Below are 72,089 nucleotides of genomic sequence, written 5' to 3' on the forward strand. Positions count from 1 at the left end.
CTTTAACGTCCTTCCTATAAGTGTGGTGCCCTATAGGTGAGGGAGAAGTCACCATTTGTTTTGCGCTATAAGAACTTCATCAGCACATTTCTCCCACCTGTACTGTGATTTTTCGTGCCGTGTGCAAGTCTGTATGCATCATGATCCTGATAGGTGCTTTTTATTTAATTTGTAATACATGGTATGTTGCTATAATTTTATTATGTTCATTGAAAAGGTTCCTAAAGACAAGTCCCTGTAAGCCTAGCTGTGGTTCCTGTGCGCTTTTTCTATAGTAATATAGACAATAAGAGGACGTGGTGCACAGAATATAGGAGCGCAACACTGTCATTATTTCAAGAAAACAACAATGAACTGATAGCGTGTTAGAAAATTGTCCTTCGAACAGATGGAAGGAGGCACAGGAGGACAGATGGACAAAGGGGAACAGAAGGAGGCACACGAGGATGGATGGAGGCACAGAGGGGGACAGAAGAGGGCAATGGGGAACATAAGAAGGCACAGGGGGACATATGGAGACACAGAGGGAGGCACAGGTGGATGGATGCAGACATAGATGGGAATGGAAGGATGCACTGGGAAACAGAAGGAGGCACAGGGGAACAGGAGAAGGCGCAGAGGTGGTACAGAACTACAGGAGTAGGCACAAAGGGTGCACAAGGAAACACTGGAGCCACCAGGGGATAGAGCTTGCACAGAAAGGGACACAGTGGAGACACAGGAAGACAGATGGGAACACTAGAGGCACAAGGGACAGCGGTAACAAAGGGAGACAATATGGCGGCACTGAGTGAACTATTCGCTCTGATCGAGCCCGTCGCCAATGGTAACCAAGCTACCTTCAAATATGAAACAAAACACCTTAGTGATTTAAATTAAATGGCAGAACAAATGTGTTCGGCCAGAATAAAAGGTAATTCTTAGAACAATGTCAGGTTGCGGATATTACCATATTATAAACAACTATTTGCAACTGGATTTCTTGAAAATAAAAGGAATGACTCACATAAAACTAAAAAAAAATCTGCCTGAGAATTAATTTAATAAATAAGCATATCTTAGCAACAGGCAGTATATTTGTTAAAACAACCGCCTCTGGATAGTGTCACCATGGCTGCAAACTTCTGACTTTTCATTGAACAGTTCAGGAGACCAGTCATTAGGAAGGTGCTTCTGTACAGTAAACTCGTGTGATGAGGTCATCACTGGTGACGTAGTCATAGTATTATCCACCGTATTCACGTCATAGCTGTCCATTCTACATTTTGTACCAATACCGCTCTCCAGCCGCCCAAATGTACATCCTACATCAACAGGACAACTAGTATTACTTGACTGGACATCACAATTCTCTTGGTCTTCTAAATTAATTTTCTTTTTAACTGATCTCAAGACAATAGCCCTCCTCCGTTGTAAGGCTTGATGGCTTGAGATCTCAGAGCTCAAACACAAATTGGAAATTGGCGAGAAGAGACGGAAGTTGTCTGAAATTGTGCAAACCGTGGATGAACTGGTTCCAGTTAGTGACCGTCTCATTTTCCTCAGCAGGAAATTCGCAAGTGACTTACTTGATCTCCTATCTACAGAAAATACAGGAACTTCATCAGTGACAATATTAACGTAATCATTGATGGATTCTGAAAATCGTCTTAGTATTGGAGTGGACTGAAAATATGGAAACAGAGATTGAATTTTTGGGAGGACAGTTCCACAATTTTGCAAGCCACCTGTGTGGAAGTGAGAGTATCTACGATGGACGACGACACCTGAAGACTGTATTTCAGACGTGGAAGCAGATCTTGGACTCTTTGTTTCCCTTGCATATGTTCGTTTATTGGATCTAGTCAATTTTGACTGCAAAGTCTCTTCGAAACATCCCACCATGCTCGCCTCGAAGAGATCCGCCGAAGCATTGTAACCTTCACATCTTACGCTAACAGACTTCCGACTCTCGGATCTTAATTGGGAAAGATCTTCATCTTGTGGTGTAAGCTTATTATCTACATGTCCTAATTCTCTGACACGAGAGCTGCTTTGGTCTAACAAAATGCTGCACGAATTCATATTTTTGGCAAGTTGGTAAGGAAGGAGAGAAATGTCTCCATCACCTGTGAATAAATAAGGTGCAATTTTGTTCTTCAACAAAGATTTTTCAATTTTTGAACAATTCTGGGAAGTATCTTCATTAGCAAAGGAGTCCCTTGATCTGAATTCACCTAGAAAGATTCTCTGTGGAACACCTTGAAGGTTCCCCAAAGAAGACTGCGCCCCTGGGTTTTCAGAACAAGAACTAGTATGACCAATGCGGACAATTTCGTTTGTATCTTGTAAGAAAAATGTATTAAATTCATTGTCCTCTCTGTCACCGAAGCCGTGTCGTGCTGCAGTTTTCGTTAGTGTTTCTTTTTTTCTACGCTGTGTTAACGATAACAAAGCAGCTGGCGTTTTAATGAAGTCAGATGCGGTTTCTGAACGCCTTTTACGAGCTTTCTCTTTTTTGCCACTCAAACGCAACTTGGCGTCTTTGAAACTCAAATTACTCTTTCCTCGCTCGTCATTTTCAAGTTTGGCTATGAACTCACTCAGGCTCTCTGAGAACAGGAACTCATCCCAAGTTCCACTCTCAGCTTGATGGATTTCAGCTGCCTGAATGTTTTTGGAAGGAACGTGATCAAGGGAGGCTGAGGAGTCTTGGCTTTCACGACTTCCTGAATTACGAAGGTTTCGTAGAAAACAGGGTCTGCAGCAGGACACCGGTGACTGGGGCAAGGAATGGCTAGTAGGTGATGTACCAGTAAGGGGCTTGATAGTCACGGGGGGATTTTTAACCATTAAAGAACTACATTCAGGAATGCAGAGGTGATCTGCAGAAAGATCTATAACATCTTCCAGCAGTAATGTCTCCTGGGCAGAGTCCATGCTTTCCTGGAATTTACTTTCCTCGTCACGTGATCCCAGCTTGGCCTCCTCCAGCTGACTCTGGCAGGAATCGATGGATGTAGATTCTGCTGATACATTCAGTGTTGGTGAGGATATCAAGCCAAGAGAACGATGCCAGTAATCCTCAAACGTGTTCCCGCTCTGCTGAAGGCTTCCGACGCTGCTCTCGGCACTGGTAGTACGCCATAAACCTTTATGAGTGGCATCTGCAGAGAGGTCACTCCAGGTGTTTACAGAGCTGTTACTTGTTACGGCCTCAACCAGACAACGGAAGCGCTTCAGGATGGTGCTGGAGGCGGGGTCATTATTTACAGGGATCATCTGACAGGCGATCAGATGCGACAAAGAAGCGGAAGCGCCAGCATAAGGAGCATCAGGAACCTGTTATTGAACAGAAGGACAAAAATAATAAACAGTAACACAATAATGTTTTTTGTCTTTTAGCAATGATATTTGTTGACAATTTTAAAGCTTAACTGTTTTTGTGATGTACATGTGCAAAGGAATATGAGAGTTTACACAGGAATAAAAAATGTAAGTTTTTTCTTTTTATTGTGAAATGTCACTTAAAGGGAACCTGAAGCGAGAAGTATGTGGAGGCTTCCATATATTTTTTTTTTAAACAATACCAGTTGCCTGGCAGCCCAGCTGATCTATTTAGTTGCAGGGGTGTCTGAATCACACCAGAAATAAGCATGCAGCTAATCTGGTCAGATCTGACAATAATGCCAGAAACACCTGATCTGCTGCATGCTTGTTCAGGGTCTGTGGCTAAATGTATTAGAGGATGAGGATCAGCAGGACAGCCAGGCAACTACAGTCTTTCCCCTAAAGTAAAACATCCTCTGATTATAAGGCCTAGCTGCAATTTCATTCCTTCTCTGAATATAAGGCATCCTCCGAATAGAAGACCTAGCCCCAAAGCCACACATCCCCAGCCGCAGAACACATCATATCCCGCCCCCCAGACTGTCTCTCCGCTCCCCTGATTTAAGTGCCCCCCCCCCCCCTTCCGACCCGTGTGGCCTCTCTGTCCCGCCTCCTTGTCTGGGTCTCTGCTCCCCGTGCATTGTGTCCCCCCTCCCTTCCGACCCCTGTGGCCGCTCTGTCCCGCCCCCTTGTCGGTGTCCCCCGCTCCCCGTGCACGCTATATGTAATGGCAGCCAGCGTGTCTTACTGTAGCCATGCTGCCCGGAGATCGCTGGCGTCCTCACTTCTCCCTCTAGTAACCGGCGCTTGTGTAGATTACATCATCTACACAAGCGCCGGTTACTAGAGGGAAGAAGACAGGACGCCAGAGATCTCCGGGCAGCATGGCTACAGTAAGACACTGGCTGCCATTACATTTAGCGTGGACGGGGAGCGGGGGACACCGACAAGGGGGCGGGACAGAGCGGTCACAGGGGTCGGAAGGGAGGGGGACATAATGCAGGGGAGCAGAGACCCAGACAAGGAGGTGGGACAGAGTGGCCACAGGGGTCGGAAGGGAGGGGGACATAATGCAGGGGAGCAGAGACACAGGCTAGGGGGCTAGACAGTGCGGCTACACGGGTCGGGAGGGGGGACACAATGCAGGGGAGCAAAGACACAGGCTAAGAGGCTGGAGCAGCCACACTGAGAACAGAAGGGGACACACTATGCAGTGCCGATCAGGCACTTTTTATCATCTGTGTGCAGGGATGACATGACAGGTGCCTGATTGGCACTGTGACATTACAATGAGCAGCAATAAGAGGCGGCCAGCATAGGACATATCATGCAGTGCCAATAAGACATTCCCTGAAAATAAGCCCTAGCACGCTTTTTGGAGCAAAAATTAATATAAGACAGTGTCTTATTTTCAGGGAAACATGGTAGTAATTCTTAAAAAGAAATAAATATGGCAGCTTCCATATCCCTCTCACTTGAAATGAGAGGGATGTGGAGGCTGACATTTATTTCCTTTACAATGTATATTGCCTGGCTGTCCTGCTGATCCCCTGCCTCTAATACGTTTTCCCATAGACCCTAACCAAGCATGCAAATCAGATGTTTTGACTGAAGTCTGACTGGATTAGCTGCAAGCTTGTTTCTAGTGTGTGACTGACCCCCTGCATTAGTGTGCAATCCTCACAGGTAGCTGTCTGAACTCCGCCCACTACAGTCTGAATAGCATGATTATGCTGAGCCAATAGCAGCCTCTCCCACAAAGCCTAATAGAAACCCTTTCAATTCAACATGCTTGATTTATTTTAAAGCCAGATTTGTAACCACAGAAGTTTCATTGTGAAAAGAAGGTAACATTTTGGAATTTTGCTTACAAAGCTACCCTAAGCTTATTCAAAACTATACACCACTTTTTAAATTGTATGGGCCCTGTATCACTAACCGGCGGTAAGATTACTGTGCACAAGTGTGCGTTACCCTAGCAACGCTTGTGGTACTTCGGTAAAGAGAATCTGTAACAAAAAAAGAAGAGACCCTGGCAGTTACTTACCTCAGGAGGGGGAAGTCTCTGGATCCTAAAAAAGCTTCCCCCTTCCTCCTCAGAAGAGGGGATCCAGCCCTGGGATTGACATCACATCCCCCCCCCCCTGTAACTTCTGTTGTCGTTACAGATTCTCTTTAAACAACGAGGGATGCGTTAATTGCGCAACATACGCTACGCTGTCAGCTCCGGTAATGGTAACACTGCCGTGCGCACAGCAAACTTACCGCAGGTCAGTAAATCAGGGCCATAGTCTCTTAAATGCAAAGCAATATTAGGATTTACCTTCACGGCAAATATGAAGCTTTGGCCAATGAGGCAATCCTCAGCCGCCTGGAACAGCAACTCCTGCGCTCCATAACCTTTCCCAGCGGCCATAAGGTGCTCCGCCTCCTCAAGATGCCTTAAAACAAACACATTATTCTATGAATAAACTACCTATCATACATTTGGCTTCTCTTGTGATTGTGTCTGAGGCTGTGTACAGATGCTCTACTACAGACACAGAGAATGATCACTGGTGATTGCTATGCGAAGCACAAGTTTAGGAGCGATTGCCTGTACGGCGCAACTCTGGTGCATGCAATGACATCACTTTTCCTGCAGAGTACCTGCACATCACTCTTCCATATACCCACAGATTGCCTAGAGCACGATCAAAGCCCCCCCCCCCCCCATTAATAATGCAGCATATCACATAAATGGGCAGTGTCAATTAAACATACCTAGGCAGAGTTACCTGGCTTCTGTGCTGGCTGGTCTGGCTTTCTGCTGGGCAGGCTGGCCTGCTTCCAGGTTATCTGGCAGTTCCCCCATAGCATTCCCTTACCTTCTAGTGGACCCCCTCCCATGCTCCCACGGGTCTCCCATTCAGGTACCACAACTCCTAGCATGCCCCCATAGAAGCTATGGGGGCAGCTCCCTGCTTGCCCCCCTAAGGCTTCACAGCACCTAGTATGCTCAGTGCCCACAGAGACACCACAGCATAATCCCAATTGATGCACCACAGCTCCCAGCATGCCCGCCACTGAGGCACCACATCTGGGGCACCCCAGAATAGATCTGGGGTACATGCCACTGATCTTTGGGGCTAACAACGCCCCTGGCGTATTCCTAATTTACACTAATTTAGTGTGTTGTTTCTCTTATTTTTTCTCAGGGCTCGTAACGAGGTAAACCCTACACAGACCCCCGCCGAGGCCTGACCCAGACAAGGAAAATCCTTAATATGTTTACAGGACATGGAGTGATAGTTGTGAGGACAAGCTGACAGCTGGCAAAGTCTGAAGAAAGCTGTACAAAGAGCAGCTTGTCTGTTGTTGGTGGAATGTCATAATCTTCAAGACATTTCGGCTGCACATGAGCAGTGTGGAAATCAGTGCTGATGATAGAAATGTGTTGTCTACGCAAACAGTTACTGCAAACGCACACAAAAATAAAATAGTTGGGGAATAAAAAGCAGGTGGGGTGCAAGTATACATCTGCAGTTAGTGCACTGGCCAGTAGGCGGTGCTAGTTCAATAAACCTACTGCACTTCCTTCACCAAAAGAAACCTCAGCACTACATATGGTGAATGTGCAGCATAGGATACATATAATTAATTTAGCCTGGTAGGCAGGGCTGTGGATTTTGTACAAAAATCCTCCGACTCCCGACTCAGACTCCTCAGTTTATGAAATCACAGACTTCGGGTACCCAAAATTGCTCCGACTCCTCGACTCCACAGCCCTGCTGGTAGGCACATATCATTTTGATTGGCCAATTTCACAACCTCCATGTAGTACAGGGGTGTCAAACTCAAATACAAAGAGGGCTGAAATTGTACACTGGGACCAAGTCGAGGGCCAACCTCAATGTCTCCTGGCCACCTTCCTCCCTTATAAAGATCTCAGGTTTCTAATGACCTCCCTCCCCTATACAGTTCCCTGGTGTCTAGAGGCCCCACCCTCCCCTATACAGTTCCTTGGTGTCTAGTGGCTCCCACCCTCCCTTATACAGTTCCTGGGTGTCTAGAGACCCCCACCACCCTCCCCTATACAGTTCCCTGGTGAATAGTGGCTCCCACCCTCCCCTATACAGTTCCCTGGTGTCTAGAGGCCCCACCCTCCCCTATACAATTCCCTGGTGTCTAGCACATTCCTCCTACCTCCCACATATGGCTTCCCTGGTGTTCTGGGGCTTTACCTCCAATATAGCTTCCCTGGTGGTCTAGAGTGGGCCAAACATAATGCAAAATGGTAAAACCACTTGAGGGCCAAATGTAATGGCTCTGAGGGCCCGCGGGCCGGAGTTTGACATGTATGATGTGGTAGGACAACCAACAGATTATGAATACGGTGAACAGATTGTGTCGGTAAGTCCTCATACTACACAGAAGTGGTAACATTGGCCAATCATTCCACAAACAAAATGAAATGTATGTACCAGACTTCAGATATCAGCAGTATCTATATGGGAGTCATAGGTCTCTTGTCTTGGAGGGGGAAAAAAAAATCGACCCAATCAACTGTTGCTTTCTACAGTCCCACCCATTCCATCTTAAAGCGGACCTGAACTCAGAACCTCCTCTCTGCTCTAAAAAGATAAGCAACAGCATAATAACCTTTAAAGAAAAAAATTGTTTGTTACAGCTGATAGAAATCCTGCAATGACTCTGTAGTGTGTCTACTTCCTGCTTTCATGAAAGAAGACATAGGGTTAACACCCTGTGCTTACAAAATTAGCTGCTCTGCCAGGCAGCCAGCTGACACAGCTGAGAGATCAAATTACACAGGAGATTAGACACAGATGAGGGGGAATTAGCCAGGCTAAACTCTCTAAATACATACAGGGTGCATTCCTCTTGGTTTTCCTTCCGTCCTTTGAAAGAGTTCAGGTCCACTTTAAAAGGGAAGGGGAGGGACACTGAAGGCAAAAGCTGATTGTTCAGTTTAGACAAAAAAGCATAAACAAATACACATTTTAACGGGAACCTTAACTGAGAGGGATATGGATGTTTCTTTTTAAACAATCCCAGCTGCCTGGCAGTCCTGCTGATCTCTTTGACTGCAGTAGTGCCTGAATCACACACCTGAAACAAGCATGCAGCTAATCCAGTCTGACTTTAGTCAGAGCACCTTATATGCATGCTTGTTGAGGGGCTGTGGCTAAGTATTAGAGAGACAGGATCAACAGGAGGAGTCAGGCAACCGGCATTACTGTATTTTAAAAGGAAAAATCCATATTTTTCTCAGATTAGGTTCCCTTTAAAGAGAACCTGTATCAATAAAATAGGGAGAAGCCTCAGCGTCCCAATGAGGCTTCCCCCTCCCCTGTAGCTGCAGGCAGTCCAGCGCTGGCTCCCCCGAAGTGTCCCGGAATCCTCCCTCGACAAGCCTGACAAGCGCTGATTTATTTACCTTTCCCGGCTTCAGCGGGGGCGCTGTTGCGGCTTTCTGCACGGAGATAGGCGAAAATAGCCGATCTCCGTCGGGTCCGATCTACTGCGCACGACAGCGATCGGCTATTTCCGCCTATCTCGGAGGTGGAGAGCAGATACTGTGGCTGCGCTGGAGCCAGGAAGGTAAATATTTACATCCCCGCTGTTTGGGGAGCTTCATCTCCGCCGCCGTGGGACCGAGGAGGACGGGAAAGCCTCATTAGGATCCGGAGGCTTCCCCCAGCCCAGGTGAGTACCCCCCAAGGGAGGATTTTCTCAATACAGGTTTTATTTAAGTTAAAGGAAACCAGTCACCAGTAAGCAGGTTTTCCTTATAGCAGAGTCTGCTGATAGATTTGCTTTGAGACAACAGTTATAGAGCACTTTGGAACAAAATATATTTTTACAGTATCAGAAAATCATTTGAAAAATAAACAAAACAACAATTTGAGGCAAGGAAACAAGCGGGGGGGGGGGCTGGCTGGGGGATGTTTGAACGCTCATTTACATTTTGATAGCCTCCGCGGTTTATCCAGAATTACTCGGGAACGCAGAGATGACATTTTGTTCAAAACATCAAATCGCGCTTGTCACTGGAATTAAATGCTTGATGTGAAACGAGTGTCCTGTCTGTGTGCAGCTGTCATTCTGTGCCGCTCATTCCGCCAAACGTACCGATCGCAGAACGGCGGCGGGTGCAAGAAGACGCTGCGAGGTGGGGGAGGGTGGCTGTAGTTTGCTTTAAAGGAAACCTGAAGCGAAAATAAACTTATGAGATAGTAAATTGTATGTGTAGAACAGCTAAGAAATAGAACACTAGTAGCAAAGAAAAGAGTATCATATTGTTTTTTAGTACCGGAAGAGTTCAAAAACTTCAGTTATCTATGCAAAAGCGCTTATCTGAGCTATTCCACCCACTGTGTGGAATACAGTCCTGTTTTCTGAAGCACTTAAAGGACTTACGAGGCCAAAATCTGCCCCCAAAACGTAAAAGAAGTTAACTACCTGCATGACTTTGTAAGGCACGGAGGACGCCGTCTGCGCCCTCCGTGCCGTTCGCCTGGTCCCCTCTGCTCAATAGCCCCCCGAAAGACTGCGACCCCACTGTCCGGGTCGGTATCTGCAGCCTGCATAAAGATGGCTGCGCAGCTCTAGGGCCAACCCCCCGATCCACGCTGCCTGTTACGTGGATCGGGGGATTGGCCCTAGAGCTGCGCAGCTGCAGTAGCGGCTATGCGGACTGCGCAGCCAAGGCCAGCTCCGGCAGCCATCTTTATGTAGGCTGCAGATACCGACCCGGACCGTGGGGTCGCAGCCTTTCGGGGGGCTATTGAGCAGAGGGGACCAGGCGAACGGCACGGAGGGCGCGGACGGTGTCCTCCGTGCCTTACAAAGTCATGCAGAGTCGTCTGTAGCTGACAATTTGTTAGGCTGTGCAATATGTACCTTTCCTAGCTCCAGCGGGGGCGCTGTTGCGGCTCTTTGCTCGGAAATAGCCGATCCTAGTTGGGTACGCTCTACTGTGCAGATGACCTGTGCAGTAGAGCGGACCCGACTGGGATTGGCTATTTCCGCCTATTTTGGAGCCGAGAGCCGCTACTGCACTGGAGCCGGGAGGGTAAATATTTACATGCCCGTTGCTCGGAGGGGCAGTGAAAGACCACCGTGGGATGGAGGAGGATGGGGGAAGCCTCATTAGGATCCAGGGGCTTCCCCCACCCGAGATTGAGTACACCCCAGGAGCATTTTTGATCATTACAGATCCTCTTTAACCACTTCAGCCTTCAGTCGTTTTCACTTTATGCATCCGAGCAATGTTCACCTCCCATTCATTAGCCCATAACTTTATCACTACTTATCACAATGAACTGATCTATATCTTGTTTTTTCCGCCACCAATTAGGCTTTCTTTGGGTGGTACATTTTGCTAAGAGCCACTTTACTGTAAATTCATTTTAACATGAAGAATAAGAAAAAAAACTGAAAAAATTTATTATTTGTCAGTTATAGTTTTAAAATAATACATGCCTCCATAATTAAAACTCACATATTTTATTTGCCCATTTGTCCCGGTTATTACACTGTTTAAATTATGTCCCTATTACAATGTATGGCGACAATATTTTGTTTGGAAATAAAAGAGGATTTTTTTTCTGTTTTGCATCCATCACTATTTACAAGCTTATAATAATAAAAAAAAAATAATAATAAATATTTCATCTTTACATTGATATTTAAAAAGTTTACACCCTTAGGTAAATATTTACATGTTTTTATTATTGCAATTTTTTTTTTTAAATTAACCACTTAACATCTCAGTCGTTTTCAGCTTTTGCATCTGAGCAATGTTCACCTCCCATTCATTAGCCTATAACTTTATCACTACTTATCACAATGAACTGATCTATATCTTGTTTTTTCCGCCACCAATTAGGCTTTCTTTGGGGGGTACATTTTGCTAAGAGCCACTTTACTGTAAATGCATTTTAACAGGAAGAATAAGAAAAAAAATGAAAAAATTCATTATTTGTCAGTTTTCGGCCATTATAGTTTTAATATAATACATGCCTCCATAATTAAAACCTACGTATTGTTATTGCCAATTTGTCACGGTTATTTCACCATTTAAATTATGTCCCTATCACAATGTATCGCGACAATATTTTATTTGGAAATAAAAGAGCATTTTTTCCGTTTTGCATACATCACTATTTACAAGCTTATAAAAAAAAAGAGAGTAATATTTCATCTTTACATAGATATTTAAAAAGTTTAGACCCTTAGGTAAATAATTTTTTTTTTTTTATAGTAATTTTTTTTGTTTTTTTTTTATTAAACATTTTATGTGGGCATTTTTGGGAGGGTGGGATATAAAAGTGTTTTATTTGGGGAAATATTGGTGTATTGTAATGTTTTTGGGCATTTACTTGTAGTTTTACTTTTTGGCCACAAGATGGCAATCTCGATTTTTTTTACATGACGTCACTCTAAGCGTACAATGTACGCTTAGAGGGACACAGCTTCAGAAAGAGCGAAGCTTCCGAGAGAAGCTGTCGCTTTTTCAGCGGGGGAGAGGAATCAATGATCGGGCTCCCTAGCCCGATACATTGATTCCGTGGCTACCGACTCCGCGGCCGGGAGTGCGCGCGCGCGATCGGGCCCGGGAGCGCGCCTGTCCTCCTTGACGTTTTTATACGTCAAGGACGACAAAGTGGTTAAACATTTTAGTTGGGTATTTTTGGGAGGGTAGGATGTAAACAGTCATTTTTTTTTTTTTTTTTACATTTAGTTGTAGTTTTACTTTTTGGCCACAAGATGGCAGCCATGAGTTTGTTTACATGACGTCACTCTTAGCGTAACTTGTACGTTTAGAGCAACGTAGGAGTCAGAAAAAGTGAAGCTTCAGAGAGAAACTGTCGCTTTTTCTGTGGGGGAGAGGAATCAGTGATCGGGCACCATAGCCCGATTCATTGATTCCTGGGCTAACGATCCGCGGGCGGGAGCCTGCGTGCACACGCGGGAGCGCACATGGCCTCCTGGACGTAGCTAGTACGTCCAGGAGGCGAAAGTGGTTAAAGTGACCTGAACTCTTGCATGGGACAGAAGGAATACAGAGAAATCCACCCTGTATGTATTTAGTTTAGTTAGTTTAACCTGTCTAAGTCCTCCTCATCTGTGTCTAATCACAAGTTGTAATTTGATCTCTCTCGAGTCAGCTGACTGCCATGGCAGATAAGCTCATTTGAATGCACAGGATTTTAACGATATGTCTGCTTACATGAAAGCAGGAAGTAGACACACTGCAGATTTACTGTAGGATTTGTATCAGTTGTAACAAAGAAATGTTTTTCTTTAAAGTTTATTATGCTGCTGCATATCTTTTAGAGCAGAGAGGAAGGTCGGAGTTCAGGTGCGTTTTAAACAGCCAAGAGACAGCTTGAGATATGGTTTTCCTGCAGGAAAGTTCAGAAGGTCATTATTTCTGCTTTGTTTTATAGCTTAAAAGACAGAGTGTGGTTTTAAAACTGTAACAGTATAAAGCAATGTTATTTAAAGTGGATCCAAGATAAACTTTTTACTCATTGCATAATTGTGTTCCTTTCACATAGTTTAAAGGGCATTCCTCAAGCTCAATACTGTTGTTTTTTGTTTTAATACTCTAATTCCCTATAAACTAAGCATGCCTCGCCCACAGCTTTTCACAGTGCCTTGGCACTCGGACCCATGTAGCAAGGGTTCATGGGAGCTCAGTCTGGGTAGGAGGAGAAGGTGTTACTAGTCAGAGATTTCAGAGGCATAGGGGAGGAGAGTGGGGGAGTTTTCTCAGGCTGAGGGGTGGAGATGCAGAACAGCTTGCCTGTGTGTAATGTGACAAACATGGCCGCTCTCATTGTATCACAGGAAGAAATAATCATATTCTGTGGAAGCTGTTTGCAGCTAGATTTGCTGTGCAAACTATCTAAACTTTAGATAAGATATATAGACAAGTTACTAGTTAAAGTTAGTTTTTCATCTCCGATCCGCTTAAAAAAGATTTAACTGAAAATAAAAATGTGAGACTCTTTTCTTTGCTGATAATGTTTTATTCATTATCTGTACTACACATACAATTCACTATATCAAGAGGGTTTTTTTTTTAGTGCTTTAAAAGTGCACTTGATATGAAGGGAAGAAAAGGATTTGTACTTGCCTAGGGCCTCCTTCAGCACCATGTAGACTTTCAGCTCCCTCTGTAGCCTCCTGCCTGTGGCTGTTCCACTCTCTGCCCCGGTAGTGTCCACAACTCAGCTCAGCTGCGGACTACTACACATGCGCGGTCCCACGCCTCTGCGACTATGCTCTAGTGCCGGGAGCGCTCTGCACATGAGGATTGCGCAAGACTTGTAACTGGGCTTGCGCAGAATGCTCCATGCTACAGGAGCTCGATAGAGGAGGTGCACGGCGCAAACCAGCGCATGCGCAGTGACAAGCAACCCAGCTGGATCGAAGACTTCACAGCAGCACAGCGGATTGGCCAGGGAAGACCCGAGGAAGCTGATGGACTACAGAAGGCTGGAGGAGGCCCAGGTAAGTAAACACCCCTTTGTTCCCCCCAAGCTTCCCATGCTCTGAGCAGTGCATGCTGGGTGAGTGAGCTCCAAAACACAGCCAAAGAGGCTCTGGAAGAATCCAATACACACGTGGCGTGGGGGGATACTGGAGAGCAGGAAGAGAAGCGTCAGTAACGTCCTAAAGCCTGGTATACAACTTCAATTTTGATTGGCCAATCACTGACCAATTTTACTACCTTACTATGAAGTTTACCTACACAATCTGCTCATAGTATTGAATATCTGTTGACCCTTATACTACATGGAGGCGGTAAAATTGGTCAGTGATTGGCCAATCAAAACGCCCCAATTCTGTGTTTTGCGTTTTTTCCACCCTAAATTTGACTGAGGAGGCAGTGCACAGGTGCCCCCCCATACCGAGGTATGTAATTCTGCTGGTGACCAGTAGGAGGCGGTACAATCTCACCTGTGCAGGGAGTCGGCACTGCTTCCGAAGACCCCCTCCAAGCAGCTGCCGAACGCAGTGATGATGCGGAGAGCCTGGTCTTCTGAGGCTTTCACGCACAGCCTGTACCGCCGAGCAGCGTCCTGACACACCATGCTGCATTTCTGGCACGCGTATCTGGAGAAGGCGGGAAAACAAGCGGCTTTTAGTAAGCGATGACACAAAGTGGACCTGTCACAGAATACAGCAGCAGAATACTGTTTGAATCATCACAGCCTGAAAATCAAACTTAGTTACCCTGACTACCCCTTAAAGTGAACCAGAGACGAAGCACTCATGTATTTTGCCATATATATCAGTGGGAACATTAGAGAAAACACCCACCCTGCTCTCTGTTTCATCCTTTACTGCTCAGCCTGCTTGTTACAGCGCTGATAAAATCCCCTACTGAGCATTCAGCCTGGCTCTGCTCAGGAATCATAGTTGAGTCTGTCTTCAGTGATGTCTTTTCAAGCCCAAGTCTGCCCCCTTCTGGCTCTGCTATAATGACTCCTGAGCAAAGCCAGACTGAATGCTCAGTCGGGGTGGCGATCGCCGCTACGAGACTGTTAGATGGCAAAACCGCCGTCTATTTACTCTGTACAGTGCTGCGATCTAAGGCAGCGCTGTACTGGGGACAGTCGTGTGACATGGTTGTCCCCGTGGCAAGCTCAGGGTTGATCCGCTGTCATAGGCTGATGCCTAAGACAGCCGATTACAGTGATTGGCTGGCGGGGGAGGGAGGGAAGGAATGTTTAAAACAAATAAATAAAATAATCGCTAAATATATTTAAAAATAAAAGGAATAAATATTTGTATAAAAACAAATAAACATCCCAGCAGGGATCAGAGCCCACCAACAGAAACCTCTGTTGGTGGACAGAAAAGGGGGAAAAAAAATCACTTGTGTGCTGACTTGTATGGCCCTGCAGAGAGCTCTTAAAGCCGCAGTGGCCTAATTTGAGAAAAATAGCCTGGTCACGAGTAAGTGCATTGTTTTAAAAGGAAATAAATATGTCAGCCTATATATCCCTCTCAAATCGGGTTCCCTTTAATTAACGAAAAAAAAACTTTTAAAGTGATACTGAAGTGAAAATAAAATAAAATGATATAATGCGTATTATGTGTAGCACGGATAAGTAATAGAACATTAGTAGCAAATAAAAGAGTCTCATATTTTTATTTGCAGTTATATAGCTGTTTTTCCCTCATAACACTGCATCATTCTCTAATATTTGTAGATAACCAGCTACACTCTGCATTTTAAACTTTGAAACAGAGCAGAACTAATGACCTTTTGAACTTCCCTGCAGTAAAATCTTATCTAAGCTATCTTTCACTGTTTCTTTGGTGTATAAGTGCTTCAGAAAATAGCACTGTAACCAATTAGTTGGAGAGCTCAGAGAAGCTCTTTTGCATAGATAACAAGTGAAGTTTCTTAACTCTTCCTGTACTGGAAACAATATAAGACTCATATCTTTGCTACTAATGTTCTATTTCTTAGCTGTACTACACATACAATTCATCATATCATAAGTTTATTTTCACTTCAGATTCCCTTTAAAGAGACTCTGAAGCCAGCTTAAAAACTAGTTTTTACCTTTTATTTAACGTAAGGATCACGGTCCATGCTAAAAGGCCGCTATCCCGTGGCAGAATGAAGGTTTTTTACCCCCCAAATCCTAGGGCAAAAAATCCACGACTTTCTTGTTCGTGGATTTTTCTGCCCATGGAGGCAGAGCTTAGGGCTGTAGCTCTGCCTCCGTTCGTGCCAATCTGCCCGCGGATCTCCGCCTCTCCCCGCCCCTCTCAGTGAAGGAAGACTGAGAGGCGGTGGGGAGAGGCAGCGATCAGCTGGGATTGATGCGACAAGAGGCAGAGCTACAGCACTAAGCTCTGCCTCAATCAGGAAGCGCTCCCCGGTATTTGGAGGATGAAAAAACGTTGTTCGACCGCAGGAATGCGGCGTTTTAGCAATCACCATCCTCCTTCAGCAGAATAAAAGTTAAAAACTATTTTTTAAACTGGCTTCAGACTCTTTTTAAGCACTTAACAAGCAAGAGAGGTACTAAAAATAAGGCTGCCGAGGTATAACAGAAGATAACTGGGAACAACTTATTTTGGCTGATTATTTTGCTCGGAAAGTGCTGACTTGAACTCTTGCAGGACAAAAAGGAAAACCTAGAGAAACGCACCCTGTATGTATTTAGAGAGTTTAGCCTGTGTAATTCCCCCTCATCTGTGACTAAGCACTAGTTGTAATTTGATCTTTCAGCTGTGTCAACTGGTTGCCTCGGCAGAGCAGCTAATTTGTAAACACGGGATATTAACCCTATGCCTGCTTCCATGAAAGCAGGAAGTAGACACACAGCAGATTTATTTCAGGTTTTGTATCAGCTGTAACAAAAATGTTTTTTCTGTAAAGCTTATTATGCTGTTGCTTAATCTCTGAGTTCAGGCCCACTTTAAGTTGTTATTCATATAAATCAATGTTCTGTTAAACACATAGGAGAAACTGTGCCCTTTTGAGAACAGAGGATTATAGACAAACCAGATGGGCAGTTTAGCTCAGAGATGGATTCAAATGTAATGGGGGTAAATGGTAAGATGAAGTGGAGAGAGGCCCCTTGTCACCCACTAGGCCCCAAACACCTGCCTAGATTGCCTGGTGGATGATCCTGACCTAGTTTAGCTAATATTTTTACAACGTGGAATGGAGGGAGGAATAGCATAATTTGCATTAATCTGAAACATCTATGCAGCCTGCAAGCTGGTAAAAAAACAAAACAAAAAACCCCTATTTGAAAGCTTTGTACTGTGCTATGGAGCATGTTAGCGCTTTAAGTATGAAAATGATAAGGATGATAATAATGTCCCTTGTACAGATTACTGCTGCAGGTGGAAGATATAACGCATGAGAAAGGGAAGCTCGCCATCTGGTGGTGAGAGAGTGCTATTACCGGTCAGATGAGCGTATCACCCGGGACATGCAGTTCTGGCAGGCCGGATAGGTAAAGCTGCTGTCCTGGATGGACAGAATGGTACAGAGAGCAAACCTCCTCCTTCCATTCATGTGGATGTCGCCGGCCCTGCAGGATGACAGGAAGAGGATAGAACATTAATTTTCCATTAGAAAACACATAAAGAACTTAGGCCTCATTCACATTGCGTTCCGCTTGCGTTTGGCTTTTTTTGAAGCAATTTTTTTTGTGGGCATTGCAATTCGCCGCGTTAGAGCCCCCCCCCCGCCGAGACCCCGTGCGCAGCCTGGCCAATCAGTGCCAGGCAGCGCTAAGGGGTGGATCGGGATTCCCGCTAACATCGCGATCGTCGCCAAAATTGTGCAAAAAAAAAAAAAACTTCCGAATGGCAGGGAGGTGATAATGATACTGGAGACAGATTTGAGCGGAGGCCATAGGTGGCAAGACAAATAATGTCTAAGCAGCTGTGTAAACATTTTCCTACTTTTCATGTTAAATATCAGAGGCAAAAGCTTTAATTCATTGTGTGTAGATTTTAGCTACCGTTGGAATGTCTCATTTGCAAAGGTATGAATCTCTGCAGTCTGACATGCTAACAACAGTGTAATATTAAAGCAGTTATACGAAATGATTCTGGTATCAGGTTTCACACACACAATTACAAATGTTTATGTTGCACATAAGATGCATTTCCTCTGCTCTCTGTGAGAGAAAGCTCTGCCTGTCTCTGACTGAGCTCTCTGCATACACAGGGTTAACAGATGCACTGTGAGGGAATTCCCCCCTCCCATCATGGATCACTCAGGTGTCAGATTACAGCAGACTGCCCCTCAGAAAAGTGTGAAAGGAATTAGATAACAGTAAACAAAGAGATAAAGATTCAAATGTATACATCAGTACTTAGCAGCACTTCCCAAACATTTCCTATCTCAATTGAAAAACTCCATAAACACCACCTCTGCAACATCTCCAGGATCTGCTCCTACCTGTCCCCCAACACCACCAAACGCCTCATTCATGCCCTTGTCATCTCTCACCTGGACTATTGCAAACCCCTTTTCTCAGGCCTCCCTTTACACCGTATTGCGCCCCTTCAGTTGGTAATGAATGCAGCAGCCAGACTGATCAAGTCATCCGATCACAGTGCCTCTACATCACCCCTCTGTAAAGCCCTCCCCTGGCTCCCCATCCGCTTCAGGATCAATTTCAAAATTCCGTGCTTGGCCTACAAATCGGTGCACAGGACCTGCTCGACTTGCACCTCCGATCTCGTCCACAGGCACACACCGGCCTGCCCCCTCCGCTCCTTCAATGACCTGCGCCTGTTCGCACCGCCCATATCTTACTCTAATGCACAATTGCAGGTCTTCACTAGGGCTGCCCCCACTCTCCGGAACTCGCTCCCACCAGCCATCAGACTCGCCCCCACCTTTAATACCTTCAAACTAACCCTCAACACTCACCTTTTCATGCTCGCATACCCCCTACATCAGCACCATAATACGTTTGGCTGGGCACTCTCTCAACAGACGGACCTACAGTCTCCACCCCCACACTTTAGATTGTAAGCATCTGGCAGGGCCCTCCTCCCTAGTGTTTCCAGCTTGATTATGCAATCTTACTGTCAATCGCCCCTCTTTGTGGACTAGAACAGTCAAAGACAGTCAGTCTCTATTTCAGGCATGGGCAAACTTGGCCCTCCACCTGTTAAGGAACTACCCAGTCCCACAATGCATTGCAGGAGTCTGACAGCCACAGTCATGACTCATAAAGGCAAATGCATTGTGGGACTTGTATTTCTGTAACAGCTGGAGGGCCAAATTTGCCCATGCCTGCTCTATTTTGACCAAAGACACAGATCTACTGTTATCAAAGACATTTACATGATCTTGTTTTGTGATGAGCTACTTGTATGTCCTCAAAATATAATCTATGATGATCAGTGCAAGAAAACAATCTTCATAATCCACCACCACACCGATATAAAACGCACTCCACAATACCTCCTCCTCGCCGGCTCTCCTGTAGGAGAGCAGCTACAGGAGAGCCGGCGAGGCGGAGGTGTTTGCGGACATTGACGGGACGGCGGGGTTGCGTGGCGCGAACGGCCGTCTTTAGTCCACTGCCTCCAAATCTGCGCTTACCTGTATGCCTGTTATGGACATAAATGGTTAACAGGTGAGTGTGTTTTTTACTTGATTTTAAAGATGAATAAATTTATTGAAATTGGATTACGCTATGTGGAGCATTTTATATGTTTCATGTTGCTAATGAGCTTATGAAGAGGAGGAGGAAGCAGACCAACATTGATCGGAAGGAAAGGGATTGTTATTGACTGAGCGCATATGATCATTTTGTATGATCAGGGGAGCTGGTGAGTACGTTTTATATCAGTGTGGTAGGGATGGTCAGAATGCCAATTTCCGATTCCGCGGTAAATCCGCATTCCGTCATGTACCGATTACCGATTCCGCTACCAATTTCCGCATTCCAATGCGGAATTTCCGCCGGAAATCGCGGAAATTCCGCCCGACTTTAACATCGATTTTCTCAAAAACTATAAGGTCTTTTTGAAAACTTTTTTTTTTTTGCATCTTGTTCAGAAGATTCTGATTAATAAACCCAGAAAATTTGTTTCTAGGACTTACGGGGGCTTTGCTAATAACCGCTAAAGTCGGCGGATTTTTACTGTAATGTAAAATGCAGGAAATAGGCAGATGCAGATTTTCTGCATTTTAAATTACAGTAAAAATCCGCCGACTTTAGCGGTTAATAGCAAAACTCCCGTAAGTCCTAGAAACACCACATTTTCAGGGTTTATTAAACCGAATCTTGTAAACAAGATGCAAAAAAAAGTTTTCAAAAAGACCTTATAGTTTTTGAGAAAATCGATGTTAAAGTCGGGTGGAATTTCCGCGATTTCCGGCGGAAATTTCCGCGATTTCCAGCGGAAATCCGCCTACGGCACTTGCATTACCGATTTCCGCATTCCGATGCGGAAATGCAATTTCCGATCGGAATTTTGGAAATTGCATTTCCGCGGAATCCGAATAAGCATCCCTAGTGGTGGTGGATTATGAAGATTATTTTCTTGCGCGGATCATCATAGACTATATTTTGAGGAAGATTGAGAACAGAGTATCAATTAAGGATTAGAGATGTTGCGAACTGTTCGCTCGGCGAACATCTCTGGGGCTTTTACTACTTCCGGGTCGCTCTGACCCGGAGTAGTACGCCTGCGCTGCCCGGCGAAGCGCGTCCTAGATCGCGCTCCTGTTGCCGGGCACTCTCTGCGCATGTGCGTGACGTCGTTCATGACGTCACGCACATGCGCAGAGAGTGCCCGGCAACAGGAGCGCGATCTAGGACGCGCTTCGCCGGGCAGCGCAGGCGTACTACTCCGGGTCAGAGCGACCCGGAAGTAGTAAAAGCCCCATGTATTTAGAGATGTTCGCCGAGCGAACGGTTCGGGAACCGTTCGCTACATCTCTATTAAGGATCGGCAGCAATTGGGAGTGTATTGTATTGAAGAGTGTATGAGATTGCGCAGAGGACTTTTTTTCCTAATTTCTACTTGTATGTCCTACCTTGTATGTTTACTCATTAATCTATTGTACGGAGCTGCGTTATATGTTGGCACTTTATAAATACAAAAAATAATTATTAAAAAGCCCCTAGCGTTAGGTACAAGTGCAGAGTTAGATACTCAGCGGCCCACTGCCGTAAATATTACTGTGAGCAGCAGAGTGACAACCCTGCTCACCCTCCTGTCAGTTACTGCGTCGCTATCGTCTCCACCGTATGGCTGCAAGAAAGACGTTTTACTGAACGGCTTCCTTTATCGGAGCAAATCACTGCAGCTATCTCATTTATTGAGGTTTTATACCCACCACCATAAACGCACAATGAGAAAATCACGATTACAATGGTGAATTGCTGCTGCGCTTCACAGAATTATACACTGGCCACTTTACTTTCTTCTGTGCACATTACTTAAAACATTTGCTTCAAAGGAATGATGTAAGTCAGGGGTCCCCAACCACCGGGCCGCGACCCACTGCCGGTCCGTTGGCAGTCTCCTACCGGGCCGCGGCGTGTCTGGCCTCTCGCCCCTCCCCCCGCGGCCACCGCTCCTGTTACCTTATGAGCGGCGGCCGCTTCCTTCCTTATAGTCCCCCAGGCACCGCTCTCCTCTTATCGGCAGCATCTTACAGCAGCGCATATTGCGACTGCTGTAAGGAAGGGAAGGAAGCGCATCAGCGGCTTCCTGTAGCGGCGATATGCATCACCGTTACCATGGGAACCGCTGACGCACTTCCTTCCCTCCTTACAGCAGTCGCAATACGCGCTGCTGTAAGATGCTGCCGATAAGAGGAGAGCGGCGCCTGGGGGACTATAAGGAAGGAAGCGGCCGCCGCTCATAAGGTAACAGGCGCGCGGCCGTTTGGGGAGAGGGGCACTACCTACACACCCACCCATACTAGGGCGCTACACTGGGCACTCACCTAGCTATACTGGGGAGCCATACTGGGGAACAACACTAGCCATACTGGGGCAAAATACTAGCTATACTGGGGCACTATACTGGCTGTACTGGGCACTGTACTAGCTATACTGGGGCACTATACTGGCCGTACTGGGCACTGTACTAGCTATACTGGGGCACTATACTGGCTGTACTGGGCACTGTACTAGCTATACTGGGGCACTATACTGGCTGTACTGGGGCAATATACTGGGCACCATACTCGCTGTACTGGGCACTATACTAGCTATACTGGGGCACTATACTGGCTGTACTGGGCACTATACTAGCTATACTGGCTGTACTGGGCACTATACTAGCTATACTGGGGCACCATACTGGCTGTACTGGGCACTATACTAACTATACTGGGCACTATACTAGCTATACTGGGGCAACTAAACTCCCTATCTCCCTATACTGGGGCAACAACCCCCCCCAACCCACTGCATATGACACTGTCCACTAGGTCGCGCATCACCGTCGACCCCTCCCCCCCAAGCCGGAAAAGGTTGGGGACCCCTGATGTAAGTGATAAAGGAACAGAAGATGATACACATGTTGGTACATGCACCGCTGCAATCTGTACTGAACTCGGCTGCTCGTCTCATTCATCTCTTTTCTCATTCTTTCTTTCCTGCTCCTCTCTGCCAAGCTCTTCACTGACTGCCAATCATCCAGAGGATCCAGTTCAAACTCTTAACTCTAACCTACAAAGCTCTCCACAATCTCTCGCCCCCGTACATCTCCTCACTAGTCTTCATATATCAACCCAACCGCAATCTCAGATCTGCACATGATCTTCTGTCCTTCTCTAGAATTACCTCCTCGCATTCACGTGTACAAGATTCCTCATGTGCTTCATCCCTCCTCTGGAATGCCCTTCCACAACACATCAGTCACTCTCCAACCTCCAACAGCATACACTCTACCTTCGACCATTCTCCCTGTGTCCTCAGGCAAAGTTGCACTCTTACTACATATCCTAAAAACACACTGCCTCTATGTATGAATTTTCTATACTACTCCTCTTGTTCCTATATACTGTAAGCTTACAAGGGCAGGGATCTCTCCCCCTCGTGTCTTGGAAATCATTATACATTTTATTCATCATGTTACTTTTATCACTGTCATTACCAATTCGGTATCATTTTTGTATTTTATCGCTAATTATGTATCTTGTATATTGGCAGTGTTCTCCCCAGGCTCTTTTAGCCGGATGCTCCACCCGGCTAGTTTTGGTGAGCACCCGGCTGCTATCAGCTCACCTTCTCCTAAGCTGTAAGCAGAGTTGCGCACAGAAGCACCGGCCCTGCATTCTCTCATCTCTCCCCACCCGACTAATTTTTCTTGACACCCAGCTACTTTTTGATGCCACCCAGCTGGTAAAAAATTCTGGGGAGAACACTGTACTGGTGTACACCGTTGTCTGTATTATTATGCACCCCATGTTCGTTTCTTACTTTTTACAGCGTCACAGAATATGTCAGCAATTTATAAATCAATAATAATAATAATAATAATAATAATAATTAATTCTACTTTTTATTCATCATGTTACTTTTGTCATTGTAATTACCAACTGTGTATTTTGTATATTGGTGTACACCATTGACTGTATTATTATGTACCCCATGTTTGTTTCTTACTTTGTGCAGCGCCACAGAATATGTTGGCACTTTATAAACAATAATCATAATAATGTATTAGCAGCGCCTGCCTATGCATAAACTGGTGGAGCAGCTCCCTCTAGTGGCTGAAAAGTAATGTGCAGCTAATGTCTTGGTCTTCTGTCCATTCTCAGAGAATTATTGTACATTTATGTAGCCCAGACATGAACTACATTGTTAGTACGGTACCTCTTCATAGGAAAAAAAACACACACGTGTCTCTGACATAACTTAAAATTGAAAAAAGACTGGCAACCACCACTAGTTATTTTGTATTTAAAGGAAACCCGAACTAAAATGTGACATAATGAGATAGACATGTGTATGTACAGTGCCTAGCACACAAATAACTATGCTGTGTTCCTTTTTTTCCTTTCTCTGCCTGTAAGCGTTAAATATAAGGTATGCAAGTGGCTGACTCAGTCCTGACTCAGACAGGAAGTGACTACAGTGTGACCCTCACTGATAAGAAATTCCAACTATAAAAAAAAAAACACTTTCCTAGCAGAAAATGGCTTCTGAGAGCAAGAAAGAGGTAAAAAGGGGGAATTTCTTATCAGTGAGGGTCACACACTGCAGTCACTTTCTGTCTGAGTCAGGACTGAGTCAGCCACTTGCATACCTTATATTTAACGCTTTCAGGCAGAGAAAGAAAAAAAGGAACACAGCATAGTTATTTGTGCGCTAGGCACTGAACATGCCCATGTCTATCTCATCATGTCACATGTCACTTCGGGTATCCTTTAAACTAGTGACATATAGGAGAATGTGATAAATGATTTAGGATACCCACCTTTATGTTAATTTTCCGGGTTTCAGCATTAGAAGCTCTTCCTATATCTGTATATTGCTGTATATTGGTATGCAGCCCCGCCCTACCAGTGATGCCTGGCCTAGGCTGTTTATTATACAGAATCCCCCCCTCCCTTCCATTCTGGGAGAACTCAAATGTATTTTCAGTTCAGGTCTGCCATACATTCACCTGAGGCTGGTTTCAGACCATAAACCAGCATTAGCGCCGGTGCATCGCGCCCAACGCACCGCATCGTCAAAAACAGGCCTTCAGGGAACACCGCAGGCCAAGCAGGAAGCGACGTGCGTTTGCCATCACTTCCTGTTTCAAGTGAACCTCCAGACTAAAAATCTACTCAGCAGAACTGAAAAGGCTTGGTGTTTCTTTAACAGCTTCACAGCATCAGAACTTTGTTTTTCTTACCCAAGCCTCATTTTTATCTGCACAGAAGAAAACCGCCCGGGCATTTTTCCCCTGATGCTGTGCAAAGCATGATGGGATTTCTGATGTTGGTCTCCTGCTGTTTTGGTGCAGTTTTTTTTTTTTTTTTTTTTTTTATGAATTTGAGATTTGAAGCCTAGTGTTCAGCTGGGAGGGGTGATCAGGACACAGGACAGTTGGAGCTGTGTCTCTTGCTCCCTGTCACCTCCTTTCAACCAAAAAGATGGCTGCCCCCATGAAATCACAAACATTTGCCTGTTCTTTTAAAACAGGTTGCGTTAAAGATTACATTATCTATCTATTTTTAATTAACCAAACTAATGTACAGTAACTTAATGACAGTATGTTTGTTTTGGGATAGTGTTCTGTGGACTGATGAAACAAAATTAGAACTGTTTGGGCCCATGGATCAACGCTATGTTCGGGGGAGGAAGAACAAGGCCTATGAAGAAAAGAACACCTTGCCTACTGTGAAGCATGGCGGGGGGGGGGGGGTCAATCATGCTTTGGGGCTGTTTTGCTTCTGCAGGTACAGGGAAGCTTCAGCGTGTGCAAGCTACCATGAATTCTCTTCAGTACCAGGAGATATTGGATGAAAATGTGATGCAGTCCGTCACAAACCTGAGGCTTGGGAGACGTTGGACCTTTCAACAGGGCAATGTTCCCAAGCATACCTCCAAGTTCACTAGAGCATGGTTGCAGATTAAAGGCTAGAACATTTTGGAATGGCCAACCATCGTAGTCACCAGACTTAAATCCGATTGAGAACCTCTGGTGGGACTTAAAGAAAGCAGTTGCAGCGCGCAAGCCTAAGAATGTGACTGAACTGGAGGCTTTTGCCCATGAAGAATGGGCTAAGATACCCGTAGATCACTGCAAGACACTTGTGTCAAGCTATGCTTCACGTTTAAAAGCTGTTATAACTGGAAAACGATGTTGTACTAAATACTACGAATGAATGTCACTTGGGGGTTGAATAAAACTGATAACGATGTGAGCACAGAAAAGACATTTGTGGTTATTTCATCATAAATGTTATGCTATATTTGTCTGACTTACAAGTGCCTCTTTGATTTAATTGTAAACAAGATGACTGAAATGATCAAAATCAACGTCAAACTGGCCAAAACACTCAATTTCAGTGGGGGGTTGAATAATTTTGAACACAACTTGTAAGCCTTTGGCAGGGCCCTCTCCCCATACTGGACTGTGTGCACTTTACCCAGAATTTGGAACTGGTAATTTTTATCACTACCACTCCAGTGTATGATCTGGCATTGTACTATCTGCATTGTGTTGTGTATCTTATTGCTAATTACCTGTATTGTTGTATCGTTCTGTCACCCCTGTTATTGTCTGTAATCCTATTTATTGTACAGCGCTGCAGAATATGTTGGCGCTATATAAATCTAATAAATAATAATAATAACTTAAATGACAGTATGTTTGTTTAGGCTGAAGTTCTCCTTTCAGGTATGCAGAAGTGTATTGTTTTAATACACTTCCGGGCTTGCGAGGCACAACAGCAATTTTTATTAAATTCCACACGTGACCTGGACTAAGATGACTACCGGGCCGATGCAAATCGCCACAGAAGCCGCACGGTAATGTAGTTCTTGACTGGCGTGGGGAATGCAACAAAAACATCACTTCTGTTGCATCGTGCTGTAACGTCACACTATGAAAGTCTCCACAGACTTTCATTGCACGGCGGTGGGGTGTGGTAAAAATAACGCACCGCCCTCGTGTGAAAGGGACCACAAAAAATGCTGCTGGCACTACTTTTTCTCTGCACACAAATTTGAGGCAGCCTCCGGGGTGACACCCTACCCCTATGGCGAGATCGCTCTCTGTCGTCATGTGACAAACAGCAATCTCAAGAGCCTCCGAGGACCTAAAGAAAAAGGGCAGAGAGGGTCCAGATCCCGGGCGGAGGCGAGTTATAACCACCGCTGTGCTCACAAACTGGATATACCTCCCAGTAGCTACCCTGACCCAGGCTCAGGATTACAAAATTTTTCTTTTTCACCCAAAGCTTGGGTCGGGAATACTACTGCACATGTGCAAGCGGTTTTACACCTGCGCCCCTTTAAAGAGGTTTGGGGGGGTCATTGGAACGGTGAGGTGGAGGGGGTATGTGGGAAGCCTGTGGATTACCCAGAGGCTTCTGTCTACTGAGGCACTATATTGGAACACTTTTTTCCTACAGGTATACTTTAGATGCTAGTCTAGTTTAGGGCACCTAACAGGAAACCTCATAGGGAACAGTTATCCAATCACAGCACCCTCTACAGCACGAAGAGTTGTGATCATTGGACAAATAGTGTGGGCCATGTTCAGGCAATTCCTCTATGAGGTTTCCTGCTGGGTCCCCTAAACTAGACAAGCGCCATACTTTAAAGCTGCTTTCACAGTGGGACGTTGCATTTTAGGGGACGTTATGGTCGCATAACGTGCCCCTAACGCAACGTATGGTGGTGTTGAAGTTGGACGTCAGATTGAGCTGCGTTATGCAGCTCTTAAAGCAGCCGCTCCAGGATAGGGATAGGAAGTCCGGATCTTTTTAAGGATTCGGATCATTTGAATCAGATCATTTGAATCCTTTTACTAGGGAAGCAGACTGGGGGTGAAATGACTAGCAGGACAGGACTTTCCCTGCACTGTACATTCTGTATGTTCCTGTATTTTTCCAGACAGACATCCACTGTGAACCGAATCGCTCATTGTGGTGATCCGGATGATTCGACTCACAAAAAAGATCCGGATCAAATGAAGATTCGTTCATGATCCGGACAACACTACAGTCCCACCACGAGTCACCACAGTGCAGTGATTATTATTTAGCCATGTGGCTGGCCGTGGAGGAGGAGGGGAGACCTCCTCCTCCAACATTACTGAGCATGTGCAAACAGTCTAACATGGCTCAGCCCAGTATATCGTACAGCATGCAGCACTTTGTTTAAACGTGCTGCATTACTATGCAACGCAACGAGGGCACTGTGAACAGCACATTGATTTTACAGTGCTGTGAGTTAGGCTACGTTACTGGCTGCTGTAACGTGGGACTTTAACGTCCCACTGTGAAACCAGCCTAAGGGTTTGAACTATTGTGATCACTGCTTGCTTCAGCCAACCCTTGATCCTGAACAACTAATGGAAGCTGTAAGGTACTCATACATTGTTCAGTCTGGTAGCAGATCAACCATTAGATAGATTCCTTTTTTATTGATTCTGATCAGAGAAGAGTCTATTGCTTATAGCTCCCAAATATCCCTCTTATGGAGGGACAGTCCCTCTTTAGCAACCCAACCCCACTGGCCCTCTTTCCTACTCATGTGTCCCTCTTTCAGGACTAATGTACAGATCTGTGTGAACATATATTTTTCTTCTTCTGAAAAATGTGTTTGACTCTAAACTTTCTTCCCATCATTTAAATGTATATATTTCTTATTTTCATAGATTAATATGAAGGGAAATCAACCAGGATAGAAAGGACCAGTGTGGTTTGAACTATAAAACAACATATATTTCTTATGAAATCTTTATGGTATGCGTGTCTAGAGGTGTGACGGAGGTGTAATCAGGGGTGTGGCAGGGGCGTGGCTTAAGTGTCCCTCTTTCTTATCTCAAAGAGTTGGGAGGTATGCTATTGCTTAACCACGCACTGCACACAGATTCCCAATACATTTCAGCATGAAATCTATTGCAAATTGGCCTCCCCAAGTATAAAGTGGCCCTTCCTATGCTCATGTTTTGAAGTCTCACCTCTCCACTGGCACAACGCCTGGCATCACATAGACCACCGGTACCACTTGGCTATGCACGTGTTTTGACATCACACGTGCGTCAGCGTCACATGGTACCAGTGACGGCGGTCACAGGAGGAGAACAGGAGTTGCGACAGCAGAGGGGTGAGTATGTAAAACTCTTAGTATGGGGGTAGGGGGGGGCATGTAAACGACACTTTACACTTGGGGCAGCCATCGTAATATCGAAGACCATTACCACTGTGCACCCGATCGAGCCTTGACATTTTACCAGCATTTCTGATCGATCCATTCAAATGATTTAAAGTGAACCGGAGACAAAGCACCCTCATGTATTTTACCATATAGATCAGTGGGAACATTAGAAAAAACACCTGCCCTGCTCTCTGTTTCATTCTTCACTGCTCAGCCTGCTTCTAATCAGCCCTGACAAAATCCCTGACTGAGCATTCAGTCTGGCTTTGCTCAGGAATCATTATAGCTGAGTCATTATAGCAAAGCCAGACTGAATGCTCAGTCGGGGATTTTATCAGCGCTGATAACAAGCAGGCTGAGCAGTAAATAATGAAACCGAGCAGGATAGGTGTTTTCTCTAATATTCCCACTGATATATATATATATATATATATATATATATATATATATATATATATATATATAGTAAAATACATGAGGGTGCTTTGTCTCTGGTTCCCTTTAAGACCACAAAAATGTAACGTAATATCAGTAAGGCGCTGCATCACTGATTGTCTTCTGATTTGCTAAGATTATCGAATCAAAAGGTTGATTGAGCCGCAATATCAAGTTATGCATGGGCACCCTTACAAATCCATCAGCTGATCAAACTGCTGGACAAAGATGACACTCTTCAGGCTGCAAGGGGAGGTTCACAAGCAGGGCTGTTGTAAATTACAGACTGAGTCTTCCTGCTGTTTTTTACTTACCCGGGGCTTTCTCCAGCCCCATAAGCATGGATGTGTCCCTCACCACCCTCCATTCAGCCGCAGTCAACTCCCGCTACACAGCTTAGTCGGACTCAGTCTGACTGAGCGACGTCAGCCGGGGCCTTCTGCGCTTGCACAGGAAGTCCACGCATGTACAGAAGGCCCCCTGCTGATGTCACTGAGCCGCTTACCGGGGGAGATTGCGGCTGAACGGAGGCGCTGAGGAGGACGGCAAGAGACACATCTATGCTTCTGGGGCTGGAGGAAGCCCTGGGTAAGTATAAAACTGCAGAAAGACTCAGCTTTGAGTATCTTTAAGGTGCCCATACAGCTAGCGATGATGAGCAGATTCGACCAAGAAACAGATCTCGTGGCTGGATAGTGTACTGGTTAAAGGTAAGGTCCAGGCAAAAAAAAAATAAAATAAATGAGTTTCACTTACCTGGGGCTTCTACCAGCCCCATGCAGCCATCCTGTGCCCTTGTAGTCACTCACTGCTGCTCCGGTCTCCCACTGGCATCTAGTTTAGTTTTTGCCGACCTCGGAGGTTGGGGGCCGCATTGCGTACATTTTTACGCATTCCCGCTAGCGCAGGAACATCAGCACATACATTTTTTACGCGTTACAATTGACGCGTTGCACCACTAAACGTGTTTTTTTTTTTTTGCCTGGACCTTCCCTTTAAGGGCACTGCCTTGGAATCCTGGCTAGGGTCAGTACCTATTCAGTAAGAAGTCCTTGGGCAAGACTTACTAACACTGCAGGGTGGCCTCTTGAGCGCATCCCAGTGGCTGCAGCTCTTGAGCGCTTTTAGGCTGCTTTCACAGTAAGACATTACAGGCGCACGTTAGTGCAGCCTGTAACGCAGCCCCACCGCACAGTAATGAAAAATCAATCAGCCCATTCAGTGCCCACGTTGCGTTGCATTGTAACACAGCACATCCGTTGAGAGTGCTGCATGCTGTGCGTTATGCGCGGCTAAGCCGCGTTAGACTGTGCGCACATGCTCAGTAATGTTGGGGAGGAGAGGAGAGCGGCCAGGCACATAGCTAATTAATATTCACTGCACTCAGTGACGTGCAGTGTTTACTTCCTGGAGCGGCCGCTCTCTGCGGCGATTGGCCGGGCGGGACCACGTGATGCCGCATGCATCCAAGAGTACACATCACGGCATCACGGACGCCAGAGTGAGCTGCACAACGCGGCTCACTCTGACGTCCACATCAGAGAGCACCAGGCGTTGCGTTAGGGGCACGTTATGTGCCCTATAACGTCCCCTAAACGCAACGTCCTGGTGTGTAAGTAGCCTAAGTACGACAGCAGAAAAGCGCTATATAAATTTTAGGACTATTGTCACTCTCTGATCACAGAGAGATCTATTGGCTGCCCATACACCACAGTCTGATTCCTAATTGGTTTCAGCATGAAATTTCTCAAAAATCAACCTTGTGATGCTGCATCCACACAGGGGACACACGTAAAATGTGTCCCCTGTGCAATAAAATATACTTTACTAGTCCACTGTCCCCCCGCCGTGGTGCCCATCCATCTTCCTCTTCCACATTGCCTTCCCACGTGGCTACTGGCATATAGAACATGGGGTTCATGTATGACGTCACACGCTATATGCCAGTAGACATGTGGTGCGGATATACAGAAGTAGTAGATGGATGAGCACTGCGGTGGGCGCCAGCAGACAGGTAAAGTATATTTTAATACATGGTGGGGAGCTACATTTACATTTGAGGGGGGCAGTATCCAGGAATTCCGTTGTAACATCACACGCAGTTACTGCCACACACCCAATCGACTATGGCAGCCCAAGATTTCCCAGTATGTCCATTCAACCAAATTGGTCAAGCTGCTGATCGGGCATGCTTGTTGCAGCACAGATTTTATCTGATTCAACAATACAGTAATAACCAAATTGGATGGTCGATCAGCCGCAAAATCAGCAGATGTATGGCCACCTTTATGCTAGGTACACACGATACAGTTTTCGGACAGATTTCCTTCCAGATCGATTATTTTCAACATGTCCAATCTGATTTCGATTTTCCAATCAATTTTTCATTCACTTCCATGGAAAATCAATCGAAATGAGATCAGACATGGTTAAAATAATCAATCTGATTCTGGGAGGAAATCTGCCTGAAAATCTCATCTTGTGTACTAGACAGGCTTGTACTTTGGTTGGCTGTGGCCATATAACTTCTGTACACAAATAAGCTGTGCCAGTGAGTGCAGCTGCACAAGACCAGGAAGTGATAGGTGACCAGAGCTGGACTTTAGCACCACACAATGATGTATCAGGAAATCAGAAGTCCAGGGGAATCCAGGAATTCAACCTTCAGTATGAATAAAATAATACGATACATAAATAACCTAAACTAATAATCTAACATCAACTCACCCTCCAGCAGTGAACTCTGCTCCTCTGCTGACTTCAAATCTCGCGCGTGCGTGACGTCACCGCCCGGCTGGAGGCCACCAATTGCAGCCCTCCCTTCTGCGTCTCGCTGCAGCCACTGGAATGCGGGCGGCTGCTGGGAGACCTCCCATACACTAGAGGCCGCCGTCTGCCCTGTGAAAAGGACTCCGCTTGTCGCCCATTTTGTTGTAGTACTTTGGTATTCTCACAGTATAAGATTGGCTACAAGAAAATGGCCGCCGCAGCAGATGCCTGCATGTGATAATAAGACACTTAGTTCCTGTTAGTTGCTAAGGTGAGCTGTAAGCTTGGCATAGTTGCTCTGCAAAGTTACGGTGGGAATGCTGGGACTTGTATTTCTTTGAATTTGAAAAGCACAGGACTGTACTGCATACTGTTCAAAATAGTGTTACCAGTAACCAGTCACTAAAGGAATTATTTGCCTCCTGTCCTGATGGGATCCATGATGAACATTATTTATACCTCCCAACTTTTTGAGATGTGAAATAGAGCCCCTGTTACACCGCTAATCACGCCCTCCGTCACAGCATACATTTGAATTCGCCGCCGGGAGACTTGGGCGCAGGATAGAGCCGGTATATGGCTGATCCTGCTGCTGCACAAGTCCCGGCCGTGTTAATTACTATTCCCCCTCCAGGTCGCCATGGATAGTGGGGGAATTATATAATTCAGCTTCCAGCGATTGCTGGAGGCCGAATTATTGTTTTTTAAGCAACCTCGGCTCCGTCTTCTGACGGCACCGACGTTACTCACTGAGTGCCGCTCAGTTGTGATTCCCTATAGTCTGGTGGCGCCTGCTGCGCCCAAATCTAGCAGCGCCGAAAAGCACAGCTCCGCCGTCACACCCCAGTCACGCATACCATAAAGATTTCATAAGAAATATATGTTGTTTTAGAATTTAAATAGAGTGACCAGATTTTTGTGGATCCAACCTGGGACGGGGAGGGGGGGGCGCGCGAAAAATGGGCGTGGCCATGACATTGTATGGGCGGAGCTAACGTAATGATGTAACAGCGAGGCATAAGAAAGCAGTGTTTACGCCATGATGTGGACAAACGAGACTTTGCATCATGGGTGTGCAGAAACTGTGTGATGCTAAGCAGCAAACATAGCCATCTATGACCATTAAATAATAAATGCAGTAACAGTTACCCCGGACACCAGAAAATAAACGCAATAGGCAACATGTCAGTACAAAATAACCGCAATGCGAGCAACATGTCAGTATAAAATAATTGCAATGCGGGCAAACATGTCAGTACAAAATAAACGCAATGCGGGCAACATGTCGGTACAAAATAAACGCAATGCGGGCAAACATTTCACCAGAAAAGAAACGCACTGCGGGCAAACATTTCACCAGAAAAGAAACGCACTGCGGGCAAGCATTTCGCTAGAAAAGAAACAATGCGGGCAAACATTTCACCAGAAAAGAAACGCACTGCGGGCAAACATTTCGCTAGAAAAGAAACAATGCGGGCAAACATTTCACCAGAAAAGAAACGCACTGCGGGCAAACATTTCGCTAGAAAAGAAACAATGCGGGCAAACATTTCACCAGAAAAGAAACGCACTGCGGGCAAACATTTCGCTAGAAAAGAAACAATGCGGGCAAACATTTCACCGGAAAAGAAACAATGCGGGCAAACATTTCACCGGAAAAGAAACAATGCGGGCAAACATTTCACCAGAAAAGAAACGCACTGCGGGCAAACATTTCGCTAGAAAAGAAACAATGCGGGCAAACATTTCGCTAGAAAAGAAACAATGCAGGCAAACATTTCACCAGAAAAGAAACAATGCGGGCAAACATTTTACCAGAAAAGAAACAATGCGGGCAAACATTTCACCTGGAAAAGAAACAATGCGGGCAAACATTTCACCTGGAAAAGAAAGCATTTACTCACCTGGCAGAAGTCTCCAGCCTCTGGCGCGCTGCTCCTGGGACCGTCTTACTTCTCCTGCAGTCTCCCGCGCTGACAGCCTGGCAGAGCAGGGCTACGGCAAGATGGCGCCCGAAGCCCTGTACTGGAGACACAAATAGGTCTCCAGTACAGGGCTTCGGCAGCCATCTTGCCGTAGCCCTGCTCGCCTGCCGGTGTCGGAAACAGACACCGGAAGAGGAGGCTGGAGCGGGGCTGCAGGCAATGAACTGGCACGGCGTCTATAGACGCCGCTGCCAGTTCATTGAGGAGAGAGTGGCCAGAGTCCCGAGGCCGGGACGTCCCGCTGCTAAAAGCGGGACGTTTCCCGGGACCTCATTAAGCCTGGGACAGCGGACCCCGAATCCGGGACGCGTCCCGGGCAATCCGGGACATCTGGTCACTCTAATTTAAGCCACACTGGTCCTTTCTATCCTTGTTCATTTTCCTTCATATTAACATTTTAAAATTAAGACGTTTTGAATCAGGACGATACGATGATAGGATGGCGAATTGTAAAAAATGGCCTGGTCACTAGGGGGGTATAAACCTCTGGGGCTCAAGAGGCAATACCAGTTGCCTGGCTGTCTTGCTGATCCTCTGCCTCTAACGCTTTTAGTCATAGCCCCTGAACAAGCATGCAGCAGATCAGGTGTTTCTGACATTACAGGGAGTGCAGAATTATTAGGCAAATTAGTATTTTGACCACATCATCCTTTTTATGCATGTTGTCTTACTCCAAGCTGTATAGGCTTGAAAGCCTACTACCAATTAAGCATATTAGGTGATGTGCATCTCTGTAATGAGAAGGGGTGTGGTCTAATGACATCAACACCCTATATCAGGTGTGCATAATTATTAGGCAACTTCCTTTCCTTTGGCAAAATGGGTCAAAAGAAGGGCTTGACAGGCTCAGAAAAGTCAAAAATATCTTGCAGAGGGATGCAGCACTCTTAAAATTGCAAAGCTTCTGAAGCGTGATCATCAAACAATCAATCGTTTCATTCAAAATAGTCAACAGGGTCACAAGAACCGTGTGGAAAAATCAAGAGACAAAATAACTGCCCATGAACTGAGAAAAGTCAAGCGTGCAACTGCCAAGATGCCACATATTTCAGAGCTTCACTGGAGTGCCCAAAAGCACAAGGTGTGCAATACTCAGAGACATGACCATGGTAAGAAAGGCTGAAAGACGACCACCACTGAACAAGACACACAAGCTGAAACGTCAAGACTGGGCCAAGAAATATCTCAAGACTGATTTTTCTAAGGTTTTATGGACTGATGAAATGAGAGTGAGTCTTGATGGGCCAGATGGATGGGCCCGTGGCTGGATTGGTAAAGGGCAGAGAGCTCCAGTCCGACTCAGACGCCAGCATGGTGGAGGTGGAGTACTGGTTTTGGCTGGTATCATCAAAGATGAGCTTGTGGGGCCTTTTCGGGTTGAGGATGGAGTCAAGCTCAACTCCCAGTCCTACTGCCAGTTTCTGGAAGACACCTTCTTCAAGCAGTGGTACAGGAAGAAGTCTGCATCCTTCAAGGAAAACATGATTTTCATGCAGGACAATGCTCCATCACACGCGTCCAAGTACTCCACAGCGTGGCTGGCAAGAAAGGGTATAAAAGAAGAAAAACTAATGACATGGCCTCCTTGTTCACCTGATCTGAACCCCATTGAGAACCTGTGGTCCATCATAAAATGTGAGATTTACAAGGAGGGAAAACAGTACACCTCTCTGAACAGTGTCTGGGAGGCTGTGGTTGCTGCTGCACGCAATGTTGATGGTGAACAGATCAAAACACTGACAGAATCCATGGATGGCAGGCTTTTGAGTGTCCTTGCAAAGAAAGGTGGCTATATTGGTCACTGATTTGTTTTTGTTTTGTTTTTGAATGTCAGAAATGTGTATTTGTGAATGTTGAGATGTTATATTGGTTTCACTGTTAAAAATAAATAATTGAAATGGGTATATATTTGTTTTTTGTTAAGTTGCCTAATAATTATGCACAGTAATAGTCACCTGCACACACAGATATCCCCCTAAAATAGCTAAAACTACCTTCAAAAATATTCAGCTTTGATATTAATGAGTTTTTGGGGTTCATTGAGAACATGGTTGTTGTTCAATAATAAAATTATTCCTCAAAAATACAACGTGCCTAATAATTCTGCACTCCCTGTATTGTCAGATCGGACAAGATTAGCTGCATGCTTGTTTCTGGTGTGATTCATACACTACTCTACTGCAGCCAAATAGACAAGCAGGGCAACTGGTATTGTTTAAAAGGAAATCAATATGGCAGCCTCCCCCCCCCCCCCCCTCTATATATATTTCAGTTTGGAAGATACATTGTGGTTTGGTTGTACTTTACTCCATCTGGAGTGAGGTGACATCATCCTGCACTGTGCACACACAGCATGTGACTCCCTCCAAATCCCGCCCCCATCTTCTCCGCAGGACGTATGCACTGTGCACACAGCACGTGACTCTCTCCAGATCCCGTCCCCCCATCTGCTCCGCAGGACATACACATGAGGAGGAGCGACCACTAAGGCCATGGCTGGAGCTCATCTGGTGTTTTCAGAACTTCTGATCATTAATGGACTGTGACTAAATCTGTTCCCTTGTGACTTTTCAAGATAGACCTCCACATGTTTGTTATAGAAAACCAAAGGAGAAGCCAAACCGCGGCACTCAATCAGGCTGTAGTCTATCAGGAAGCCAGGAATACTTCAGCCTGACTTTTACATCAGTCAATAACTAACTTGGTATATATTTTAACCCTTAAGCAGCCAATTTATTTAGTGGCTTGCAAGTGCTCCAAGCCAATTTATTTTAGCTCATTTTTTGTATATTTTTTATTTGTTACATTTCCCTGCTTCTAATTAGTACTGCTGTAATGTGCATTTATGGCCACTTGTCACTAGGGGGAAGTGTGGGACAATAATAGAGGACTTCTGATTTCAGTTTCTATAATTTCTGCTAGCAGAGAGAGATCAAAGCATTCCAAGAATTTACAGCACAGTGAGTTCTGCCGACTGAGGTCAAAAGCAGTGTACAAACAAGATAACTCTATTAAAGCTGCTAATGGGTTAAAAGCCTACCTACACTATCATTTCCATATTGCATACATTTGCATAAAATAAACATAAAATAATGAATATCCTGGTGCATAGTCACACCCGCTCAGCTTTTGTCCTAAAAATTAGACTCATTGATACGCTGATTCCCTGAATGTGCCACTGTAGCTCCTCCCATGAAGAGTGCGTATTGGATTTGGAGCATGCATGTGGAAGAAGAGCGTGCATTAGGGAGCACTGGCGATAGCCTAGCTACCTGTCCCTGCTCAAGTTTGCATTTCCCCAACAGCTGTTGAAGAAGCCCCTAGAGCTCCAGGCTCACTGTCGTGTGACTGCGCCTGGAGCTCTAGTGGACAGTTGAGAAGCTACCGGGAACAACAAAAAAACATTTGTTAAGCGCTTTTCTCCCATAAGACCCACAGCGCTTGTCTCAGATCAGTACACAGTGATGTGTACAGGGTAAAAAGTGATGTGATCATAAATGCCAGACTAAAGAGGTGGCTTTTCGGTTTTGATTTAAACATGTCCAGGATTGGAGCTGTCCTGATTAAGTTTGGCAAGGCATTCCACAGGGTAGGGGCAGCATGACAGAAAGCTCTGGCACAAAAGGTTTTTATTTGGACTCTGGGGGTGGTCAGGTTATTGGATCCTTTCGATGGTGAGGAGATGCAAACTGGAACGAGGACAGGTATCTATATTGTCTGTCAGTGTGGGGGTTGCACATTCTAGGAGTCACCATGGGACTATAGAGAGTGCCAAGGACTAATCATTTTCACAGAATGTATAAAATCACTTCTGCAAATGAGATCTAAAGCTGGAGCCTCCAATACTTTTGGGGGGATTTGAGCACAGTGTAAAAATGCCGACCCAACCAGAATGAGCCCTTTCACACGAGCGCGTTTTTTATTGTGTTGCATTACCCAATTTTACTGCAGGGTAACGCTAAAACAATGAAAGTCTATGGTACATTTCATACCTGACGCTGTGTGATGCACCAGAAGTATTGCATCTGACGCAAAAGCGTTACCGGGCAACATTCGGGTGACGTGCGTTGACAGGAAGTCATGTAAGTCAATGGCAACGCATGTATTAAAAAAAAAATTGCATTCACATTCCGGTGGGCATGCGCAGAAGCATATTTTTTCAGTACACTTCTGTGCAATTCTTGTTTCAGCCACAGGAAGTGAGAGCTAGAGAGGTTCACTCATAGTTAACCTTGAGAGTCATACGCTAGTCTAGAGACTCACTTATAGTTTTGCTTGCAGCCAGAAGTGAGATTACAAAGCCTATCTTTAATGTTGCAATGCGATCATCTGTTCGCACCGCACCTATAACACTGGTTGCTGGTTGAAACCGGCCTGAAGGATATTGAAACATGATATCTCTGCAATGGTGGGTCGTAGAGACCCCAAATATACAGGGTTAGGGTGGGGGTAGGGGAGGTCACCATGGTTATGTCCAAGCCTAATTTCAGACGCCCAGCTCAGCTGGTTCCCATGACGTGGCATATGAAGTCCATTCACTATGAAAGAGATGTGCAGTACGCTTGTGTGGTAAACTGACACAGTGGTGTCCACAACAATGCCAGCATGAGTGTCGGGGGGCCTCAAAGGGTACGTTAGTAAGCTCCGGGAAGAAGCATCAGTAGCAATGTAGCTAGATTACATAGGGCTCGATTCACAAAGCGGTGCTAACCCAGTTAGAGACTTTAGGAGTGATAACCATTGCACCACGCTGGTGAAAAGTCAGTTTAGGCGTGATAAGTTTAGTTGTGATAAGTTTAGGTGTGATAAGTTTAGGCATGCTAAGTTTAGATAAGTGTAGATAGCGTGCAAAGTCCCGCACGCAAAGCAGCGCCATTAAACTCTATGCGAAGTGCACCAGACTTTGCTAGCGCAAACCTTTTGATCAGCTGTGCACTACGGTGCTAACGCAGTTGGTGCTTAACCACCCTGGCGTTCTATTAAGATCGCCAGGGCGGCTGCGGGAGGGTTTTTTTTAAATTTAAAAAAAACTATTTCATGCAGCCAACTGAAAGTTGGCTGCATGAAAGCCCACTAGAGGGCGCTCCGGAGGCGTTCTTCCGATCGCCTCCGGCGCCCAGAATAAACAAGGAAGGCCGCAATGAGCGGCCTTCCTTGTTTTGTTTAGATCGTCGCCATAGCGACGAGCGGAGTGACGTCATGGACGTCAGCCGACGTCCTGACGTCAGCCGCCTCCGATCCAGCCCTTAGCGCTGGCCGGAACTTTTTGTTCCGGCTACGCTGGGCTCAGGCGGCTGGGGGGACCCTCTTTCGCCGCTGCTCGCGGCGAATCGCCGCAGAGCGGCGGCGATCGGGCAGCACACGCGGCTGGCAAAGTGCCGGCTGCGTGTGCTGCTCTTTATTTGAACAAAATCGGCCCAGCAGGGCCTGAGCGGCAGCCATCGGCGGTGATGGACGAGCTGAGCTCGTCCATACCGCTAAGATGGTTAAACTTATCATGCCTAAACTCATCACACCTAAACTTATCATGCCTAAACTGAGTTTAGGCATGATAAAGGGCTTTTCACCAGGGTGCTAACTGTTAGCACCGCTTTTTGAATCAGGCCCATAGTCTTGTGTGGTATCTGAATGCCATAGATCAGTAGAGTGGATCCGAGATTAACTTTTACTCATTGCATAATTGTGTTCCTTTCCTATTGTTTATAGGGCATTCCTCAAGCCAAATACTTTTTTGTTTTTGTTTTAATACTCTAATTTCCTATAAACTAAACAAGCCTCACCCACAGTTTTTCAGAGAGCCTTGGCAGTAGCAAGGGCTCATGAGAGCTCAGTCTATGCAGGAGGAGGGGGAGGTATTACTAGCCAGAGATTTCAGAGGCAGAGGGGAGGAGGGAGGATTAGGTTTTTTTCACAGAAGATACAGATAAGCCTGCCTGTTTGTAATGTTTACAAACAACATGGCTGCTGTCATTGTATAACAGGAATAATTAATCATATTATGTTGAAGCTGTTTGCAGCTAGATATGCTGTGTAAACTATCTAAACTTTAGATAAGATATATAGACAAGTTACTTGTTATAGTTAGTTTTTCATCTCGGATCCGCTTTAACCTGATGAAGTGGCTATCCCACTTCATTATGCTAGTGGGACGTCACTAATGCGCATGCGCAGCAAGACGTACAGGCCATTAAACAGCTGATTAGTAGCTGATGTTGGGAAGACCTGCACAGTTTGATGATCACTTTGAGCTGCCCACACACCGGAAGCTCCAAAAGGACTACACCATATGGGGAATCCATTGGAAATCCCCTACGGAGAAGTGGTGTAGTCTATTTGGCGGCTTCCGGAGTGTGGGCAGCTCAAACTGATTACCCAAATGCACAACTCTCTTGACAGCAACTGCTAATCAGTTGTTTAATGGCCTGTACGTCCCATTGTGCTTACGCATTAGTGACGCAGTGCAAGTGTGATGACATAGGATGGCAACGTCTTCAAGTTAAGGAGATGCTGAAAATGTAGGGCATACTGATACCACACTGGCAAGAGAGTGGATGAGAGAAGCATGCCACAGCTCCTACCACATCTCTATAGATAGGTTATCTGTAAAAAATGGCAGTTTATTTTGTTCTCCCCTTCAAGGGAATAAGCTGAGCGTTATTTCCGCCAGTGACAGGATGCCTAGTGGTTAGGTGATGATTGTGATGGTTCTGTTTATTTTTTCAATATTATTCTATTCCTCATTCATAGCTAATTTACTAATAACTCTTAGTTAGAAACAGAATGATTCCCTATAGTGCCCCTTTAAAAAAAAAGTAACACCCCTTAGCATGAATGCCAAAACTAGAAGTAACAGGTCAAGGTACTCCTGGCTGATGCATGGTGAAACCCAATGATATGACTTCATGCCAATGTTCTAAATATAACACACTTCTGACCCAACCCTAACTACAATCTCAAAATGTAGCTCTAAGCTAAAATAGCTTCTCAGCAATCAGACTGGCTCTTGTTTTAGACAGGGCCTCTTTAGGGGCATCATGGCTGCTGAGAGGCACTTTCTTATGCATACATGAAATGAAGGTGCCTGGAAAAAAGGGTGCAGGGGATTGCCGCTAGTAGAATATCAACAATTAGTCATCTTCTACTGCTGGATTCCATAGTAATATTTACTGATATTTTACTACAGCTAAACTGAACCCTATTCTCACACAGAACCCACTCTGGTGGTGCCTAACCCTAAGACCCCCCCCCCAGTGGTGCCTAACACTAAGACCCCCCCAGTGGTGCCTAACCCTAAGACCCCCCCTGGTGGTGCCTAGCCCTAAGACCCCCCCCCTGGTGGTGCCTAACCCTAAGACCCCCCCTGGTGGTGCCTAACCCTAAGATCTCCCTGGTGGTGCCTAACCCTAAAACCCCTCCTAGTGCCTAGATTAGATAAAGCAGAGTGGATAACAAATATGTCCATGGTATTTGCTTAATACAGTAGACGCATCCACAATTCAAGTACATGAATGCAGTTGCCTTGCAACTTTCTCGCTCTGCGCTTGCAGATTCTGGTTTCTTTGAAATCATACTCTGTATATTGGTCATTCTTTTGCTTATAGTGAACCTCCAGACTAAAAATATACTCAGCAGAATTGAAAAGGCTTGGTGTTTCTTTAACAGTTTCACAGCATCAGATCTTTGTTTTTCTTATAGAAGTCTCATTTTTAGCTGCATTTTTAGCTAAGCTCCGCCCCATCAAAGAAAACTGCCCAGGCTTTTTTCCCCTGATGCTGTGCAAAGCATGATGGGATTTCCTATGTTGTTGTTCACGTTGCCTAGCAACTGGGAGGGGTGATCAGGACACAGGACAGTTGGAATTGTGTCTCATGCTCCCTGTCACCTTCTTTCAACCAAAAAGATGGCTGCCCTTATGAAATCACAAACCTTTGCCTGTTCTTTTAAAACAGGGTGGGTAAGAGATTATATTACCTATCTATTTTAATTAACATAACTAATGTAACTTAATAACAGTATGTTTGTTTAGGCTGGAGTTCCTCTTTATCACTGGTTGTTCTGAACAAGTGACTGCTAGGTCAGCCTCTGAGGAGCCTCAGACATGTGGGTGGAGCTCCTCAGGGTGCAGTCCACTAATCAGTGGTGTGATGATCAGGAGAAAGATATATAAAAGAATCTGATGGCATTTCTGCTAAAAAAAAATATTGTTTCTCGACCCCAAATACGGCCAAAACTGCTCCTATGTGGCCATGTTGTTAAAGTGCATCTCCAGCTGAAACTTTTTTTTTCTTAGTGTTTGATAGAGTGGTGAAGAATTTGAACCATGGTAAAACCTTTATTGCAGTCTGTGTCCCCACTCCCACTTCCTGTCATCTGTAATTCTCACCACCAGGACAGAAAATGGAGAAATATCTCAAAAAGGATATAGACACTAACAATAACAATCTGATGCTTGTCTAAAAAAACACACTAAATCCAAAAACTGAAAAATGGGAGAGATCAGCGGTAGCGGCAAAAGAGCAGAGGGTCCTTGCGAGCGCAGTCATTGAAATCTACGCCCTGGCAGGAATAAGCAGTAACAAAAAGGGCGTATATTTTAATTACCATGTTCCGGAAGCAGTTAACAATGCTGTAATACAAGCCATTGCAAAGGCCTAAAGATCTGTTGTGGAGGATTGATATAACTAACTTTGTGAATCCTTTCAGTCTCGGCACTCCAGTATAACTGGCCAGTGAGTAATTACGTCATGATCATGAATAATTCATTGCACTTTATATGGAATACATGCACAGCAATGAGATCCTGTCAGGATAAGCATTGGGTGTTTTGTTTACACCAGACTGCAGTCTGGGAAACACCCTGACCTGGGCCCAGAGCAGGTGGATCCCGTGCAGGAGCACGGCTCTTGTGGGAGGAGAGGATTGTCAAGAGTGGGAAGGTAGATTAACTACCTGAAGACCACGTCACGCCAATGGGCGTGACCGCGGCGGCAGCCCTCGGACCGCCTAATGCCAATTGGCGTCAAGTCCTGGGGCTGGCTACTGCAGGAGATCGCATGCAGGCTGCGCGCTCATTTCCTGCTTGGGAGGTGGAGCTCGGCTCCAGCTTCAGTCTCGCTCGGGAGACTGTTAGAGGGCGAAACCGCCATCTTTTTACTAAGTACAGCGCTACGATCTACGGCAGTGCTGTACAGGGACAGCCGTGTGACACGACTGTCCCCCTAAGGCACAAGAGAGTGATCGGCTCTCATAGGCAGAAGCCTAAGACAGCCGATCGCCAGGATTGGCTGGCTGGGGGGAGGGAGGGGTTTGCAGAAAAATAAAAATAAGTAAACAGTAAAAATAAATAATAAAATACTGATACAAATATTTATTTAATAAAAAAAAAAAAAAAAAAGCACCAGGGGTGCGATCAACTCCACCAACAGAGAGCTCTGTTGGTGGGGAGAAAAGGGGGGTAATCACTAGTGTGCTGTGTTTTGCAGCCCTGCAGCTTGGCCTTAAAGGGAAGGTCCAAGCAAAAAAAAAAAATGAGTTTAACTTACCTGGGGCTTCTACCGGCCCCATGTAGCCATCCTGTACCCTCGTAGTCACTCACTGCTGCTCCAGTCCCCCGCTGGCATCTTTCTGACCTCGGAGGTCAGGGCCGCATTGTGTACATTTTTACGCATTCCCGCTAGTGCAGGAACATTAACACATACATTTTTACGCGTTAGTGGTGCAACGCATACATTTTTGTTCCTGCACTAGCTGGAATGCGTAAAAATGTATGCAATGTGGCCCTGACCTCCGAGGTCAGAAAGCTGCCAGCGGGGGACTGGAGCAGCAGTGAGTGACTACGAGGGCACAGGATGGCTACATGGGGCTGGTAGAAGCCCCAGGTAAGTGAAACTCATTTTTTTTTTTTGCTTGGACCTTCCCTTTAAAGCTGCAGTGGCCTATTTAAAAAAAAAATTAGCCTGGTCTTTAGGGGGGTTTAGCACTGTGGTCCTGAAGTGGTTAAAGGTAACCTAAAGCAAGAGGGATATAGATGCTGCCATATTTATTTCCTTTTAAACAATACATATTGTCTGGCTGTCCTGCTTATCCTCTGCCTCCAATACTTTTAGCCATAGACCCTGAACAAGCATGCAGCAGATCAGGTGTTCTGACTGAAGTGTGACTTGATTAGCTGCATGCTTGTTTCAGGTGTGTGATTCAGACACTACTGCAGCCAAAAAGATCAGCAGGACTGCCATGCAACTGGTATTGTTTAAAGAGACTCTGAAGCGAGTCTCAATTCTCTTTTCTAACCTGTATTAGGCTAATTTCACACCAGGACGTTGCGTTAGAGGGGGCGTTAGAGCCAGTCCACACTAGGTCCGGAAACGTATCCGTGGCTGCGTTTTTCAAACCTGATGAAAAATGGAGTCCCGGATACTAATGTTGAAAATAGCAGCCAGCCTCACCCAAGTAAAAAACGGATCCGTCTGCGTCTGCGGGGATCCGTTTTCAAAACCTGAACGGAAGGTCCTGATCTGCTGCATTTTCACGCAACGGATCAGGACCACGGATACACTCAGGGGTAGTGAAAGTAATGAGAAAACGCATCTCCAGCTCCACAGGCAAAAAAAAGGATGTTAAAACGGATAACCTGAGCTTTATGATTGGCCCAAAAAAATCCTCCCACTCCTTCCTAATGATGGAGACGTTTTCTGTCAGGGAAAAACCTGAACGGGAACTGATGCAAAACTTATGCACTTTCATCAGTTTGCAGTACGGTGGGTACTTCCCCTGATCCGGACTGCAGTGTCCGTCCTGCAACCGGGTCTAGTGTGGACCCACTCTTAAGGTCGCATAACGTCCCCCTAACGGAACGCCTGGTGGTGCTGGATCTGGACGTCAGAGTGAGCCGCGTTGTGCAGCTCACTCTGGCGTCAGTGATGCCGTGATGCGCACTCTTGTGCGCATGCGGCATCACGTGGTCCCGCCGGCCAATCGCCGCACAGAGCGGCTGCTCCAGGAAGTAAACACTGCACATCACAACGTGCAGTGCATATTAATTAGCCATGTGCCTGGCCGCTCTCCGCTCCTCCCCAACATTAGTGAGCATGTGCAAACAGTCTAACGCGGCTCAGCCGCGTCTAAAGTACTGCATGCAGTACGTTGTCTTGTGACGCAGCGTTACAATGTAACGCAACGTGGGCACTGTGAACAGCCCCATTGATTTTTCATTACTGTGCGGTGGGCTGCGTTACAGGCTGCTCTAACGTGCGCCTGTAACGTCCCACTGTGAAACCAGCCTTAATGTTAAGCCCCATAAGCACAGCTAAACCGCCGCTATCCCGCTGCAAAACGAGGGGTTAATACTCCCAAATCCCCCCAGCAAAAACACAACTTTCTTGGTCGTGGATTTTGCTCTTCCTGGAGGCAGAGCTATGAGCTGTAGCTCTGCCTCCATGCGCTTCAATCGCCGCGCGATCTCCGCCTCTCCCCCGCCCCTCTCTGTGAAGGCAGATGAGAGGGGCGGGAGAGAGACGGCGATCAGCGGGGATTGACGCGCTTGAGGCAGAGCTTATGGCTGTAGCTCCGCCTCAATCAGGAAGCGCTCCCCCGACACAGGAGAGGGGATTTGGGGGGGGGGGGGGGTATTAACCCTTTGTTTTGCTGCGGGATAGCGGCGGTTTAGCTGTGCTTATGGGGCTTAAAATTAATATAGGTTAAAAAAGAGAATTGAGACTCACTTCAGAGTCTCTTTAAAAGAATCCCGAGGTGTGAGACCTGGCTGTCCTGCTGATCTTTCTGGTCAGTGGGGTCTAATGCTGCATACACACTTGAGATAAAAGTCTCTGGAAAAGGCAAGATCACAGACCAATTTTACCCCATTCCATGTAGTATGAGAGCCATACTCTACACAGTCTATTCTATGGAGCTGCACTCCCCATCAGATAAAATCTTTGCAGGATGCTGCACACACAGATGCTGTAAACATTCAAAAGATCATTATCTGCAAAAGATCTGTTCCTGCAATAGATCCATTCCTTCAAAATGCATTCATAGTCTATGAGATCTGCAGATCATCATACACACCTTGTTTAGCAGGCAATCATCTGCAGATCAGATCCACCAGGATGGATTTTCAGATCTGCAGATGATTGCCAGATATGCAGATGAAGTCTGTTAAACAAGGTGTGTATGAGGATCTGCAGATCTCATAGACTATGAATGCATTTTGAAGGAATGGATCTATTGCAGGAAGAGATCTTTTGCAGATAATGATCTTTTGAATGTGTACAGCATCTTTGTGTGCAGCATCTTGCAAAGAAGTTTATCTGACGTGGAGTTCAGCTCCTTAGAATAGACTGTGTAGAGTATGGCTCTCATACTACATGGAATGGGGTAAAATTGGTCTGTGATCTTGCCTTTTCCAGAGACTTTTATCTCAAGTGTGTATGCAGCATAAATCACACACCTGAAACAAGCATGCAGCCAATCTTGTCAGATTTGTCATAGATTTGTTATAGACCTCTGATCTGCATGCTTGTTCATGGTCTATGGCTTAAAGTATTAGGCCTGGAAGCCACTAGGAGCACTTTTCTGAGCGCTTTGTGATTTGAAAAGCTCTTGCTAATGTAATGCTATGGGTGTGATCCCACTGGAGTGATGTGATTGTATAAAAATCCCCCATAGCATTGCATTAGCAAGAACTTTTTCAAATTACTAGCGTTTGGAAAAGGCTGATAGTGGGTTTGAGCCCTGAGAGGCAGAGGCTTAAAGGAGAACTGAAGCGAGAGGTATATGGAGGCTGCCATATTTAATTATTATTATTATTATTATTTTTTATTTATATAGCGCCAACATATTCCGCAGCGCTTTACAAAGCACAATAAGACGACAAGGGGAACATAGATACAACTAACAAATATACAGCAGAGTTCCAAGCAGCACAAATATTGTTACAAAAACAGTAAACATTAGGAGGATGACCCTGCCCTTGCGAGCTTACACTCTAATGGGTAGTGGGGGACACACTAGGTAAGGGGGTGGAGGATGGATGAGGCAGTGATTCTTTGCCTCTGATTACATTGTGACAAATAAGTAAATAAAGGGCTATAGAATGTTATAAGCTTGTCTGAAAAGGTGTGTTTTAAGAGTGCGTTTGAAGATGTCCAGGTTTGGAGCATGACGTACAGGCTGTGGAAGAGAGTTCCAGATAAGGGCTGATGCTCGTGTAGAGTCCTGGATGCGAGCATGAGAGGAGGTGATCAGCTTAGAGGCCAGGAGAATTTCTTGGGAGGAGCGAAGGTTGCGGGAGGGACAATATCTTGAGATTAGTGAGGAGATGTATGGAGGAGACAACTCGTGGAGGGCTTTGTATGTTAGAGTCAGGAGTTTGAACTGGATCCTCTGGGTAATGGGTAACCAGTGGAGAGAACGGCACAGTGGGGCTGCATCGGAAGAGCGTGTGGAAAGGTGAATGAGGCGGGCCGCTGCATTTAGAAGGGATTGGAGAGGAGCTAGCCTGTTTTTTGGTAGGCCACAGAGCAGGGTGTTGCAGTAGTCTAGGCGGGAGATGATTAAGGCATGAACAAGCATTTTGGTGGCCTCTTGTGTGAGGAAGGGACGGATACGGAATATATTTTTGAGCTGGAAATAGCAGGTGGTGGTTAAAGAGGCAATGTGAGGTTTAAAGGAGAGCTCTGAGTCAAGTATAACCCCCAAGCAGCGGGCCTTAGTGGTTGAGGTTATTGGGGTGTTGTCTACCGTTATGGTTGCAATTGGTGGGGGTGTAGATAGCAATGGTGGAAAAATCACAATTTCCGTTTTAGTCATGTTGAGTTTGAGGAAGCGGGAGGACATGAATGCAGAAATGGCACGTAGACAGTCGGGGACTCTGGATAGTAGTGAGGACAGGTCAGGAGCTGAGAGATAGATTTGGGTGTCATCCGCATAGAGGTGATACTGGAAGCCAAAAGAGTTAATTAGTTGTCCCAGGCCACAGGTGTAGATTGAGAAAAGAAGTGGCCCAAGAACAGAGCCTTGAGGTACACCGACAGTGGGTGTGGAGAGGACTTGGTGTTAGAGAAGGAGACAGTGTAAGAGCGTCCAGAGAGATAAGAGGAGATCCAGGAATGTGCTTGTCCCTTGATTCCTAAAGATGACAGTGTCTGCAGAAGCAGAGCATGATCAACCGTGTCAAAGGCAGAGGAAAGGTCAAGGAGTATTAGAATGGAGAACTGGCCTTTGGATTTATCTACCAGTAGGTCATTAGCAACTTTCGTGAGGACAGTTTCAGTGGAATGGTGTGTGCGGAATCCAGATTGAAAGGGGTCAAGTAAGGAGTTGGTAGAGAGAAAGGCAGACAATTCTGAATGGATGTGACGTTCCAGCAGTTTAGAAGCAAAGGGGAGGAGCGAGACAGGACGGTAGTTGGATAGAGAAGTTGGATCAAGAGAGGGTTTTTTGATTAGTGGTGTGATGATAGCTTGTTTGAATAAGGAAGGAAAAGTGCCAGTGGAGATAGAAAGGTTGAATAGAGTTGTTAGAGCGGGATTAAAGGAGGAGGAAAGCTGGGGGATTAGATGAGAGGGAATAGGGTCCAGGGCACAGGTAGTGAGATGCGCTTTGGAGATTAGTGAGGAAAGACACTGTTCAGTTAGTGTGGTGAAAGATGTTAGAGTGGGAGACTGGTCTTGTGGAGCGGGGGGAAGGCAGTTAGTGGTGGGTGAGGGTGCAGCCGGACAGAAGGAATTTATAGGTGACGGCTGTGCTGGTAAAAATGGTTGCGCGTTGAAGCTATTACGTATTGCATCAATCTTGCTTGTAAAGTATGATGCAAAGTTGTCGGCTGACAGACATGTGGTAGGGGGAGGAGGTGGGGGACAAAGTAGGGAGTTAAAGGTGTTGAACAATTGTTTTGGGTTGTGGGACTGTGAGGAAATGAGCGAGGAGAAATAAGACTGCTTAGCAGAAGTGAGGGCATCCCTGAGCTCCTGCATAGTTCTTTTATAGTGATTATAGTCTTCTACAGCAGCGGTTTTTCTCCAGCATCTTTCTGCCACCCTGGAGTGCCTTTTCAGCTGTTTGATTTGTTCAGTGAGCCAGGGCTGCCGGTTAGTTTGGCGGGGGCGGGTGGTGGTGAGTGGAACGGCTGAATTCATGGCAGAGGAGACTACATTAAATAAGTAACTGGATGCTGCCTCAGGGTCAGTGTAGGAAGACAGGGTACTTAGAGGTTGCAAGGCCTCAGTCAGGGAATTCACATCCAGGTTGCGGTAATTCCTGCGCGTGACTGTATGGTGTAGTGTTGGAGGAGTTGACGGTAGAGAAGAATTGATTGAGAAGGTAAGAAGGTTGTGGTCTGAGAGGGGAAGCGGAGTGTTATGAAAGCTTGAAATAGAACAGAGGCGGGTAAAGACAAGGTCAAGAGTGTGGCTGTCTTTGTGGGTGGAAGTGGAGGACCATTGGGCGAGGTCAAACGAGGAGGTGAGAGAGAGCAGTTTGGTGGCAGTAGGGCAATTAGTATCGATGGGTATATTAAAATCTCCAATGATGATAGAGGGTATATCAGTGGAGAGGAACTGGAGAAGCCATGCTGAAAAGTGATCAATGAAAGTAGAGGCTGGACCGGGCGGGCGGTAGATAATAGCAATCTGAATGTGGTATGGAGAGTAGAGACGGACAGCATGAACTTCAAAGGATGAGAGTGCGGGCAGTGGTGTGAGTGGCTTAAAGGAACAGTGTTCAGAGAGGAGGATCCCCACCCCCCCTCCATGTTTGTGGCCAGGTCTAGGGGCATGACTAAATTTTAGACCACCATATGATAGAGCAGCTGGAGACACCGTGTCTGATGGAGTTATCCATGTTTCAGTGAGCCCCAGGAAGGTGAGCAATACCGGTTGCCTGGCTATCCTGTCTTTAATACATTTAGCCATAGCCCCTGAACAAGCATACAGCAGATCAGGTGTTTCTGACATTATTGTAAGATCTGACAAGCAGTGGTGCTCATCTGGATTCCGGATATCCGAACTACCCAGATAATGCTAACTTTTTCCACTATCCAAACTTTGAATAGCAATTCGGATATTTTTAAAAAATCCAAATTGACTATCCGAGCAAACTCGGATTTCCCATCTGAAATCCGAAATCCGGGCGGATAGTTAGTTCAGATATCCGAGCAGAAGCCAAAATCACCTTCAATGGCAAAAATCCCTTTCGAAGGCATCCAGGCTGAGAGAGAGAGAGAGACCTCTGAACAGGTTTTTTGCCATTTTCAGGTCTCTTCCGGTGTTCTATCCGGATATCCGAATCTGGCCGGATACTGAGGTCGGATATCCGGATAGAACACCGGAAAATTTTAAACTCGGATATCCGACCCGGATCAGATAGAGGGGTATCCGGATCTGAATTAGATCCAGATAGTGAAAAGTAGTATCCGAGCAGCACTGTTGACAAGTTTCGCTGCATGCTTGTTTCTGGTGTGATTTAGACACTGCTGCAGCCAAATAGATCAGCAGGGCTGCCAGGCAACTGGTATTGTTTAACAGGAAATCAATATGGCAGCCTCCATATACCTCTCACTTCAGTTGGCCACACACCACACAATTTTTATGTCTTTGTATGTCTGGCAGCGCAGCGAGGAATGAGGGGGAGCTGAATTTTGCGGTGAGTCACAGCCCAGCTCTCTGGTGGCGGTGGGAGGCTACCTATATTGAAGCTCTGGATTCTAAAGACACTTTCCTTCTCAGTAGGAGGGATCCAGCGCTGGGACCCCCTGAAAGGCTCCTTGTCAACGCGCACACATGCGCTGTAGCGGCTCTCTGCTCTGGTGGAAACCGCCTAGCCCGATTGGGTACGATCTACTGCGCAGGTACACTGGTGGTAGTTGACAATTTTCAGGCGATAAAAGTGGTACAATGAGTGGAAAGGTTGAAAAGCCCTGTTTTAGGTAGTCCCACATTTACTGTCCCTCATTAGATAGAAATGGTAAGATTGGACAAAAAACATTGCATCATTAGTGGGCACCTAAAGGCCTGGAGCGCACTTAGCAGAAACGATAGTGTTGCGGAAAACGCTGCATTTTTGCCTCTAATGGAAGTCTATGGGCCGCAGGAAAAATGCGTTTTTGGATGCGTGCGGTTTAAAAAACGCAGGTTTTGTTGCACAATCCTCAAAAACGCAGCAAAAACGCACATAATGAAAGTCAATGGAAACACAATGGCATGCGTTTTCCATGCGTTTTTGGTTAAGAAAAATTGTTTTATGATGTATTTCTACTTCCTGTTGTCTTCCTAGTGGTTTGCAAAAAACACATGAAAGACGCATCGTTTTGTTTATGCGTAATACGGTGGCGCTTTATAAATACAGTAAATAAATAAATCTGCAATCTGCAAATGCGCGCAAAACGCTTGAAAAACGCATCTGCGGTACAAAAAAAGCTAACAAACGCATCAAAAACGCAGTTAGGCTGCGTCCACACTAGGTCCGGAAACGTATCCGTGGCTGCGTTTTTCAAACCTGATGAAAAACGGAGTCCCGGATACTAATGTTTAAAATAGCAGCCAGCCTCACCCGAGTAAAAAACGGATCCGTCTGCGTTTGCGGGGATTCGTTTTCAAAACCTGAACGGAAGGTCCGGATCTGCTGCATTTTCACGCAACGGATCAGGACCACGGATACATGCAGGGGTAGTGAAAGCAATGAGAAAACGCATCTCCAGCTCCACAGGCAAAAAACGGATGTTAAAACGGATAGCCTGAGCTTTATGATTGGCCCAAAAAATCCTCCCACTCCTTCCTAATGATGGAGACGTTTTCTGTCAGGGAAAAACCTGAACGGAAACTGATACAAAACTGATGCACTTTCATCAGTTTGCAGTACGGTGGGTACTTCCCCTGATCCGGACTGCAGTGTCCGTCCTGCAACCGGGTCTAGTGTGGACCCAGCCTAAGAGTTATTTTCCACTGCATGCGTTTGCTGATTCTGAAGTGCAGCTTGTTTAAAATAATAATCCTGGGTGGCCTTTTCCACTGCTGCGTTCTGATAAAAAAAACGCGAACGCATGTCTGTGCGATTATGATGCGTTTTGCGTTTCAATGTATAGTAATATAACCATAATTTACAATGTAATTATAGGAATGCATAGAAATACGTTTGCGTTTTGTATTGATTTAACCACGAGTATCTATTTTCAAAAATCAAGACAACACTTGCCAATCAGAAAAACGCAAACGCATAAAAAAAACGCACATCAAAATTGGTCAAAAACGCAAATGCATGTGTTTGCATTTTGCGTTTTGCTGTGGAAAAGGGCCCTAAAAACGCATCAAAAAACGCACACAACATAAAATGAAACATGACATAAAACGCAGCATTTCATGTTATGTTATGTGTGCACCCAGCCAGCCTCAGCCTTGACATTGGGCTCTATTCTCAAAGACTTCCCGCATGTGGTAAAGTACATGTGGGAAGTTTGCGACCAAAACACTGTCAAGTTCACATTCTCGAAATGTTCCGCATGTTTTTTCCGCATGCGGAAAAAGTGCGGTAAAAGTGCGGGATTCCTGTGGAAAAATTTCCGCAAAAGTCGGTATTTTTGACAAAAAAAAAATAAATTCTCAAAACTGTTCAGGCGCATAATTTCCTCGTTATTTACCGATTTTTTTTTATCACCGACTTTAATGAAGTCTGGAGGCTTTTGGCCCCGTTCACGCACGCGTCTCCAGACGCGTTTTGGAAACGCGTGCAGGTGGCCGACACGCACGACATCAGACATTGCATAGAGTGCAATGTCTGATGTGCACACTGCATGCGTTCCGGACCTGTGCGGTCCGAGAACGCATGCTGCACGCATTTTTTGTAAAAACGCGTGGCTGTCCCATTCACTTTTCAGTGATGGGATCAACCACGCAACGCACACAAACGCGGATGGCGTGCGTTCGCATGCGTTGCGTTCCGCATGCGTGGCCATCCGCGTTTGTGATGTGAACGTGGCCTAAGGGCTGTGCTTGCTGGACTTTGACATTTTTTTTAAACACTTTTTCATGCGACCTTTTTACCGCATGATTCCCGCACGTTTAATGGCTGTTTACGCATCTTTTTTCCCGCATGCGGAAAATATTAGTGAATGTGGGAAAAATGTGGAGTTTACCGCTGGCGGAAATTTTTCGGTAATATTTTTCGGTGTTTTTTCATCTTTGTGAATAGAGCCCAATACGTCAGTATGATTGACTACTGCAAAGCCAAACAAGCGCCTCCCAGGTGAATAATTAGCATGACCTGAGCGTGATGGAGTAATAATACGCCCTGACATGACCCATCAGCAGCTAGCTATGAGCTGTGCTGCACTGGAGTCTCTGTGTCAGTGAATAGGTTAATGGGGAGGGGCCCCAGGCTTGTCCCAGCCCAGGCCCCTCCTCCCCTCCATAGTCTATACAGGCAGGGATTCCCCTGCTGCTGTCATACTCAGTGCAGAGATGGCATCATTGACACCCTCTTGCTGCCTCTTCCTGCTCTGCACTTGCCTGGGGGTCTCCCTAGTCTGCCCCCAGATCACCTATGAGACATACTACTTTGACCAGAAGGTAAGTGACTGCACTGTATTATATACACACATGTATACTCTGAGAGGCTGATGGGATGCAGATGAGGAAGCATTGCTTGTATCAGGCTTATCCCTTGACATATATTACAGCCTGGTAATAATAAGTTGCTGTGCTAGCAGGAAGGGGTTAAGTGAAGTTACAGGGATTGGTCACGAGGCTCTCCTGGGTTTCGCAAGATGTTTTCGCGATCGGATTTCTGCTTTTATCTGTCTGTGTTGTCTCCTTTGATTTTCGTTTCCCTTTTGGGTGATTTCCTGATAGCCAGCTCAGCAGATTGCTGCACTCAGCTGACTGTCTGCCTGCAGGGATGTCAGTGGGGAGTAGTTGCTGCCTGTTCCAGAGACTGAGATTGTTTTGGGTTGTCTCAGCGTGTGTGGCTGCAGCTTGACATTGTCTTAGCAATCTCTGTAATACAGTGGCATAGCAATAGGTGATAGTGACTGCACCAGGGCCCGTGGACCAGAGGGGCCTTGTAGGGACTCTCCTTCAACTACTTTATTAGCTCTTTATTGATGCTTACCTGGTAATGATCACCTCTGTATGTGCTTTGATTCGTTGTAACCATTAATAGTCTATTCTCCTCACCAGCCTACACCTCTCTGATACTGAAGCTGTCCTTGGCAGGTCCACATCCAGGGGTGTAACTAGAGGGGGGCAGTCCCTGTGATTGCAAGGGGGCCCAGAGCTGTGGGGGGCCCCCAACTACTATCCTTCACTCCTTCCAATAAAGAAGTCCATATTTTAGATCAGGTGTTTTTGTGGCTACATTTGGTATGAGTGTGATGATCCTGATGGCCAAACTTGTTTTATGACCCTTGTGAGATGAGCCCCCAGGCTGTGAAGGGCACCAAGGGGAAGCAAGGGAAGGGGTGTGAGCATTGAGGTGGCCAAATCAAAGGAGGTGGAGAGGGGGCATGAATTGTAGTTACGCCCCTGTCTACATCAGTTCTGTATGTGTTGTGTTCTTGTTTTTACTGGGAATGCAACGTAGTTTCCACTGTGAATTTAGCCTTAAAGAGACACTGTAACATCAAAAACATCCCCTGGGGGGTACTCACCTCGGGTGGGGGAAGTCTCAGGATCCTCTTGAGGCTTCCCACGCCGTCCTCTGTCCCACGGGAGTCTCGCTGCAGCCCTCCAAACAGCCGGCGACAGACCCGACTGTCAATTCAATATTTACCTTTGCTGGCTCCTGCGCAGGCGCTCTGTCGGCTCCGAAGTAGACGGAAATACCCGATCTCAGTCGGGTCCGCTCTACTGCGCAGGCGCTGGAAACTTGTGCCTGCGCAGTAGAGCAGACCCGACGGCGATCTGGTATTTCCGCCTACTTCGGAGCCGACAGCCGTCAGAGCGCCTGTGCAGGAGCCGGGAAGGTAAATATTGATGTCATCTTGTACGGAGGGCTGCAGCGAGACCCCTGAGGGAAGGACGGTGTGGGAAGCCTCATTAGGATCCTGAGGCTCCCCCCCCCACCCGAAGTGAGTACCCCCCAGGGGACGTTTTGACATTACAGATTCTCTTTAAAGGACTTACGAGCCCAAATTTAAAAAAACCTGCATGATTTTTGAAGACCCGGAGGACGCCATCCGCACCCTCTGTGCAGTTCAGCCGGGTCCCCGCTGCTTAATCCCCCACCCTGGCCGGATCCCAACCCCAAAGCCCGGTCGGGCTCTCCTGCCTCCTCAAAAATGGCTGCCGGAGGTTTCCGTGGCTGCCCAGCTCTAGGGCCTCTTTCCCTGATCCACGCTACAAGCCGTCTTCTGTAGTGTGGATCGGGGGGGAGGGGAGAGGACCTAGAGCTGCGCAGCTGCACTCTGTGCGAACTGCGGCCTCATCCGGTGGCCATTTTTGAGGAGGCAGGAGAACCAGACCTGGTGGGACAGCGCGGATGGCGTCCTCTGCCTTCAAAAATCATGCAGGTACAGAACTTTTTTTTTTTTTTTAATAATTTGTGCTCGTAAGTCCTTTACAGTGTACCAGAGACGATGGAACATATGCTTTTATACATACCTGGCTCTTCCTCCAGTCCCATGTGCACAGATCACTCCCACGCTGCCATTCTTGGCCTTCTGTATCGGTTCCCGTAACTTCCTTCAGTCGTGGGCAGTCTGTGCAAGAGAAGTGAGCTCTCTACGTATCTCTCCGTATCTTCATATCTCACCGGCGGATATGTATCTCTCCGGCGACTCTTGGGCAGACTGGCCGAAGTTACAGGACCCGGTACCGGCGAATCAGAAGACTGAGGATGGCGGTGTGGGAGCAGTCCGAGCAGGTGGGGCTGGAGGAAGCCCAAGGTATGTATAAAACATTTATGTTCTATCGTCTCTGGTTTCCTTTAAGGGCCTGTTTCCATTGCTGTGGAAATTTGGCCAAATTCAGAGTTTCCCCGCAAGCAAATCACCCGGGGAAACTCTGCCATAGGGGATAATGCTGCCTTTAGCGATTTGGCCGACATTAAACCATTGTGTGTGTGTGTCCGCAGCACAGATCAAGATTGAGGCAGGGCGATCAGACTTCCCACCCCCCCCCCTTTTTTCCCCACTAGGGGGCTGTCCTGCTGGGGGCAGGGGTCTGATCGCCGCTGCCGCTCTGTGTGGCTGTGTGGCTGTCAAAGCCCCCCCTCCGCAGCGCTATTCCTTCCTCCCTCTCCTTCGCTCCATGGGCGGCACAGGACGGCGATCCATCCTGTACCGCCTGTAATAGGCTTCAGCCTATCAGATGCCAGTGATCCCCGGCCAATCAGAGGCCGGGGATCGCGGATCTACTTTACGGCGCTGCTGCGACAGCAGCACCGTATGATGTAAGCACGGGATTTCTTCCCCACGTGTTTACATTTTGCCTGCGAGCCACGATCGGAGGCTCGCAGGCTTTTCAGGCAGACACCCTAAATGAACTGACATGGAACGGCCCCATGGAAATCCACAAACGACTAGCCGCTACCTATTGGCGTTAGCTGGTCGTTGTGTGGTTAAAGGGACACTTAAGTCAAACAAAAAAAAATGAGTTTTACTCACCTGGGGCTTCCAATAGCCCCCCGCAGCTGTCCGGTGCCCTCGTCGTCTCCCTCCGATCCTCCTGGCCCCGCCGACAGCCACTTCCTGTTTCGGTGACAGGAGCTGACAGGCTGGGGATGCGAGTGATTCTTCGCGTTCCTGGCCACAATAGCGCCATCTATGCTGCTATAGCATATATTATATACCATATAGCAGCATAGAGGGTGCTAATGTGTCTGGGAACGCGAAGAATCACTCGCGTCTCCAGCCTGTCAGCTCCTGTCACCGAAACAGGAAATGGCTGCCGGCGGGGCCAGGAGGATCGGAAGGAGACGGCGAGGGCACCGGACAGCTGCAGGAGGCTATTGGAAGCCCTAGGTGAGTAAAACTCATTTTTTTTTTGCTAAGTGTCCCTTTAACCTATTTTGGTTCCTGGACGTAGTTTCTACGTCCAGGAACCATGCGCGCTACCGCGCGCCCCCGCGGCCGATCGTGCGCGTGCACGCGCACTCCCGGCCACGGATTCGGTAGCCAAGGAATCAATGTATCGGGCTACGGAGCCCGATCATTGATTCCTCTCCCCCGCTGAAAAAGCGACAGCTTCTCTCGGAAGCTGAGCTTTTTCTGGCCGTCTTCTTCCTGATGCGTCACTCTAAGCGCGTGCTACGCTTAGAGTGACGTCATGTAAACCAACTCATGGCCGCCATCTTGTGGCCAAAAAGTAATACTACACCTGGAAAAAAAAAACCACAGAATTAAAACACATTTACATTATAAATCTATGGTTTACCTCCCACCCTCCCAAAAGTACCCTAATAAAATTTTTAGTATAAAAAAAACAAACATTACAATAAAAAAAAAAAAAAAAACATGTAAATATTTACCTAAGGGTCTAAACTTTTTAAATATCAATGTAAAGATGAAATATTTCTATATTTTTTTTTAATTTTAAACTTGTAAATAGTGATAAATGGAAAAAATGCACCTTTATTTCCAAATAAAATATTGTCGCCATACATTGTGATAGGGACATAATTTTAACGGTGTAATAACCGGGACATATGGGCATATACAATACGTGAGTTTTAATTATGGAGGCATGTATTATTTTAAAACTATAATGGCTGAAAACTGAGAAATAATGAATTTTTCCATTTTTTTTCTTATTCTTCCTGTTAAAATGCATTTACAGTAAAGTGGCTCTTAGCAAAATGTACCCCCCAAAGAAAGCCATAGGGCCCGTTCACACTGCACGCGTTTCCAGCCGCGTTTTGGAAACGCGTGCAGGTGGCCAAAACGCACGACATCAGACATTGCATAGAGTGCAATGTCTGATGTTCACACAGCATGCGTTCCGGACCTGTGCGGTCCGGGAACGCATGCTGCACGCAGATTTTACAAAAACGCGCGGCTGTCCCATTCACTTTTCAGTGATGGGATCAGCCACGCAACGCATACGAACGCGGACATGCGTGCGTTCGTACGCGTTGCGGTCCGCATGCGTTGCGGTCCGCATTTTGTAGTCTGAACGGGCCCTAAGGCTGCATTTCCACTTGTGCGGGGCGAATCGCCGCGGTTAAAATTCGCATGCGGATGCGAATTTCGCATGCGACTCTATACGAATTTTCATGCGAATTCGCATGGATGACGATGTATGCGAATTTAACCATGGCAGTGCTGGTGTGTTTTCCATTGTTTCTATGCGAATCCGCATGAAAATTCGCATGAAAATTCGCATGCCCAAATCTCATGCGAATTTCCTATTAAATACATTGTATGCGATTCGCATAGCGGTATGCGGTATGCGAATTCTGATGGCTCTGCCATGCGAATTTTTTCTGCACAGAAAAACGCAAAGGAATCCTGACAAGTGGAAACAGTCCCATTCACTTGTATTGCTATGCGAATTTTCATGCGAAAAACGCATGCGAATTCGCTATAGTGGAAATGAGCCCTAATTGGTGGCGGAAAAAACAAGATATAGATCAGTGCATTGTGATAAGTAGTGATAAAGTTATAGGCTAATGAATGGGAGGTGAACATTTCTCACGTGAAAACGACGGAACCTGAATGGGTTAAGTACTAATGATTTGAAAAGCTCTTGCTAATGCAATGCTATGGGGAATTGTTACAAAATCACATCTCTCCAGTGAGAACACTCACATAGGGTTACATTAGCAAGAGCTTTTGAAATCACAAATAGAGATGCTGGCGAACAGTTCGCCAAAGAATCTCTATGGGCCAGAACTACTTCCAGGTTGCTATGACCCGTAGTAGTACGGCTGGGCCGGCGGTGCACGTCTTTGATCGCGTGCCTGTTGCCGGGCACTCTCTGTGTATGTGTGACGTCACTCGTCGCCACAAGTGCAGAAAGTGCCCGGCAACAGGCGCGCAATCAAGGACACGCACCGCCGGGCCAGAGCAGCCGTATTACTACGGGTCATAGCGACACGGAAGTAGTACAGTCAGAGGTGTTCGCCGGCAACCGGTTCTAAGCTCTTGTAGTGTGAACCAAACCTAAAGGGTGCCTTAACTGACATGTGACTTAATGAAAGATAGAGTTCTGTGTTGGAGAGTTCTGTGTGAGAATAGTTTGATTTTAGCTGTATTGTTACAGCATTGTTGGAGTAGAATGTTGGTAATTGTCAAGTAGATTAAGTAAATAGTTCACATGGGCAATGTAGTTGCTAATTGATGCAAATTGACTATAATTTGTATTAAATGGGAGGCTGAACTAGGGATTTAAAGAGAACTAGAGGTGGATCTTCGGGGGCGGCAGATGGAACACAGAGACATGTTCTCTGCCTAATGACATGCCTCTGTGTCCCCCCAACCACTGCTGTCTGCCACCCACTGCCGCGCTATAGCGACAAGATTTATCGCTATCTCGGAGGTAAACGTTTAGGAGAGGAATTCCCTGTTTAAAACGGCCACCAGGGGCGTTCCTACAGGGTTTACAGAGCTGCCATTGGGCAGCTCTCTCCCTGCCTGTGCCTCCTGCCACTCCCCCGCCTCCCTGCACACCTCAGTGCAGTGTCACGCAAGGTAACGCAAGTGAAAGTAGGCAATTGCAGAGTTTTTTGAAGCTATCTGATCCGCCCAGCCCTGTGGGTCAGGTAGCTTTTTTTTTTTTTTTTTTTAAATCTACCTCCAGCTCTTTTGAACCTCCCTAGCGCTATTGACAGTTGCAATTCAATACAACACATGCTGTGAACAGTGCTGACGTGCATATGTCCATATACTCCTGCACTGTATACTAGACCCTTGCCTGGCACATTTTGGCAAGTTACAGGAAAAAGTTATGAAAATTAATTGGATCACTTTTTGCACAGAAATCCTGGGGAGATTGAAAGCCAGGGAGGTTAAAGAACACCTAAACGGCATATTAAAGGGAAGGTCCAAGCAAAAAAAAATGAGTTTTAATTACCTGGGGCTTCTACCAGCCCCATGTAGCCATCCTGTGCCCTCGTAGTCACTCACTGCTGCTCCAGTCCCCCGCTGGTAGCTTTCTGACCTCGGAGGTCAGGGCCACATTGCATACATTTTTACGCATTCCAGCTAGTGCAGGAACAAAAATGTATGCGTTTCACCACTAACGCGTAAAAATGTATGCGTTAATGTTCCTGCACTAGCGGGAATGTGTAAAAATGTACGCAATTCGGCCCTGACCTCCGAGGTCAGAAAGCTGCCAGCGGGGGACTGGAGCAGCAGTGAGTGACTACGAGGGCACAGGATGGCTGCATGGGGCTGGGAGAAGCCCCAGGTAAGTGAAACTCATTTTTGAGCCCATAGGGATTTCTTTGGGCTGGTGCACACCAAGAGCACTTTGAAAAGCGCTTGGCTAAAGTATTTGAATGGGATGGTGCACACCAGAGCGATGTGAATTCTCCCAGATGCAAACGCAGGTCCTGCAGCATTTCTGCTGATTTCTGAAGCGATTCAGCCTCAATGTTAAGAGTTGGAAAGTAGAAAATCGCTCTGAAAAGCGCTAGATCAGAGCGATTTTATTTATTTCCCCCCCCCCTTTCTTTCCCCCATGCAACTAAACACTGTGAGGGAGATTTATGAACGCATTACCGACAGTTTTTTCCTAATCTGTTCTAACCAGCAGGGAGAACAGTTCTGCATGATAAGAACCTTCTTAAATCCTAGGTAATAGTGGCAATTTAGCGTGACATTTCTAGAGCTGCACTACAGTTAAGAAAAGTGCAAATCCATCCCTAAACTGGTACAGATTAAAAGTGCTTGATAGCAGTTCTACAGATGTAGAACTGCAGGCTAGACATTTGTTTGGTGCATTCCCCCCCCCCCCCCCCGGACCCCCTCCTCCCTGAATTCCTCCCCAGAGCCTGCTGCTATCAATGCAGCAGATGTGTTGGTTACCTCAGCAACAGCAATTCGCCTCACACACTGCACTGTCTGAGAGACTCTTCCTAGCTCCTCCTATTTTACAACAGTTTTAGAAGGAATCTGCACTATTTAGTGATTTCTTAGGCTGTCTGAGACAGTTCTGCACGGGTTTCTGAAAACCTAAACAACTAATTTTGACACACACTCTTGATAAATGTCCCCCTGTAAACCTAGCCTGAATGTCTAGCGCAGGCATGAGCAAACTCGGCCCTCCAGCTGTTACGGAACTACAAGTCCCACAATGCATTGCAGGAGTGACAGCCACAGTCATGACTCATAAAGGCAAATGAATCGTGGGACTTGTAGTTCCGTAACAGCTGGAGGGCCGAGTTTGCCCATGCCTGGTCTAGCGTGTGCAAGATCTATAAGGCCCGGTTTACAACTGGCACAGATGGAAAACTGATTTGTGGAACAGTAGTGTTTTGTTAAAGGCCTCAGTTTTCTGCCCATGACCCCTCCGTTCAGTTAGCGCGCGGTCAATGCGACACACCTTTCGGTTTGGAAAATCACTGCAGATCCTAATTTGGCGTCCATGTGGCCGAACGGACCATTGTGAACGGGTCAATTAATTAGACTCTGAAGCGAGTCTAAATTCATTTTTAACATGCAGTCATGTTAAGGAGTATAACCCCTGCTAAACCACTGCTATCCCGCGGCAAAAGAGGGGTTTTTACCCTCCAAATCCCCCCAGCAAAATCCACGACTTGATCGTGGATTTTGCTGCCCATGGTGGCAGAGCTTTGAGCTGCAGCTCTGCCTCCAAGCACGTCATTTACCGTGCGGATCTCCGCCTCTCCCCGCCTCTCTCAGTGAAGGAAGATTGTGAGGGGCGGGGAGAGGTGGTGTTCAGCTGAGATTGATGCGCTAAGAGGCAGAGCTGCAGCCATTAGCTCTACCTCTTTCAGGAAGAGCTCCCTGGACACAGGAGGGATTGGGGGGGGGGGGGGGGGGAGAGGGGTATAAACCCCTCGTTCTGCTGCAGGATAGCAGAGGTTTAGCAGGGGTTATACTTAAAGGGGAACTGAAGAGAGAGGTATATGGAGGCTGTCATGTTTATTTCCTTTTAATTAATACCAGTTGCCTGGCAGCCCTGCTGGTCTATATCTCTGCAGTAGTATCTGAATAAAACCAGAAACAAGCATGCAGCTAGTCTTGTCAGATCAGACTTATAAGTCTGAACCACTGAAACACCTGATCTGCTGTATGCTTGTTCAGGGGCAATGGCTAATAGTATTAGAGGCAGAGGATCAGCAGGGCTGCCAGGCAACTGGTATTGTCTAAAAGGAAATAATAAAGACAGCCTCCATATACTGCATGTTAAAGTGAATTTAGACTTTCTTCACAGTCTCTTTAATGGTGGCCATACATGGTACAATTTTTTTTCATACAATCTTACCATTATATAATATAAGGGAACTGCCTAAATTATCCTTTCAGTATGTTCACTTAATTTACCGTTATACTACATAGAAATGGTAAGATTGTATGAAAAAATTGTACCGTGTATGGCTACCATAACAATAGATACGTTTGCATCCATTCCTGTCTGCTAAACCTTCTGGGTTTTTAAGACCAATTTGAACCAGGTCTAAAGGATACCTTAACTGATGTGACGTAATGATATACACATGGTATGTATAGTACTAGTCCAATTAAGAACTTGCCTAAAGGAGGGAACTTGGTAAAACAATTAAATTTTATGATCAGCACTTTCTTTTGTCCTCTCACTTAGATTGATTTAGCAAAAGCAAACTTTTTGCAAAAAAAAAAGGCCGGTTTGCACTAGGAGCCACGGCCGCTCTTGATTCTGCTGCAGCTCCCGGTTTACTGTGTAGCCGCAGCCCAAATCACTGCCATGCACTGCTATAAGGCTGAGACTGCGTGCTGCATTAAACTGTGGTGCAATCTGGACCGCCGCCCTCTAGTTGGCAGCATTTCCCCGCCCCACTCGTATGCTGGGAAACGCAGGTTCATCCGAATTCAGGCATAGTGGAAACGGTCCTCATGCCTCTTTCAGACGGGCAGATGACTGCTCTCCTGCACCAGCTGGGCGATATACAGGTGACTTCAAATACTTCTGAAATCATGCAAATTTGGGTTTAAAATGATTGGTCAATGTTCAAACTGCATGTATTTGCATAACAATTTGCATACATTTGCATTAACTCAGAACACTTTGCATCTCTTTGATCATCCCTACTGGTTATATGTTAACTTTTTAATAGCTTATGTAGGATGTTTCCTTGCGTGAATTGGCAGTTGTACAACTGCAATTACAAGCATGTGCTGGCAGGCGTACCTAATTAAGCTACCAGGAAATTTGGGCGCAGGGTTAAGCCGAAATACGGCCCGCCCTGTTCCTGCAAATGTCCTGGCGGCGTTAATTACTATTCCTCCTGCAGGCCACAATGGACACAAAGGAAAGACTTTAAAGACTACCTAAAGCCAAAAAAAGTTTGAACAGCAATACATATATGCAATCTATGCACTGTGTACAGTTAGATAAACATAAAAAGTTTACATCTGGTATATTGCAGTGCATAGAATAGACTCACATTTATATCTGCTGTAGCACCGCCATCTTGCTTCTCATGCTGAAGCCAGGGACAGTACACCCTCAGCTTTGTGCCTCCCCTCCAGCATTTGTCCTCCCCTCCAGTCTTCTGCCCTCCCCTTTGTGTAACTATGTCTGGGAAATCCCATGCAGATAGGAAGGACTGATGACATTGGGCTCTATTCATAAAACTTTCCCGCAAGTTTTCCGCTCAAAACAGCGGACTTTCCCGGCCATTTATCCAAGTGGGGATTCATAAAAGCTGTTCCCGCATGAAAATCTACAATCCCCAGCAGAGCGAGAAATTTCCGCCTTCTCCAGTGTTTTTCTAGATTTATCTAGAAAAAAGTAACAAAATGGCCATTCATAAAGATTAGAGGAAGCGGTATGTGGACGGGAAATACCGCTTCCTCTGATTTTGCGGATTACATACAAGTGAATGGGACAGACCTCCCAGAGAGAGCAGTGCACGGAGGGACTCTGCCGGCTGAAGTGTTTCCGCATGCCTTCCGACAGCTTACCGCCAGCCTTCAGCGGGAGATCTCCGCTCTTGCATCGCAGCTGGCAAGATTTTTATGAATTACCACCCAGAAGTCTAAAATACCGCTGCGGTATTTTCCCTCCAGGAGTTTTTTCGCCAAACATTTTTTATGAATAGAGCCCATTGTAGATATTATAACCTCCTGCAGCCGTCTCTAAATCATCTCTCTCCCCGCTGTGCAGCCACCAGCCTCTCTCTGCCTATCTTCCAGATATTCCTGGTGGCTGAATTGCACTGTTTTTTTTTTTTTTTATAGTAATTTGGGAGCCCAAATTACCGCCTGGGCGCCGCTTTAGACATAATTCCGGCGCCAAAATCTCCGGCGCGGTTTTTATTTGCTTTGGCTGGCCCTGCATGCTTTCATTAGCCAAACCGTACTTGTTTTAAGCAGCTTGTCGCCCCCCCCCCCCCCCCCCCCCCCCCCCCTGCAGTGTCAGGCTGAGAACACACTAGGCAGTACGGTGAAGGTCGTGATTTGCTGCATATGTTTGTGCATTTTTTTTTTTTTTTTTTTTTTGCCGTACATTTTCTTGCGTTTGCGCGTTTTCCCCGCACATTTGGTTTTTTGCGTGCGTCCGAAAGAGGGACAGTTGGGAGCTATGAGATCACCATCAGAAGTTGAGGAGAATCCCTGTAGTTCTCATTCTGTGCACAGAGCCATTGCGGCAGATAGCAGTAGTTACAATTGCCTGGCCATATAAAGTGAAGGACCACATGTTTCCTCTTTAGCGCTCTAGTTTATCAGGCTTTGTGTTAAAGAACTGCACTTACCCTTTATTTCTGTGCACAATAAAGCATCAGTAACATTCTGTCACTCTGGAGGAAAATGATATCCATGTTGGAAGCACAGGTCCCCTTTGTCCCCTGATGAGTGCAGCTAATGTACTTGGCAGTCCTTGAATGAAGATTTTAATAGCGTAATTCAAACAAAGGCTCGGGCCGAAGACAATGGATGTTTTTTGGCAATTGGGTAAAATAAGGAAGTACTTGTTAGCTGCTGCCAGTGAAATGATGTATTTTTATGCACTGCTAATCACCGGGTCACACTGCAGACACAACTTTCAAACATGGCCAGGAAACGGTACTGACTTCCCCTCAGCTTAACAGGCCGCTTCCTGCGATCGTCCCATTTACTGCAAATCACTGAGGCCACAATGGATATTAGTTGTGTAAAGGAGAACCCCGAAAAAAGTAAGTTAGTGGGCATTGATAAAGCGTAAGTTTTAAAGAGGAACTGTAACCAAGGATAGAACTTCATCCCAATCAGTAGCTGATACCCCCTTTCCCAGGAGAAATCGTTACCTTTTCTCAAATGGATCATCAGGGAGGTCTTTATGGCCGATATTGTGGTACACACCACACACGAAAATGCCGCCAGGAGACTTCGGCGCAGGATACAGCCAATATATGGCTTACCCTGCTCCTGCACACGTTCCCGCAGTGTTAATTACTATTCCCCCTTCAGGTCCATGTGGATGGTGGGGAATTATGTAATTTGGCTTTCAGCTATTGCTGAAAGTAACTTTAACTCAGACGTCTGACGGCGCAGAAGTTACTTACTGAGCGCCTCTATAGCCATAATTCCTATTACAGTCTATGATGGTGCCAGCTGCACTCAAATCTCCTGTGCTATTGCAGGGCTCGTAAACCATGTGCTATATAGGATGCATACATAATACAGGGAGTCCCTGAGATACAAACAACCTATCTTGTCTCATTTCATTGCACTCCCCCAACTTAGTGAGGAAATCCAGAGTATAGTGCAGCAGAAGCTGTGCTTTCACCTCTCCGCCAGCGTCCAGTGCTGTGCTTCCACCTGTCCGCTCGCCCTAGTGCCCAGCATCTCCTACTGCATGAAGCGTGATTGCACACTACATGCGGAAAGCCAGCACTAGAGGGAGCAGAAAACAGACAGGATGGTCGCAAAGGCACAGCACTGGTGTGTTGTTTTACCTGCAATGTGATTCTCCGTGGACTTCCATTACATGTGTAGCAAACGTGTTTTGCAAAATCGCAACCCGCATGCAATGTAGGTGTGAACCCTGTTGTATTATTAAAGGGAATTGTTTCACCATTGTTTTATATTCCCATAACCTACCGGTAGGTTTTGAACAAACCATTTTGGTAACTGCTTTACAACTGGCAACTAGCTAAAGCCCTGTGCACATACTAGTTAAAGGGGCACTATGGCGAAAAATTATGTTTTATAGCCACTGTACTATGCCTAGCTGTTTGTAGAGCATAGTGGCTTACATGTAGTGAGGCACAGGGGCTTTTTTTTTTTAAACACTGACATCACCTTGTATACATTATCAGTCACGTCGGCAGAAGTACCTTTCCGACGCCACTTAGCCTGTTCCATGTAGTTGTAGGGAGGCAACTTTCCCTGTTGCTGTAACTGACGTTACAGTTTTCCCCTCTCTGCAGCGCTGGAAGGTTTGTTCTAAATTTCAACTGCACGATCGTGCAGTTATAGTGATCCCCCATGAGCCGTAAAGAGTAGCAGCTTATGTGCTGTGAGGGGAGTAGAACGCACCCTCCCTCTTACGTGAGACGCAACTGCATGTGAGGAGGACTGTGGAGGAACGCATCATCATTACTGATGACGCTGCCCGGCAAGGACCCCTGTAGCTGAAGCTGGCTGGCATGTGCTGCGCAGACAGAGCGGCAGCTTGCAGAGCAGACACAAGCGCTGTAGCTGTGTCCTGCTAATTGTACAGTAGTTGTGATTGTTGTTTTTTTTGTGGTGAATTTTTTTTTTTACCCAATAGTTTTTTCAGTATTTTTTTTCTAAAGCAAATTGCAGGTAGTTATTCAGCCAGAGTAATAAAAAAAAATGAATAACTACCTGCAATTTGCTTTAGAAAAAAAAATACTGAAAAAACGATTGGGTAAAAAAAAAAATCACCACAAAAAAAACAACAATCACAACTACTGTACAATTAGCAGGACACAGCTACAGCGCTTGTGTCTGCTCTGCAAGCTGCCGCTCTGTCTGCGCAGCACATGCCAGCCAGCTTCAGCTACAGGGGTCCTAGCCGGGCAGCGTCATCAGTAATGATGATGCGTTCCTCCACAGTCCTCCTCACATGCAGTTGCGTCTCACGTAAGAGGGAGGGTGCGTTCCACTCCCCTCACAGCACATAAGCTGCTAATCTTTACGGCTCATGGGGGATCACTATAACTGCACGATCGTGCAGTTGAAATTTAGAACAAACCTTCCAGCGCTGCAGAGAGGGGAAAACTGTAACGTCAGTTACAGCAACAGGGAAAGTTGCCTCCCTACAACTACATGGAACAGGCTAAGTGGCGTCGGAAAGGTACTTCTGCCGACGTGACTGATAATGTATACAAGGTGATGTCAGTGTTTAAAAAAAAAAGCCCCTGTGCCTCACACTACATGTAAGCTACTATGCTCTACAAACAGCTAGGCATAGTACAGTGGCTATAAAACATAATTTTTCGCCATAGTGCCCCTTTAAGGGTTCTGCCTCTGACACAGGAGAGCAGGGATCGAATCTTGGCTCTTCCTGTTCAGTAAAGAGTCCTTGGGCTAGACTCCCCTAACACTGCTACTGCCTACTTAGTGCGTCTTAGTGGCTGCAGCTCTGGTGCTTTGAGTCCGCCAGGAGAAAAGCACAATGGACTTTGTATTCTACTATTCTACTTGCTCCTACGATGGTGCACTTTGCCCACAGTATAGTGCTAACTTGTAATATTGGGACTATTACTCCAGTGTATGATCTGGCATTGTGTGTCCTACTGCTTATTGCTGTATTGTTTTGCTTGTCACCTCTGCGTAACGCAGAGGTGACAAGCAAATACAATACATAATATACACACCCTCTCTTAGGGCTTGTTCGCACCTAGGGCGTTTTGCGGGTGTTTTTTTTTTTTTGTTTGTTTTTTTTTGTTGTTTGTTTTGCGCCAGGGATTTTTAAAAACTCAAAGCGCGTGCAATGATTCCTTGTGGGACCGTTCATCGTCCACTTTCCGCTCGGCAAAGCGCTGCCTGTACCATTTTTGGGGCGCTTTTTGCTACAATGGAAAGTATAGGGGAAAAAAAAGCTTGCAAATCTCTTTATCCGGTGATTATCCATCAATTGTGTTTGCACGTTGATGAATAAATACATCGTATTTTATTCTTTTCTGGGTTAAACAAATCGCTTTGAAAAAGCGATTAACACAAAATCGTAGCGTGCCGGGAGGGGAGAAAAGTGTGAAAATCGAAAATCACTGGCGTCAGTGATTTTGATTTTTAGATGTGAACAAAGCATACCGGTTGCTTGGAACAATCATTTGTAATATTTTATGTTGACGGACACTGTATTAAAGCGCTGCTTAAGTAGTAGAACAATACAATAGGTGAACATGATGAACCACTATGAGGCCGGGTTTATATCTATTTTTGTTCTTAAAAAAAAATGTACAATTGTACGGCCATGTGGCAGAGTGAAACGACATGGCCATATGCATAGCGCTGCCCCTTCGACAACCCCCCGGTAGACAGGAAGGACATCACTGGGATTCCCTGGGACTCCCATTGGTCCGCCCTTGCCGCCGCAATGCACCGCGTTCCGTCGTTTACACTATGCATGTCGCACATAGACTAGCTTTACCCCAAGCACTGTGCATTAAGTGTGGTGCTTATGGTAATGCGCTGTTGCTCTTGCGTTGGATTGGATGCTTCCGGCACACCGCAATGTACCACAGTAAGAGTGAAAGTCTCAATAGACATTCATTGCTTTTGTAACAAAATGGGGTGACTCATCTGGGGTATACCATGTATGTGCAAAAGGGGCCTCAACGTTTTTAATATCAAGGGACACCTGTATACTTGCTGTGTTTTCACCCAAGATGATTGACCAATCAGGGTCCATTCACAGTTGCTGTCAGTTAACAGACAACTGATTAGCAAGGTAATGATCAGGTTTCCTTATGGCTCATTTCACATTAGGTGTTTAAACTCAAGCTTTTCCACAATGCCCTGCTATGAATCAACTGATCAGTTAGGGCTGGTTCACACTACAAGAGCTTTTTAAGCACTAGTGATTTTGAAAAGCTCTTGCTAATGCAATGCTATGGGGGATTTTTACAAAATCACATCGCTCCAGTGAGAACACTCACATAGGATAACATTAGCAATAGCATTTTTCAAATCACAAAGCGCTTAGAAAAGCTTTTGTAGCGTGATCAAACCCTTTAAAATGCATCCGTTTAAAAAAAAGTACACTGTAGAAGAGATCACCCCCTATTTGTGGATTGGGTGTTGTATGAATGCGCATGCTGTGGGTTCAGGAGCACCCAGTTTTTGCATGGGATTGCATGGCTTGCAGTTACACTCAACGGACAGATAAGTGTCACCTTTTGCAGTCTGTACCCTTTAGAAGGTATTTAGTCTGTGGCTTGTTTTCTGGATCAGATACCTCCAGTCATCCGTGTGATCCTCCTGCACGCTGGAGCATGAAGCAGATAATGTCCTCAGCAGGGGACAACAGCTCAGCCACATTCATCGTGGGGTTGATGGTGTCAGTGGCTAATCATTAAAGGATAGCTGAACTGTTAAAAGAAGGCACTGGCCGTTCTGCCCTGACACTTCTACAGCAAGGACTGCACAGAAATACTTCTGCTATGAGAATGTCTCATAGCCTGGCTGCTGGAGCTATACTCACCTTTTACTAGGGGATAGGGCTTCCCAAATACCGACATGTTACTTGCTAAGCACTTACTGATAAGGCCCCACAGTGGATGAAAAGGAGCATCTCTGGGCCAGTCTGTAGACTTCATGGATGCTCTTCTTACATGATGATGGACCAACTAGAAGAAGCAATTGGAAAAATGAAATCAATTGATACCCGAGGGTTGAATGAGGTGTACATGTAATTCCATAGGGTGGGGGCAGCTCTTGAGAAGACCTGCAGGCGCGCATGGGAGTGAGAAATGTGCGGTGGTGGTCATGCAAGGACAAAGGCCTACTTTCCTCCTGGTATCTTCCAGTCTAGCGGGAAGCTGGAAATTTGAGCGCCTGCTTGCGGGAGAAGTTTGTAATTATCGGCAAGGAAGGGAAATTTGAGTGCCCGCTGCTTTCCCCTCCTTTCCGATAATTACAATGGACCTCTAGGGTGGCACCCTTTACTAGTAAAATAGCAGAATAATCAGCAAATTTACTGATATCGAGACTACTGGGTGCCCAAATTTCCAGCCTCCTTTTTTGACGTAAGCGCCCCAGGAGGCGGGCATGTTGATGCGGTGGATAAAATTCTTGCCTTGCAGAACTGGGTCCCCGGATTAAATTTTGGCAAGGGCATTATCAGTAAGGAGTTTGTATGTTCTTCCTGTGTTTATGTGAGCGTTCTCTGGGTACTCAGTTCCACTCACATTCAGAAAAACCTAGATGGCTAGGTTGATTGGTCCACCTCCATAAAATTAGCCTAAAGCAGGCCATACACTGGCCCGATTTGCGCCCGTTTCGACAGCAGATTCGATCACTGGGATCGAATCTGCTGCCAATCGTTCACGCTACACGCCGAATTTCGATCCATTTCGTCCGATCCCGTCGATCGTGCCGTGCGGAAAATAACCGTCGATCGCCCGCGGGTAAAGAGCGCATCGCTAGCGGCGTTCGAGTGCCCGACGACCGACGCAATAGAGCCCGCATACATTACCTGCTCCGCCGGCGCGACTGCAGTCTCCCGGTCACCGCTGCTCTGTCTGCGCTCTGGTCTCCAGGTCCGGCATGCCTCACTTCTTCTAGCCCGGCAGGAAGTTTAAACAGTAGAGCGCCCTCTACTGTTTAAACTTCCTGCCGGGCTAGAAGAAGTGAGGCATGCCGGATCTGGAGACCAGAGCGCAGACAGAGCAGCGGTGACCGGGAGACTGCAGTCGCGCCGGCGGAGCAGGTAATGTATGCGGGCGGGCGGGGGCAGCAGCAGCAGCACCACCACAACAGATTGTGATCGGTTTCAGGCTGAAATCGGTTCACAATCTGTTTGCTGTAAAGGTGGCCATACGATCCCTCTCTGATCAGATTCGATCAGAGAGGGATCTATCTGTTGGTCGAATCTGATGGCAAATCGACCAGTGTATGGCCACCTTAAGGCTGACTTCACACTGCAGATTGGCGGTGCAGTGGCCGCCCTGCACAAGAGACCTTCAGGCAATACCGCATTAGTAAGCGGTAATCCCCTTCTGGCATCCAGCCAAACAGGAAGTGACTCCATGTTAGGCAATCGGTGATGTGCACGGAAGCGTATTTTTAAAATAGACTTCTGCACATGCGTGACAGAACTGAGTTTTGTTTTTTTTTTTTCGTTTTATTTTCAATGTACGCGCGTTACCATAGACTTGCATGACTTTCGGTCCGGCCGCAGTTCGTCGCGTGGTGACATGGGTATTGAACGCGTTTGGGCACTTCTGGCGCAGTGTACCGCAATGTGGGGAGTGTGAACTAGACTAACATTAGGCTGGGGTGGGGCGCTGTAAATTTACTACACCACCTCAGTGTGAAAGGGCCCGTAGATTAGGATAGGAACAGAAGACCATGACTATGGTTGGGATTAGGGTCCTTTTTACACTAGCAACTGCTAGCGCTTGCGCTAAACGCTAGCGACTGCGATTCAGCAAGTCCCAAATTTTCTTCCGCGATTGCAACTTTACTATGCACTGCATAGCAAAATTGCGGTAAAAATTGATGCAAGGCACAATCGTGCTTTGGTAAAAATCGAATTGTGGTAGTGGAAAAGACCTACCGCAATTCCTATGTTATTTAGCAAACCCTAGTAATTTAAAAATCACTAGCGATTTGCGATTCAGCATCGCAATCGCCGCTAGTGGAAAAGGGCCCTAAGACAGTGACCTGACTATGTATGGTAAGTAAAAAGAGCTGTGGAAGATGTCGGCACTACATAAGTATACAATAGTGATAAGATCTTGTACGACTGCCATCAGAATCCATCAAATATTTGTGGGCTACTTAGTGTTCTCCCCAGGCTCTTTTAGCCGGGTGCTCCACCCGGCTAATTTTGGTGAGCACCCGGCTGTTATCGACTAGCCTCCTCATTATTTTCCTATGCTGTAAGCAGAGTTGCAC

The 72,089-nt window shown here is 46.1% G+C and overlaps 1 protein-coding gene across 1 annotated transcript; it reads right to left on the bottom strand.

Annotated features, from left to right (window-relative positions):
• Window positions 1-463: 463 nt before the first annotated feature.
• LOC137543620 (DNA damage-induced apoptosis suppressor protein-like) lies at window positions 464-31,982 on the bottom strand. Its single transcript, XM_068264739.1, has 5 exons — window positions 31,896-31,982; window positions 17,322-17,450; window positions 14,344-14,499; window positions 5,693-5,810; window positions 464-3,321 (listed from the first exon to the last, which is right to left on the bottom strand). Exons 2-5 carry the CDS (start codon window positions 17,432-17,434, stop codon window positions 1,081-1,083), a joined length of 2,628 nt encoding a protein of 875 aa, XP_068120840.1. The 5' UTR covers window positions 17,435-17,450; window positions 31,896-31,982; the 3' UTR covers window positions 464-1,080.
• Between the last annotated feature and the right edge of the window lie 40,107 nt (window positions 31,983-72,089).

Source organism: Hyperolius riggenbachi, chromosome 2, assembly GCF_040937935.1.
Source record: "Hyperolius riggenbachi isolate aHypRig1 chromosome 2, aHypRig1.pri, whole genome shotgun sequence".
NCBI classification, from domain to species: Eukaryota; Metazoa; Chordata; class Amphibia; order Anura; family Hyperoliidae; genus Hyperolius; species Hyperolius riggenbachi.

Bases quoted from the DNA above. Each gene is read 5' to 3' on its own strand.
- LOC137543620 (XM_068264739.1), bottom strand. From the start codon at position 17,434: ATGAATGGAAGGAGGAGGTTTGCTCTCTGTACCATTCTGTCCATCCAG. The intron at 14,500-17,321 runs GTAATAGCACTC...CGCCTTCTCCAG, and splicing joins GTGATACGCTCATCTGACCG to ATACGCGTGCCAGAAATGCA. The intron at 5,811-14,343 runs GTGAGATTGTAC...GTTTGTTTTAAG, and splicing joins AGTGCCGACTCCCTGCACAG to GCATCTTGAGGAGGCGGAGC.